Consider the following 72,089-nt stretch of genomic DNA (forward strand, 5'->3'; position numbering starts at 1 on the left):
CCAAGGTAACCAGAGGAAGTGGTAGTTTGACCTTAAGAGGGCATGGTCATTAGGGAGCTGCCTGATTGACCCTTTCCCTTCAGTGTAAACAGAAAACAGTGGATTGGTAGTAGTTCTGCCCCCCATGCTGTTCAACATCTACATGAAACCGTTGGGTTTCAGTGTGATGATGACAAGCAGCTCTATTTCTCCTTTTCATCTTCTTCAGGTGAGGCTGTCAATGTGCTGAACTGGTGCCTGGCTGAGACAATGGACTTGATGAGGGCTAATAAACTGAGGCTCAATCCAGACAAGACTGAGATGCTGTTAGTGGGTGGTTCTTCTGACCGGATGGTGGATGTCCAACCCGTCCTGGATGGGGTTGCACTCCCCCTGAAGGAGCAGGCTCGTAGCTTGGGGGTTCTTCTAGAATCATCTCTGTCACTTGAGGCTCAGGTAGCCTCAGTGGCATGGAGTGCCTTCTACCAACTTCGGTTGGTACTGTTATCTTTTCGGCGCCAGGTCAAGACTTTCCTCTTCTCCCAGGCATTTTAGCATGTGTTTTATATTGTTTTAAATTCTTAAATTGTATTTTAAATTGTTTTTTAAAAGATGAGTTTAAATTGGTGCAGCTTGAGGACGTTGACAAGGTGCTTGGACGGGTGCGTGCGACCTCTTCGGTTCAGGACCCTTGCCCCTATTGGCTAATAAAAGCTAGCAGGGATGGAACAGCCGGCTGGGCCAGGGAAGTGATTAATGCCTCACTGTGTGAGGGAGAGGTCCCAGGCTGCCTGAAGGCAGCGGTAGTGAGACCACTTTTGAAGAAATCTTCCCTGGACCCAGAAAATCTTAATAATTATAGGCCAGTAGCGAATGTCCCATTCCTGGGCAAGGTTCTAGAAAGAGTGGTTGCGGACCAGCTCCAGACACTCTTGGATGAGACCGATTATCTGGATCCATTTCAATCGGGTTTCAGGCCTGGTTTTGGCACGGAGACGGCCTTGGTCACCCTGTATGATGACTTATGCTGGGAGAAAGACAGGGGGAGTGTAACTCTGTTGATTCTCCTTGATCTCTCAGCGGCTTTTGATACCATTGACCATGGTATTCTTCTGGGAAGACTTGCAGATTTGGGAGTTGGAGGTACTGCTTGGCGGTGGTTCTGCTCCTATCTGGTGGGTCGTCTCCAAAGGTAGTGCTTGTGGAGTATTGCTCGGCACCCTGGGCTCTCCAATATGGAGTTCCGCAGGGGTCAGTTCTGTCCCCTATGCTCTTTAACATCTACATGAAGCCGCTGGGTGCTGTCATCAGGAGTTTTGGAGTGCGTTGTCACCAGTATGCTGATGACACGCAGCTCTACTTTTCCTTTTCATCTTCATCAGGTGACGCTGTCAAGGTGCTGAACCGATGCCTGGCTGTGATAATGGACTGGATGAGAGCGAATAAATTGAAGCTCAATCCAGACAAGACTGAGATGCTGTTAGTAGGTGGTTCCCCTGACCGGATGGTGGATGTACAACCTGTCCTGGATGGGGTTGCACTCCCCCTGAAGGAGCAGGTTTGTAGTCTGGTAGTTCTTTTAGATCCATCCCTGTCACTGGAGGCTCAGGTAGCCTCGGTGGCACGGAGTGCATTCTACCAGCTTCGGTTGGTGGCCCAGCTACGCCACTATCTGGACAGGGAAAACCTTGCTTCACTTGTCCATGCTCTGGTAACCTCTAAATTAGACTACTGCAATGCACTCTATGTGGGGCTGCCCTTGAAGACGGTTTGGAAACTGCAGCTCGTGCAAAATGCAGCGGCCAGACTGATAACTGGGACCAGGCGGTCCGAATATATAACACCGATTCTGGCCCGCCTGCACTGGTTGCCTATATGTTTCCGGGCTCGATTCAAGGTGCTGGTTTTAACCTATAAAGCCTTGTACGGCATGGGACCACAATACCTGATGGAACGCCTCTCCCACTATGAACCTACCCACACACTGCGCTCAACATTGAAGGCCCTTCTCCGGGTGCCTACTCAGAAAGAAGCCCGGAAGGTGACAACAAGAAAAAGGGCCTTCTCAGTGGTGGCCCCCGAACTATGGAATATTCTTCCTGATGGGATACGCCTGGCGCCAACATTATTATCTTTTCGGCGTCAGATAAAAACCTTCCTCTTCTCCCAGGGTTTTTCAGCATTTTAGTAGTATTTAATATGCATTTTAGTGTGTGTTTAATTATGTTTTAATTTTTGATATTTTAACTTATTTTTAAACTGCTTAATATGAGGTTTTAATTGTATGTCAGATTTTTTTACCTGTTGTAAACTGCCCAGAGAGCTTCGGCTATGGGGCGGTATATAAATTGAATTAATAAATAATAAATAAATGTATTTTTAATTGTATTTGTTTTTAGTTACTGTAAACCGCCCGGAGAGCTTCGGCTATGGGGCGGTATACAGGTATAATAAATAAATAAATAAAAAATAAATAGTGTGAACATTTAAACTCTATTGCAATGGGAAAAGCTCTGTTTTTAAAATGGAGTTCAGCTCCCATGTGAATGAGCCCAGAGACTCCCCCAAAGATCTAATTGATTGGGGAGTGATCGGGCAAGTGATCAGGCCAGAATATAAGGGATCAGGCACTTTTAAACTTTTTTTGTACTGTTTGAAATATAACAAGGCTAAATGGGCAGGAGCAAGCACTAGGCGCTTGTGTTTAGTCAGCATATATTGCCCAAGGATTGGAGTTCACAGTGGGCAAGGGAAATAGCAAGAAGACAGGGCAGAATTAATAAAATGAAAGTAAAATGAAGATAATTATGGGCAGTGATTTTGAAAGAAATGAAGCTCTTAAGTTGAAAACCATTGAACAATCAAAAAGATAGACATTTTACATCGTCCTTACACACCTCCAAGGCTGGCATAAGTTTAATTACTCAGCTCCACTTAAAGACTAATTTCTAAACATAACAGAGGATGTTTCCTCCCCCCACCCCCAAATAGAAGCCTTTTTGTTTTAATGGATTCCCTGGTGCTGAAATGGTTGACATTGTCTTGTCAACCATGTGTTAAGGGCCTTGTTAGTAAGGCCCTACCTAAAACAAGCAACACATTTGCATTGCTAATGCAGCTTGGTTATTCTGAGCAATATACACTTCTCTGCCTCATGCATGCTTCAGTGGAATGAATGGGAAACATATAAGATGTGGATGTGCTCTTGCATATTGCTTGTTTGTCCTAATGGGACACAAACTGAACGTATTGCCAGTGGATTGGTGTTTGTACCTCTCACCCTTTATTCCGGCGCCATTAGAAGATCTGCCTTGAGCAAAGGATGCCACAGGAACACGAACAGCTGAGGATAGTCACACTAAAAGAAGGGCAAAAAGGACAGAGCCTTGATCCCTCCACTGCATGAGAGAGAAGGAGTATGTAATGAAGAAATAGTTACAGCCAGCATCCATGGAAAGGAGTCATGTCTGGACTATGAGTGGAGAGTCATGATTTGAACCAGCTAGTTTACAGTGTCCCTTTGAGGGCTCATTCAGACCTGAAGGGAAGAATATCCTCCTGAAACTGAGATTAAATAGGACGCAGAAATAAACTTTCATTTCATTGGCACCTGGTTGGCCACTGTGGGAAACAGGATGCTGGACTACTTGGCATCATTCTCCTTAGGATTTTAATGTTCTGCCTTCTATAATTATTTATTACATCTTTAACCCACCCTTTCTTCAATGAACATTGGGGGATCCACATGGTTTCCCCTCCCTCAATTTTATACCCACAACTCAAGACAACTCTACCAGTTAGATTAGACTGAGAGAGTCCAACTGGCTCAACATTATCCAGTGAAGTTTATGGCTGAATGGGGATTTGGACCTGGGTGTTCTTAGCCCTAGTCTAACACTATAACCACTACACTACACTGACCCTCTGTAAAGATGACTATGCAAAAGCAACCAGTGTTATGCTTACCAATGCATTTCCCTCACTGCTGCTATAGAGGCCCACTAATAAATCAGAAGCTTTGCGCAAGGTGCAAATAACTCAGCTGAAATAAATATCTCTGCCTCCTGCTCTCCCTTGTGGTGGTTCTCTCTGTCTCTTCTACTCCTTGTAGGGATTTCACAAGGCTTGGTCTCTCACTTTCTCTTTCCTTCCCCCGCCCCCCAGGCCAGCAGTTCTCTGCCTAAGTTAATTCATGCATGTTTTTGACTATATTTACTACCCCTTTAGTACCACTCATATACATACATACATATATATCTGCAACACTGAAGATAAATACCAGAGAAGGATCAGTGAACTTAAAGAACACCTTCTTCTAAGAGGATATTCTCCACATATTATCGATTGCAACATCCACCGAGCCTCCATTCTGTCCAGAGAAAACCTCCTCCATCATACTGAGGTGTCAAAGAGCAGAGAGCAATGGATTCCGTTTGTGGTAGATTTCCATCCAGCATCTCCTAACTATCACCGAGCAATCAGGGAGAGCTACCTATTGCTGGCAAACTCTGAACATCTTGCTAGAGCCATCAGCAGACCTCCTGTTGTAGCATTTCGCCAACCTCCTAATTTGTGCAGACTGTTGGTGAGAGCTGTGCTTAAGCCACCTATCACCAATCCAGGGTCTCATCCTTGTCACTCCAAACGCTGTATCACCTGTGTGTACCTCAGGGAGACAGCCACTTTTACAAGCACTAGGACAGGCAGGACATATTACATCAAACAGAACATCACCTGCAGCTCCTGCAATATAGTTTACATCATCGAGTGCAAAAGACCAGGATGTCATATCCAATATGTAGGAAAGACCACAACTGACCTACGCACGCACTTCAGGAACCACAAGTCAGCAGTCTTGACAAAAAAAGTGGAGCAACCAGTTGCAAAGCATTTTAACATCGAGGGTCACAGCCTGTTGGACTTTTCCATTACAGCAATAGAGATGCCAGCAGATCCAGCAGCATTGACTAAAAGGGAAAACTTTTGGATTTACTCTCTGGACACATTGGCACCAAATGGCCTGAACCTGGAGGACAGTACCACCACCACTTAGCTTCTGCAAATGAAGCCCCTCTGAGCATTCCATCCTCAAAGCTCTATAACTGCCACCTTGGTAACAGCATTTGTATGTTAGCAGCTGATGAAGGCGGAAGCTGAAATGTTTTGTTAATATAATAAAAACCTCTGTTTGGTTAATCACAATTACGTTTATATATATATAATTTTATGTATTTTAATTTATTTTAATGTTTTTGTGATTTTATTGTTTACAATTTTATTATGTACGTGTTTGATTTTGATTTTGTAAGCCGCCCTGAGTGCCATATTATAGGGTAGAAGGGCAGGGTAGAAATATTTCAAACAAATAAATAAATACAATCTATCAATTTCAGAAATAATATATTCCATCTTATTTTGCTTTGGTTCTCAGTACCATGCCTGAAAAAGAACATGGAAAGTTAAAGGCCTAGTGACTTCTAAACAATTGCATCTTTCAATAATACAAACAGAGCTTGGAAAAGTTACTTTTTTGAACTACAACTCCCATCAGCCCAATCCAGTGGCCATGGTGGCTGGGGCTGATGGGAGTTGTAGTTCAAAAAAGTAACTTTTCCAAGCTCTGAATACAAATATATAGATATAGATATCTCAGATATGCCATTTCATTTCCATCTATAGGTAGATTAAGATAATCACACGGTTTTTCTCCCCAACTACATCAGTGAAGAATTAAATTGTCTGAAGGGTTAAACACTTGTTCTATCTTGAGAGAATGAATCAAACATGTTTCTTGCTAGAAGCATGATGACTTTTCAGCTGATCAGATGCTATTGCTCACTGGGGTAGGGTATTCCCAATATGTGACTCTGCTGCTGAAAGAATTGTACTGGCTGTCCATTAGCTACCAGGCCAAATACAAGGTTCTGGTTTGGGTTTACAAAGCCCTACACAGCTTGGGACCAGGATACCTGAAATATTGTCTTACCCCTTAATCAGTTAACCAATTAATCATTGTGCTCTGCAGGTGAGGGCTCCATCTTATCAGGAGGTCCATTCCAGACAACATAGGAAGCAGACCTTTAGTGTTGTGCACCTATCCTTTGGAATTCCCTCCTCTTAAATATTAGACAGGCACCATCTCTGTTATCTTTTCAGTGCCTGCTGAAAACTTTCCTCTTTCAACAAGCCTTTTAAGTAGATACTTATCCCAGTCTGGAATTGTTTTTAAAGACATTTTGCTTTAATATATTGTAAAGTCTGTTTTTAAGATGTTTTAGAGTGTTTTTAGTGTTTTGTTTGCCACCCTGGGCTCCTTCTGGGAGGAGGTTTTCTTGTTGGTATGTGCCTTCAAGTCGATTACAACTTATGGCAACCCTATGAATCAGTGACCTCCAGTAGCATCTGTCGTCCTTTGTTCTTCCCCTGTAGCTTGGTGAGTGCCTTCTGACCTGGGGGTCTCATTTTCCAGCACTATCTCGTGTTGCATTTTGGACATTCTGTTCATAGGGTTTTCATGGTAAGAGGTATTCAGAGGTGGTTTACCATTGCCTTCCTCCGAGTTTGGATGCATCTTAGTCTGGTGTCTCAGCTTTGACCATTCCGCCTTGGGTGCCCCTGCTAGGAGTGTAGCCTCTTGGTCTAGACTCCTGACGGCATTGCTCCCAGCTTCTTCAACATTCTCAAATCCCCTCACCATGTTAAGGTGCGCATCCTAGAGGGGGTCTGGGAGGAAGGGCAGGATATAAATTTAATAATAACAAACAAACAAACAAATGTATTGGATGATCAAGTTTCCCATGGATCCCTCTGCACGGTTATCATTTCCCATTAAAAAAAAATAGCCAACCATCTGTTCCTTATTAAAACATTCTGTTCTTCATGGGATTGACCTGGCTACAAATGGCACAATTTATCAGTGTTCCTTCATTATATCTTATATGATATATTACTGGGCTGTGGCATTCTGTGCTTGATAGTCACCTGCCAGCCTGCATCTAAGGCAAGTGATTCCCTTCCTTCCTCTCCTAACTGCTATCTGTTTTGGTTGACTCAGTTTTGGGATGCTGTCAACAGCAGCTAATGGTCGATTGTGTAAACCAGGAAGAACTGAAGTATCAGAACCAAGAGAGGCCTTCCGAGTAATAAAAGAGGTTTCCTTTGCTGACGAAATTACTCCCTTTCCATGCATGCCTGTGGAATGGATGTTGCTGGCTGAGAGACAAACAACACATAACCCCATGTCAATAGGAAAAAAGAAGAGGACTTAAAGGACCCACAACAAAACAAAACAAAACCCCACACCAGAAGGAAAAGGTCAACACTTTTGAGTGTGATTTACCCATTATCTTTCCCCCACTCAGGAAAACTGTACCTTCTGAAGCCCTCACAATGTCTGAGGAGCCCTTCCCCCCCCCAAGTCTCTTAACTCATGGCAGTCGTTTCCTAATCTCCCCTGGTAAGAAACAATTGTGCTCCAGACCTGCCTTTTGTGGCTTGTATCATTCCTGAAAACAGTTACAACTTTTCCTTCAGTTTTACCAAGATACACAGGGACAAAGCAATATATCCGTTTTGGTTCAGGATCTTTAATACTGGCTCAAATGACACATTAGGCAGAAGTTCATTATTTGTTTGCCGACACAGCCATCTTAATTATGCTGCCCTGTGCTGCTGCCGGGCTGTACCCAGTCACTCGTAGCTGCCCAACTACATGCTGCCAGGTCACCATAACTGGGGCGTAGTGCTTGGTAGTGATGCTGAGCCATGTGCTTACACATGGCCATGTGACACACATTGTCACCTGAGTCACAGTTATACCAGTCCTGGCATAATTAAGATAGCACTGCTGATGAGTACAGGTATGCTGTGCTGGCCTGGAGATCTGCGTTGCATCGCCACTACAGGTGCTGACTACTAAGTTCATTTCTGGACTAAGTTGAAGTGCTCACACTAGTGTTTAAAGCCCTACATGACTCAGGCCCCAAGTATTTGAGAGACCACCTCCTTCCCTACAGAACCTCTGAAGATCAGCAGAGGAGCCCACTTGGTAGTTCCACTTCCCTCAGAAGTTTGGGGGGTGCTAGCCTGGGAGAGGGCATTCTCTGTGGCAGCCCCTAAGCTGTGGAATTCCCTCCCCACAGAAGTGCATCTAGCACCTTCACTGTTCAGTGAAGGCTGAAGACACACCTCTTTACCCTGGCCTTTGACACCTAAAATGTGTGCTTTCAGGACCCACTCTATTCCTGTGAATGTAATTTGTTCAATTGTTTTAAATATTGAATGTTAAACTATTGTTTAAATAGTAATTTAAACTATTGTTTAAATAATAATAATATGGGGTCCCAGGCATCACTGGGAAAGCCCCATGGTGCTGGCAGGGGGCCCATTGAGGGCATCTTGCCCAGGGCCCCCAAAAGCTAGAGCTGGGCCTGTCACTGATGGCTGATAATCTACTTGCTGTCAAATCCACATCTTCCGAAACTCTGAGTGTTGCTGCTTTCTGGAAGAAGAAGCCTCACTCAAAATGGTGGCTTACATATCACCAATTTTTAAAAACGGATCCAGGAAATTGCAGGCCGGATAGTTTGCTGTCTGTTCCAGGAACACTTGTAGAAAGCAAAATTAAAGACAAAATTATAAAGTATATAGATTAACAAGTCTTGCTAAAGAAGAACCAGGAAGGATTCCACAAGGGTAAGTCTTGTCTAACTAACATTTTAAAGTTTATTATTATTGTTATTATTTTTAATTAGATTTATATCCTGCCCTTTCTCCCAGTAGGAGCCCAGGGTGGCAAACAAAAGCACTAAAACACTTTAATACATCATAAAAATAAACTTTAAAATATATTAAAATATACATATAAAATATTTATATAAAATATGAATTTACATAAAATGTAAATATAAATTTTAAAAATATATTAAAACAAAATAACCATTAAAACATATTAAAACAAAACATCTTTAAAAACATTTTTAAAAGCTTTAAAAACATCTATTTTTAAAAAAAGATTTAAAAACATATTAAAAAGCAATTCCAACAAAGACACAGCCTGGGATAAGGTCTCTACTTAAGAGGCTTGTTGAAAGGGGAAAATCTTCAGCAGGCACTGGTCGCCTCATCTCAAAAAGGATATTATAGAGTTGGAAAAGGTTCAGAAGAGGGCAACCAGAATGATCAAGGGGATGGAGCGACTCCCTTATGAGGAAAGGCTGCAGCATTTGGGGCTTTTTAGTTTAGAGAAAAGGCGGGTCAGAGGAGACATGATAGAAGTGTATAAAATTATGCATGGCATTGAGAAAGTGGATAAAGTTCTTCTCCCTCTCTCATAATACTAGAACTCGTGGACATTCAAAGAAGCTGAATGTTGGAAGATTCAGGACAGACAAAAGGAAGTACTTCTTTACTCAGCGCATAGTAAACTATGGAATTTGCTCCCACAAGATGCAGTAATGGCCACCAGCTTGGACGGCTTTAAAAAAAGATTAGACAAATTCAGGGACGACAGGGCTATCAATGGCTACTAGCCATGATGGCTGTGCTCTGCCACCCTAGTCAGAGGCAGCATGCTTCTGAAAACCAGTTGCCAGAAGCCTCAGGAGGGGAGAGTGTTCTTGCACTCAGGTCCTGCTTGCGGGCTTCCCCCAGGCACCTGGTTGGCCACTGTGAGAACAGGATGCTGGACTAGATGGGCCACTGGCCTGATCCAGCAGGCTCTTCTTATGTTCTTATAACAGAGATGGTGCCTGTCTAATATTTATGGGGAGGGAATTCCAAAGGGTAGGTGCCACTTCACTAAAGGTCCATTTCCTATGTTGTGCAGAACGGGCCTCCTGATAAGATGGTAGAGCACAGTTATCAAGGGATGAGACAGTCTTTCAGGTATCCTGGTCCCAAGTTGTTTGGGGCTTTGTACACCAAAACTAGAACCTTGAACTTAGCCCAGTAGCTAATAGGTAGCCACTCTAATTGAGAGTGTCAATAAGCATATGGATAGGAGTGATCCAGTAGACACTGTGTGCTTAGATTTTCAAAAATATTTTGATAAAGTCCCCCAGCAAACACTCCTGTGTAAGTTTAGAAGGCATGGGATAAGCGGACTAGTCTTCTATGGATCAGTAAATGGTCAAAAAACAGGAAACAGAGTTGAGATAAATTAATGGTTCTCAGTTGAGAGATGCAAGATGTGGAGTCCTCCAAGGGTCAGTATGGACCTGTGCCTTTTAACTTTTTCATAAATAGTTTTTTAAACAAGGAGTGAGCAGTGAGGTAGCTATGTCTGCTCATGATACCAAATTTTTCAGAGTGGTAAAAACAGAGATATCTGAAAGATCGTCTTACCCCTTATATCCGCAGTCATTCACTATGCTCTGCAGGTGAGGACCTCCTGCAGATACCATCTTATCAGGAGGTCCGTTCCACACAACATAGGAAGCAGACCTTTAATGTTGTGGCATCTACCCTTTGGAATTCCCTCCCCTTAAACATTAGACAGGTGCCATATCTGTTATCTTTTCAGTGCCTACTGAAGACCTTTCTCTTCCTACAGGGAGCCCTAACAACAAAGCATCAAGGTACAGGAGGAGGAAAAGGAAAAGAGGAGGTAATGAAGCAGTGCAGCAATGTGAGCAACTTCATCCCTGGACTAATGTAGGAGGTGAGCTAGTAATTGTCTCCCTCCCTTTGATGTCATACCGGTTGCTGCGGCTGATGTTCCTTGTCGCGGCCGGTGCTTTCTCGTTGCCGTTGCGGTCCTGCAGTTCTGCTTCCATCTCGGCGTGGGCTGGCTCCTTCGGCGTTGCGGTTGCTGTGGCCCGGGGTTTTGCTACGGCCTACGGCTGCGTTCTCTGCTGTGGCTCGCCGCCCCTCTGTCGCTGCTGCGGTGGTCGGGACGTCGTTGTCGTCGCGTGTGACTTACGTCATCCTGTGTTGCCGCGGCCACTGCTTGCTTGCTGCTGTTGGGGGTTGTGCTGCCCCCGGGGCCTGTTATTTCTCTTTCGCCGCAGCTGCACCCTGCTGCACCCTGCCTGTCTGCTTGTTTGGACTTGTTTGGACTTCCTGCTTGCGCGCTGTGGCTGCCGTTGTGGGCTGGCCACTGCTGGGGCATCGGGACGTTACGGCCCTGTGTTGCTCTCGTCGTGCTGCTTGCCTGTTGCTTGGCGTCATCATTGCTGCTGTGGGTCGTCCTCATCGCGGGGTGCGTTGCTGGTTGGGACGCTGTCTACATCGCCATCGTGCTGTCGTCGCTGCCGTTATTTGCCCGCCCATGTTGGCTAGGAACTTATTGCCGTGACCCGGACCAAGTATTCTACAGACCTGTTACTGTGGCCGGCTGCGACTACCATTCTGGCCGGCTATCACAACCCGGTTTCTGTTTTAAATTGGTGTATGTATGGATGTATGGATGTATAGCTGTATGAATGTGTGAATGTGTATGAATGTGAATTGGATTGATTTGTATTGACTTAGTTAATTTAATTTAATTTAATTTAATTTAATTAGTTTAATTAATTAATTATTGGTTTAATTAATTCAATTTAAATTAGTAATACTGCTGCTACAGGGTACGGAGGCAGGTCTCCAGACTAATTTTATTAGGGTGGGTGGCCTGCTGAGAAGCAGATAGGGATAGAGGCATGTGCAAGCCGGAGAGGGAGGTGGGGGGCCAAGTTATAGGAAGTGTGGGCGGCAGGCGCTGGAAGGGTGCTGCTAGCAGACCACGCCGGAATAGGGGAACACGGGACAGATGCATTATATCTATCCCATGTTCCGGGTCTGCTCAGAACCAGACGGAAACTGGGGGATGCAAGGTTCCTACCGACCTTCGACTGCTGTTATGTAATGCCAGGTCTGTGGCTCAGAAAACCTCACTCATCCATGATATGATCTTGGATGGGCGCGCAGACCTGGCATGTATTACGGAGACTTGGCTGGACGAAGCCTCTGCTCCAATTCTTGAGGCCATGTGTCCGCCAGGTTTCCGTTATGCACAGCAGCCGAGGGTGGGAAGGCAGGGAGGGGGTGTGGCAGTCATCTATCGAGAGTCCTTGGTTTTTGCCAGACCTCCCCTCCATAGGACTCAAATTGTTGATTGCATGTACTGGAGGTTGGGCCCGAAGGGCAGTTTAGGGATCTTGCTGGTGTACCGCCCACCCCGCTGCACGGCAGATTCCCTGGCTGAGGTGCTAGAGGTGGTCTCGGCTGTATGGGCATTGTCCCCAGAGCTGGTAGTGCTGGGTGACTTTAACGTGCATGCCGAGGCCGCTCTCATAGGAGCCCCTCGGGATTTCCTGGAAACCATGGCTTCCTGGGAACTGTACCTAAGTAATACTGGGCCCACCCATGTAGCCAGTCATGCTCTCGACCTAGTATTTGTCCTGGGAGAGGAGAGAAGTGGTCTGAAGTTGGGAGTGATTCATGCCACTCCTGTGTCATGGTCAGACCACTACCTGGTAAATATGGACTTCTCGTTGCCATGCCCCCTCCGCAGGGGTGAAGGACCTACTAAAATGGTCCGCCCCAGACGTCTGATGGATCCGGATGGATTCCTGACTGCGCTTGGGGAATTGGAACCTGCTGAAGGTCGCCCGGTCGAAACCCTGGTGAAGGAGTGGAATGTGGGGATCACCAGGGCATTAGACCAGGTGGCTCCGAAACGTCCTCTCCCCCTGAATAGAACTCAGCTAGTTCCATGGTATACACCGCGGTTGCGTAGCTTGAGACAGGAGGTGAGACGACTAGAGCGCCGGTGGCGGAAATCCCGCTCCGAAGATGTCCGGACACAGGTTAGAGCAGCAGTAGCTGCCTACCAAGTGGCAATAAAGGTAGGAAAGAAGGCTTTCTTTGCTGCCTCTATTGCATCTGTGGAGTGTTGTCCCAGGAGGCTGTTCCAGGTGGTCTGAAGCCTGGTCGGTCCAGTTGCTCAGGAACCCTTGGAACAGTCAAAGGCCTCCTGTGACCTATTAGCAAAACACTTCGCTGATAAAATCGAACACTTACGGAGCTCCATCCCGCGCGCCGTGGACACAGTCGATGAACCAGAGTTGGTCAGTTGCAAGCCGGTAAATTGGGATCGGTTTCGGCTTCTCCCTTCTGAGGAAGTGGACAAGGTGCTTTCATCTGTGAAGCCAACCACTTGTCTTACTGATCCTTGCCCTTCGTGGCTCCTTGTGAGCTGCAGAGAGAAATTGGGCGAGGGGATCAAAGCGGTGGTAAACGCATCCTTGAAAGAGGGTGTGATCCCATCAGCCTTCAAGGAGGCAATTGTAAAGCCCATCTTAAAGAAGCCCTCCTTGGATCCCCAAGTGTTCGATAACTTCCGCCCAATTTCGAATCTACCATTTCTGGGCAAGGTCATTGAGCGAGTGGTGGCCAACCAGTTGTCAGCACACTTGGATGAAACGGATTATTTGGATCCATACCAATCGGGTTTCAGGACTGGTCACGGAACTGAAACAGCCTTGGTCGCTCTGGTTGATGATTTGAGGAGGGCATTAGATAGGGGAGAATCCACCTTTCTTGTCCTCCTCGATCTCTCAGCGGCTTTTGATACTGTCGACCACAGTATCCTTCTGCTTCGCCTGGAGGGATTGGGAATTGGAGGCACTGTATTACAGTGGTTCCATTCCTTTCTCTCTGACAGGTACCAACAGGTAGCGTTGGGGGAGGAGGTATCAGACCCTTGGCCTCTCAATTGTGGTGTGCCACAGGGCTCTATCCTCTCTCCCATGCTATTTAACATCTATATGAAGCCGCTGGGAGCAATCATCAGGAGATTTGGGCTGCAGTGTCATCAATATGCGGATGACACTCAGCTCTATCTCTCGTTTAAATCTTCACCAGAGTTGGCTGTGGAGACCTTGTCCAACTGCCTGGAATCCGTGAGTGGATGGATGGGAAGGAACAAGCTGAAGTTGAACCCTGATAAAACCGAGGTACTACTTGTGGGGGACAAGAGAAGGTTGGGTGACATTGACCTGAAGTTCAATGGGGTGAGTTTACCCCTAAAGGACCAGGTCCGCAGCCTTGGGGTTGTGCTTGATTCCAGGCTGTCCATGGAGGCTCAGATTTCGGCAGTGAGCCGGGCAGCCTGGTACCAACTACACCTCATACGAAGGCTGCAACCCTACCTTCCTGTTCATCAGCTCCCACTGGTGGTACACGCCCTGATCACCTATCGTTTGGACTACTGTAATGCGCTCTACGTGGGGTTACCCTTGAAAACGGTCCGGAAATTACAACTGATACAAAATGCGGCGGCTCGACTACTTACGAATAGTCGCCGCCGAGATCACATCACACCAGTGTTGTTCGACCTACACTGGCTTCCAGTTGTTTTCCGAGCCCAACTCAAGGTGTTGGTATTGACCTTTAAACCCCTATACGGTTTCGGCCCAGTTTATCTCACGGAGCGCCTTCAACGCCACCAATTATGCCGCCCGACAAGATCGGCCACATAGGGCCTTCTCTCAATCCCGCCAACAAAAACAGCCAGATTGGCGGGTACAAGAGAGAGGGCATTCTCAGTGGTGGCCCCCGCTCTTTGGAACTCCCTCCCACAAGATCTCCGGCATGCCTCTTCCCTAAATGTATTTCGGAAAGCCTTAAAGACCTGGCTTTTTCAGCAGGCCTTCGGGGTATCCGGGGAGGGTTAATCGATATAATTGTAATGCCTCCTACCCAGTTTTAATATTGTTGTTGTAGATCTATTGTTTTTATTGTATTACTGTATTTTATTAATTGTATTTTAATAATTTTGTAAGTCGCCTAGAGTGGCCATTGGCCAGATAGGCGACGAAGAAATTAAATTTATTTATTTATTTTATTTATTTATTTTATTACATTTTTAGACCGCCCTATAGCAATAAGCTCCCAGGGCGGTGTACAGCATAATAAAACGGGTTAAAATACAAGTGGATGTAAATACAATACACAATAAAACATAATTAAAAATTTTCAATTTTAAATTCAAATTTTAAAATTTTTAAAATGCCTGGGCGAAGAGGTAGGTCTTTACCTGGCGCCGAAAAGATAACAAAGAAGGCGCCAGGCGTATCTCATCAGGGAGGGCGTTCCATAGTTCGGGGGCCACCACTGAGAAGGCCCTAGCTCTAGTTATCGTTCTCCATGCCTCCCTATGCGTTGGGACACGGAGAAGGGCCTTCGACGTCGAGCGCAGCGACCGGGTAGGTACATAGCGGAAGAGGCGTTCCGCCAGGTATTGCGGTCCGATGCCGTTAAGGGCTTTATAGGTAAGAACCAACACTTTGAATCTGGCCGCATGTATAAAGAGGTAACGCTGGCCCGCTGGCCTCATTGACAGAAATAAACGCACTGCAGCCACTGGGCACAATTCAGGGACCTGGCAAACTCTCAATGAAATAATACTGCCACGGCCCTTTTGATCAGTCTTAGAAACTCGAAGGGAAAGCCTAACTATCTCTGCACCTAGCGTGCAATCGTCAAAGCAAAAGGGGGTAGGACACATCGCGCTTTGAGGAAGCCAATACTTCGCTAGGGCGAAAAGCACCATAGAACATAGTCAGTGTTACTGCGGCGAACAGGTGCGACTCATACTGAGATGAGCACAGAGACCTAAATAAAGGCAGGATCTGAAGGAGTACATCGGGCGTGATTGGCCTCCTTCGGTCAGCGGGCCTGTGAGCGGAACGCGACCAACCCTGAAGGACCTTTCTGACCCTAAAATCTACAGAATGATCCTGCAATCCTCTTGCCTTGGAAATAAAGGCCAGCGCAGAGAGGTGTCCGGCGATGGTAGAAACAGAATGAGATTGCCCTTTCAGATGTAACTTAAACTGCAGCAAATGTGAAACAGGGATAGGCCATACAGGAGGCAAAGCACTCCTGGCATGGAACGCCTGAACGTTCCCAAGGCACGCTGGTATGCCCTCTGAGAGCTGGGAGCAAGGGCAGAAGTTATAGCTGAAGAACGCCACCTGCCAATCGTCTGGACGTCCTCGATGCTCATGCCCACGAGGGCAGCGGCCGTAGCTACTCCAATGTGAAAGGAATGCAGCCCAAAGACTCCAGCATCGCAACCACTGGCCATCAAGGCCCACCGAACAACGGCCCAAAATTGAAACTGAGTCAGGGCAGAACTATCTGCATGTATAAGAGATAACGCTGGCCCGCTGGCCTGAAACACACACACACACAAAATTGCCGCATAGTGGAAACTGGGCATAGTTCAGGTACCTGGCAACTAAATAAAGATACAGAACTGCCACGGCCCCATTGATCAGTCTTAAAGACATTTAAGGAAAACCTCATTAAATCTGCACCTAACGTGCAATCGCCAGCATAAAGCACTACAGGACACATCGCGCTTTGAGGAAACCAATACTTCACTAGGGCGAAAAGCACCATAGAACATCATCAGAGTTACTGCGGCGAACAGGTGCGACTCATACAGAGATGAGCACATTGACCTAAATAAAGGCAGGATCTGAAGGAGGACATCGGGTGTGATTAGCCTCCTCCGGTCAGTGGCCTTGGGAGCGGAACACAACCAACCCTCAAGGACCTTTCTGACCCTAAATCTACAGAATGATCCTGCATTCCTCTTGCCTTGGATTAAAGGCCAGCGCAGAGAGTGTCAAGCGATAATTATGACAGAAGTAATTTTGCCCTTTTGAATATAGCATAAATATCAGAATACTTCCAGAACGCATGCCCGCTAGGGCAGTTGTCGCAGCCGCTCCTGTATGAAAGAAATGCAACCTCTAAACATAATGGCCATAAGAACAACATAGCAATAATCAAAATTAAATCAATACGTAGCCATTAATGAATATGAAAAGATAGTACTGGCCCACTGGCCTAACAGAGAAAAAGCTCTATCTGAGGGAAACCAGAGATTATTATTATTATTATTATTTCAACAAACCCTTTAAGATAAGACCTTATCCCAGGCTGCGTCTGTGTTGGAATTGCTTTTTAAGATGTTTTTAAATGTTTTCTTTTTTAAAAGATGTTTTTAAGGTGTTGTTTTGTTTTTGAGATGTTGTAAGATGTTTTTAGTGTCTGTTGTTTGCCACCCTGAGCTCCTTCTGAGAGGAAGGGTGGGATAGAAAATGAATGAATGAATGATAGTTACAAGGAGCTCCAAAAGGAGCTCCCCAGCCTTAGTGAATAGGCATTAAAACGTCAAATGCTGTTCAGTGTAACCAGGGCCGGCCCTAGGCATACCGAGGCCCTTGGGCACCAGCTTGCCCCGGGCCCCTGCATGTGCGTGTGCATATACACACGCACACACCACCCTGCGCATGCCCCATCTACCTGTCTCCTGTCTTTTGCTGCTATGTGGGCTGTGCATGCAGCACTACCATTAACCAAGATGGCAGCCAAGATTTCCCTAAGGGGCTGAAGCCTCTGCTGCCATCTTGGTTGATGGCACTCATGCATGCTACACACACGCATCTCTGCCGTCAACCAAGATGGCGGCAGGGGTGTCAGCACCTTTGGGAAACCTCGGCCGCCATCTTGGTTAATGGTAGTGCTGCACATGCATTGCACACAGCCGCAAAAGAAGTCCCCAGAGAAAGGTAGGTGGAGTGAAGGAATGGCCAGCAGCTCGGAAGCTCCACGGATTGTGGAAGGGGAGTGGAGGGGCCCCACCTAGCTGCCCTTTGGAGTCGGCCCTGAGTGTAACCAAGTGTAAAGTGATACATGTTGGGTGAAAACACCCTAACTTCACATAAACACTAATGGGGTCTGAACTGACAGTTCTGGTCACCACACCTCAAAAAGTCTATTGTAGAGTTAGAAAAGGTGCAGAAAATGGCAACCAAAATGATCAAGGGTCTGGAGCAACTCACGTACTAAGAAAGACTACAGTTTCTGGGACATCTTAGTTTAGAAAAAAAGTCAAGTAAGATGGGAGATGATGGTCTGCTTTGCACATAACCCTAAACCATGGTTGATTATATCTATGGTTTATTAAACCATCACTTAATGTTATGTGTGAATCCTGCCAAGCAGCTTAACTATATATTGTCTGTCAACAAATCATGATCTGAGGGCATGGTTTGTTGCGGGCTTATGAAACTTGGCTTGTTTTAACTATGGTTTGGTGTAATGTGTGAATGCAGCACCCTTATAGACAATAGTTTGTTGAACAGCCCCACCCAAGCAGCTCATCCAGCTACAAAGGCATGAGGCAAGAGCATCTGTAAAACAAAAGAAACTTTAGAAAAATAATTCATGGTTTGTTTGAACATCTGTGTGACAACTTGTGATGAACCCATTAAAAAACAAACAAACCATGGCTTAGTATTGTGTGTGAACCAGGCTTATGCATGGTGTGGGAAAAGAGGATAGAGATAATTTTTCTCCTCTCATAATACTAGAACCTGAGGGTCACCAAATGAAGCTGCATATTGGACAATCTGGGACAGCACATCATCAAACTATGAAATTCACTACTACAAGCAGTAGTGATGGCCACCAACTTAGTCAGCTTTCAAAGGGGATTAGACAAATTCATGGAGAATAAAACTCCTAGTCATGGTGGCTACACACTACCTCCAGTATGCCTCTGGAGGGGAGTGATGCTGCTTTGAAAATTAACTATTACCCTTAGTCCTAAGTACTCCCCTCTGCTCTGTGTGTATATTATACATATAGAGAATGGATGGAGGGCTGTGGCTTGGTGGTAGAGCACCTTCTTCTCATGCCAGAGGTTCCAGGTTTAATTTCTAGCATCTCCAGGAATGGCTAGGAGAGACCCCTGCCTGTATCCTGGAGAGTCATTGCCAATCAGTGCAGTCAATTCTGAGCTAGAGGGACTGTTGGTCTGACTTGGAATGAGGCAGCTTCCTTTGATCCTATTTGTTTGGTCTTCATTTTAAAGAACTGGCCAAATTTCCAGACTTACATGCAGATCTGAACACAGCTATCAGTCTGATCATTTCTCTGAATGTTGCAATGCAGTTTTGCTTTAAAAAATGCCCACATTTTCTGAAAAAATCATTCAAAGAATACAAAAATGAGTAATGTGTTGAAGAATGTGTATAAAATGAATCAAAGTGTACAAATGCATGCAATTTAAATGTGAATTTTTCCAATTTTTTTGAAATTTGTAAAAACCAGAATGGAAGTATGATTAACCACATGCGAAACTGACATGGGATGGAAATAGGCTGATCCACCCATTCCTAGTGAATATTTCTACGATGCCACAATAGCGTTCCTGTAAAGGGGCGTATTTTGCCTTCACCCCATTTAGGGAAGACGCGGGAAGGTTCTCGAAGTTAAGGCATGCCGCCACGTGAGATCGCCCATCCAATCTGGAGGGGGTGGAGCAGCGGATATAAAGCTGCTCCTTCCCTCACGCGCTTGCCTTTTTGCCTTGCGGCATATGCGGTTTGTCCTCGTTTCCTGCGGCTCCATTGGCGTGTTGAGTGATCGTTCCGTGTAATCCTTTATCTTGCCTTAACCACCCCCCCGCTCCCGTTTTACTACCTTTAGTTTGTGTTTCTCCGATCTCCTTTTTGCTCTTCTCCCCGCACATCAGCTGGGCTGTGGGCGTCCGCCCACGCGCCGACGGTTGCTCCTCGGCTCTCCAGCTGTTTAATTTATTGTTGTGTTTCTTGTGGGGTTTAAAGCCTTTGCTCTTCTCCACGTTTGTCAGCTGGGCTGCAGGCGTCCGCGCCCGGCGGCAGCGCGCCGGCTTGTTGGCTGATTATTTCCTTGTGGTGTCCCCTTTTGAACTTTAAAGCCTCAGCTCTCCTATTGTGCCTTTTAAAGTTTTCCTTTGGGGGTTGGAGTTCATTGATTTTTTGCTCTTTTTATAATTTCGGATTTACTTGATAAAAAGTCTCATTGTTTTCGTTATTGTTGCTTGGCCGTTGCCACCTGCCCCCCGCCCCCACTATCTTCATTAGCGTAATTGCAGTTGGTTCCTTGAGTCCGTTTGTTTGTTAAACAACATCCCCCCTCCCCCTTAGTTGCTACTTCATTCAGTTTTGGCTGTTTGGTATTTATTCCATTCATTGATATAATTTCAGGTTATATGAATATAGTTCCTGCTTATTATAATTTATATGATAAAGAGTTATATTAATTGGATAAGTATATAACGGTTGATTGATTCATTCCCTTCCATTTAACCCTTACCCCCCTCCCCCTCTTTAGAAATATATATATATATATATATATATATATATATATATAAAATAAATATAAATAAACCAAAAATATTTTAATATATATAAATATATAAAGACTTAAATATATTTTAAATATATATATATATATATATGTATATATATATATATATATATATATATATATATATATATTAGAGTTTCTTGGTTATAGTTCTCTTGTTATTATTGTCTGAGTGATTATTATTACTTTAAAATTTCTGGAAGTTGCTTAGTCAAATTCTGATTGAATTCTAACTTCTCTTGCATCATTGTTGTTGATTGGTTTTTCTGATCATGCCGCCCAGGAAAGTTCAGCAGAAGAAAGGGGTTTGGGTGGTGAAGCAGGCTGCAAAGCGCCCTCCATCGCAGCATACTCAATCTTCTGATGAAGAGGAGGATTTGGGGACTATCTGTGCTTTGGTGGCTAGGGTGGAGGCGTTGGAAAAAGAACACAGGCAGCCAATGGACGTAGAGGCGGGCCCAAGTGCTGCCCCTGCAGGTAAGAAATCAGCCCGCTTGGTGGCCAGAATCCCTAAATCCAGTGTTCTTGCTGATTTGGTTTCCAGGATTGGTGTTCTGGAAGCTACCTCTCCTATTGCGGAACCGGTAGTTGCTGTGCCTCCAGCTGGTTTGACTGAAGTTCAAGCTACCATCTCTTCTCCCGCGGTTCCAGTCCTACCTGCTGCTGTGCCTCCTCGAGTACAGATGCCTTTTTCGTTACCAGCGGCCTCGGCTGTGCCTGGTGGAGCTTCGGGAGTCGTGGCACTGCCAGTGGTTGCCTCTCCTGCTGCTTATACAGGTGAGCAATGCGCACATTCACATGCTCACAACACACAGGTTCAGGATTCCAGTGCCCCTCTTCGGGCTGCTCCAATGGCTGGTTCTCAGTTGTCATGTGATACTACCCACTCAGTGGTGTTTATGGGAGGGGTGTTGGTTCCGCAGCAACCCCAACTTCCTTGGCCGATGGCTGCTGTGACTCCGTGGCAGCTGCCAGAGGCTTCCTCTGTTCAATCTCCTGCTTTTTTGCCTCTCCCCCGGGAGTTTATGCACATGGCAACACATCCCTTCCTCTGGGATACCTCTTCTATACCTATAGAAGAATACCTCTTCTAGAGATCCTGCCAAAGTAGATAATCCTAATCCTGGGTTTGAGGGACGAAAATAATCTGATCTGGCATGAGGCACGTCAGAATTTCCTGGCATGGAAATACAGTGATGGAGAAGCTGCCCATTTTGAACTGCTGTTATTCAGCTGCCTTAGCCTTCTGCCAGTCAACCTTATGCGAACTCTCGCAGTCGACAGCAGCCTCCCTTTCCGACAGAAGGCGAGGAAAGGTGCGCTTAAGAACCGTTTCCCCTTACCCTTCCAGCCAACTCCTTTTATCTTCCAGGGAAAGGCGACCTCCTTCTTGGATTGCTGGACAAAGGGTTCAGCTCTGAGTGACCTCCGGCGGAGGGGAGCTTAAGCCTCCGGGAGTTGGGATGTATAGTTAAAGGGACACATAAAGTGTGCTTAGGCGCTCTACCTTCGAAGGAAACCTTTCAAACCGAAGTTGCAGGGCTAAGGGGGTGGCTGTGATTTGACTGTTATCTGGACGCTTCCGAATTGTACAGAACCTTTCGGCATTCTCTTCAATCCGACCCAATCCTAAATTATCGATCAGATTCAAAATGGTCGCTTCTCCGGCAGCCCAAAACGCGATGGGCCCCTTGTCCACTTATCGAGGCTGGTTTGAAGGAAACGAATTCACCAGTTTGGAACGTCTTGGGACTTGGAAAGAAGACAGCCCCCCCCACCTCACCTCCTCCAAAGTACAATGGCCTGAACCCAGGCCTTGGCCTGAGCAGCAGGGCAATCAAAGCAGGAAAGATGAGACTTCCATAAACCGCTACGACTGTAGGTGGACAGCGACTATCTTCCTAAACGTCTTTGGACTACATCCTAAACCTGGGAGTAAGCCGCATTGAGTTCAGTAGGACTTACTTCTGAGTAGACATGCATTGTTACTTTATGAAGTTTGGAAGGACAGTGGGAATTAATGCCAATACTGCAGTGTTGCAGTGCAGTACTCTCTGTGTCTGCTCAGAAGTAAGCCCTACAGAGATTGTTGGGACTTACCCCCAGGTAAGTGAGTAGGTTAGCAGTCACTTGCTCAATAATTTGCTTTAATAATGTTATTTGTTATCTAATTTTGAGAATTGTTATTAATTTCGAGAATTGTATTTTATTGAGGTATTATGTTCTATTGATGTATTGTTATGTTCATTTTCTTTTGTAAGCCGCCTTGAGGGCCTTTTGGCCAGAAGGCGGGGTATAAATTTAATAAATAAATAAATAAATAAAATTTACTGTTAGCTACTAAAGAAAAAATTTGGCGTGGAGAGTATATTGACTTGTTCACTCTCTTGTTTCGTGAAAACGAGATAAAACCCAAGGAAGGTCAGGAATTTAAGGAGCGTGAGGCAGCCATGAAAAGTAAGGTCGATCGTGTGTGGCCTAATTGGTTGAGCGCCTATACTATCTATATGGGCGTTATGACTCAGGCTTACCCATCTAGGGCTTTGTCCATGATTAAATATCAGGACATTGTTCATCGGGCCTTCCGTGAGTTTTCTGGGACCGCTTGGTTGCGTTACGATGAAAATTTTAGACAGAGAGCGGCGTTGGACCCCACCCTTCATTGGGATATCGAGCACACTGGCCTGTGGCTCCGCTCTATGACTCCCGCCAGGCCCACTTTAGGAGACAGAGCTGATAGTGGACATATATTAGCACGTGCACAAACTTCTGCCTTCGGCTCAGGCCAAGGCGGGCGTTGGGTTCAATCCCAGCATGTCTGCTGGACATTTAATAGTACAGGCCGTTGCCTCAGACGGCCATGTAAGTTCAGACACGTCTGTGGTTCATGTGGGGGCAACCACCCCAGCTCATCATGCCAGCGAGCGCGTACAGCTCAACGGGGTACAGGGGAACAGCAACAGCCCAAAAGAGGGCCTGGCAACAGCGGCGGTACGTCGCAAGGCCAGTAGCCCAATCAAGTTAATTCCTTTGGAAAGGTTGTTGAGATTTTACCCCAATAGGCAAGCTGCTAGTTTTTTGCTTCATGGTTTCAAGGAAGGCTTCCGTATTCCATTTGAGGGTCCTAGGATAGCTACTTCCTCATCAAATCAGCCCTCTCTCAGCAACATGGCTTTGGTGGTGTTAGCAAAAATTAATAAGGAAATAAGTGCTGACCGGATATCTGGCCCTTTCTCTTTTCCACCCTTAAAAAATTTAAGGATATCTCCTATAGGTATTATTCCCAAGAAGCAGCCTGGGGAATATCGTTTAATCCATAATTTGTCATTCCCAAAAGGCACCTCTGTTAATGATGGGATTTCTCAGTCCTACACATCAGTTAGATATACGTCTTTTGATGAGGCAGTGAGAGTAGTTCGCAAAGCCGGTAGGGGCGCTTTAATGGCTAAGTTCGACATAAAATCCGCTTTTCGCCTCCTACCTGTTCACCCTGAGGATGTGGATTTGCTTGGTTTTAAATTTCAGGGTCAGTTTTATGTATATAGGGCTATGCCAATGGGTTGTTCCGTGTCGTGTGCTGCTTTTGAAGCATTCAGCACATTTCTTGAATGGGCATTGAGGAAGAAAGCCTCTTCATCCTTCTCTGCTCATTATCTGGACGATTTTTTGTTTATTGGGCCAGCTGGGTCTTCACATTGCCTCCATCTGATGCAATCCTTTGCAGCTTTAACTAAAGAACTGGGGGTTCCTTTAGCTCCAGAAAAGTCTGAGGGTCCTACTACTTCTCTAATTTTTTTAGGGATCCAGTTGGATACGGTGGCTCAGTCGTCCAGTTTGCCACAAGAAAAGTTGCTTGCCCTTCGGCAACGGCTTTGCGTGGTTCTAGGATTGAAAAAGATTACATTGGCTCAGTTGCAGGAAATTGTGGGTCATTTAGTATTTGCATCAAAAGTTATTTCACCTGGTCGTGCATTCCTCAGGCATCTTTGTGACGCCATGAAGGGTGTTCGATCTCGCTTCCACTTTGTTAGAATTACTTCTGGGATGAGAGCTGATTTAAATATGTGGCTTGAGTTTTTGATGGAATTTAACGGCCTCTCTTTCTGGCGGGAGGAATTATTATTGGAAGCTGAATTACAGGTGCATTCCGATGCTGTGGGAGGCCTCGGCTTCGGTGTAATTTTTAGATCCCAGTGGTGCGCTGCAAGATGGCCTGTCAAGTGGCAGGCATCCCGGATCACTTCTGATTTGACATTTTTGGAATTTTTTCCAATAGTTGTAGCGGTTTATATCTGGCCGTTAGTATTTCAAAATCATACAGTGCGTTTCTGGTGTGACAATTTGTCCACAGTTAGCGTTATCAATGCTCAGACTTCCAAGTCGCTGCGTGTTATGCGCTTGGTGCGAGCCTTTGTCTTGCAATGCTTGCGTTTCAATATTTTATTCATAGCCAAGCATGTTCCAGGTTTACAGAATTGCGTTGCTGATGCTCTTTCCCGCTTACAGATGGTGCGCTTTCGGGAGCTTGCACCTGGAGCGGAACTGGATCCAGTCCCAGTCCCACTGTTCCTGTGGAACCTTGGCAATTAAAAGTCGGGGCCGCTATTGCAGCCGCCCTTGCTCCTAGTACTCAAAAAAGCGTATGAGCATTCTTTTGCGAAGTTCCAGCGTTTTCGCACCATTTCTGAATTGCCTATGGCGTGGCCTATTCCTGTTTCGCATTTATTGCAGTTTATGCTAAAATTAAAAGGGCACAACAATGCTGTTTCCACTATCGCTGGGCACCTTTCAGCGCTGGCCTTTATCTCTAAGGCGCGGGGACTGCCGGATCATTCTGTAGATTTTAGGGTCAGAAAGGTCCTTGAGGGTTGGTCGCGTTCCGCTCCCAGGCCCGCTGACTGGAGAAGGCCAATCACGCCCGATGTCCTTCTCCAGATCCTGGCAATGTTTCGTTCTTTATGCTCATCTCAGTATGAGTCGCACCTTTTCGCCGCAGTAACTCTGACGATGTTCTATGGTGCTTTTCGCCCTAGTGAAGTATTGGTCCCCTCTAAGCGCGAGGTTGCCTATAGGGCCTTATGCTTTTGCGATTGCACGCTAGGTGCTGATATTGTGAGGTTTTCCCTACGAGTCTCTAAGACGGATCAAAAGGGCCGTGGCAGTATTGTGTCGTTGCGCACTTGCCAGGTCCCTGAATTATGCCCTGTGTCTGCAATGTGGCAATTCTTGTCTATTCGGCCAGCGGGCCAGCGTTATCTGTTCATACATGCGGATGGTACAGCCCTGACTCAATTTCAATTTTGGGCCGTTGTTCGGCGGGCCTTGTTGGCCAGTGGTTGCGATGCTGGAGTCTATGAGCTACACTCATTTCAGATTGGTGCGGCCACGGCCGCGGCCCTCGGGGGCTTAAGCGTTAGCGATATCCAGGCGATTGGCAGGTGGCGTTCCGATGCATTTAAGTCTTATGTCAGGTTTTAACTATAATGTACTGTGTTTTTGTTTCCATTAGGTTTGTTGAGCCTCTCAGTCCCCGTGAGGATCATACTGTGTGGCCACTCTATCTTGTTTTGGGCGCACCGGCTTGCCTCTTCATCGATACCTGGAACACAGCTGCAGCTTTCGGCCGTAGCTACGGTTCGATGGGAAGCCCGGAGGGGCATATTATGGGATGCGCTGTTGCCATCCGTTTGCTGGATTATGTCTTCGGCAGATCGGCCTCATGTATTGTTGATTCATTTGGGGGGAAATGACTTGGTGCAGCGTCCAGGGATGGACCTGCTTATCTTTTTTTTTTTTTTACAATAATTTTTATTCAAATTTTCATAAAACATAGAAAACAAAATCATAAAACATTCAAAGACAAAAAACAAAACAAAACAAAAATGATTAAAAAATAAAATAAAATGTTGACTTCCCATTTGTCACATATCAAATCAGTTATAGGTCTACAATATATAACAATCCTGTCTCTTAAATCATATTATAAAATCACTTTCCTCCAGTAGTTATCTTAATTAATCATCAAATCTCATAAACATTACTTTATTCTTTCCACAAAAAGTCAAAGAGAGGTTTCAATTCTTTAAGAAACATATCTATCAATTTTTCTCCAAATAAACATGTCAATTAATCCATCTCGTTAATAATTATAATAATCTTATTGTCATAACCATAGTCCAAATAAACATTTTGATTAATCCATCTCATCAGAATCTGTTAGGTCCAATAATTTCAATAGCCATTATTCCATTATCCCTATTAGTTCCATCTTCCATCTTCAATAGTCCTGTTAAGTCCAGTAATTTCAGTGTCCAATCTTCCATTATCAGTATTCCATAATAATCTTGCTGTTGTAGCCATAGTCATATAATAAGAGTCTGATGGGAATTTCCTCTATCCCAAATATTTTCTTGCCATCCATTCTGAATAAGTTGCTGAAATACTGTTGTAAAGTCATATCTCTGTTCTTCTTTTTTACAAAATGCACTGGCTCATCTCTTAAAAGTTTTTCCATTGTCACATGGCTGCAGTTAATTCCATAGATTTTCTCTATATCAAGCTCCATCACATCATTCCAGTCCAGAAGATTATCCAAGCCATTGATAACTTTATCTCTAATATCTTCATTAATTTCTTCAGAGATAACGTTAAATTCCAAACAGTAGATTTTATTTCTAAAATCCATAAACTCCAGATCTTTTTCCAATTCCACATTTGTTCCAATCTCCAGGGCTTGTATCTTCCCTTTATTTTTTCTTTTCTCATCTCTGATCTCATTCTCCTCTCTCACAGGATCCCCTATTTCTTTAAGCTCCTGCGTCATTTTGCTCTGTTCAATTTTCAGCTCCTTACTACCCTGTCGCAGGGTTTGTTTCATTATCTCAATCTCATCCATTATTTTCTGAAACATAGTTACTTCCAGATTCTCAGCCACTTTCTTGATTGCCATTTTTAAAACCACGAAAACAAAGCAAAACAAAAATAAAGAAAAACCACTTCTTATTTCAGCAACAATTGGGTTAATATTCCAGGCTTGATGACATCACAGTATAAACAGAGCAACCTGCCTTATCTCTCTATGTTCAAGAATGCAAAACAAATTTAGTTCCCAGCATCAAAACAGTTAGTGGCGTCGTGAAGAAGCAGATTCGTCAAAATAAAATAAACCAAAAAGAGAATAGTCCCAGACAATATAATATTCCTTGGAATAGAAATCAGGAATAGAAATCCCTCTTCTGTGTATATCTTTAGAATGCACTTCCAGGACAGCTTTTTGCGACAGAAACAGAGATAAGCTGTTAATTTCGTGAATAACAGAGAAGAGTTATAGCTCCCCCAGAAGTTGTCCAAAGCCGATCAATCTGACAAATCTCCTTTTGCTGCAACAATTTAAACCAAGTAAAAAAAATAGTAGAAAGAAGGGTGCTTGCCTGTTAGTCCGTTCTCTCTTTAAAGAAAAGATAAACGTATCGCTTAAGCAGATAGAGCTTGTTCGGAAGTCCGTCCGGCATTGTTGGCTGGACCTTATCTCATAAATTAATGAAATCCAGTCCTCCCAACAAGAACAGGCTTTTGAGGTTGATCTCTACGTTTCTCCCTGCCCGGGAGAAATTTCATCAGTCAAAAAAAAAATGTTCTGACTGATTTATATCTGAATAAGCTTCTTTTGAGGCGGGAGCCTGTCCCAAAAGCAGGCACAAGCGAAGTCACCCTTCCCGGAAGTCCCAGGGATGGACCTGCTTATCAAGGTCACTCGAGATCTCACGTGGCTTATTCGTTCATTTCCCAACCTCCTTCTGGTGTGGTCGGATATGTTAGTAAGGAGGGTGTGGAGGGGTGCTTTTCATCCTAATAGGATTGACAGATCCAGGAAATGGGTGAATAGGAAAGTCAGGGCTCTAGTCTTATCTCTTGGTGGGGCATATATTCCTCATGATAGGATTAGGTTCCATGTCCCACAATTGTTTCGGGATGATGGGGTTCATCTTTCAGAACAGGGGTGTGATTTGTTTTTAGAGGATTTGATGCTGGGATTAAGGGGTTTGTTAAATTCTTTGGGTTGAGTGGACCAAGCTTTAGCTGATCCACTCTTGTGGCATAGAATTCGGGCAGGTGAGGTATTCGGGGGTTAAATTGAGGTGTTTAAGGCATTCTCAAAAAGGGGCACTGCTTAGGGAACCATCAGGGCTTCATGTCTGGAGGGGATCTGGGTAGTGCCCTTGTGGAACCGGCTTGCGCATCATGGTGAACGCTTGTACGGCGGGGCCATGGTGTGGAGCTTGGAACCACATAACTAGCTCTAAGAGCAAGGAGGGAGGAATGCACCCATGTCCTTGACTCTGGAGTTACAGACTGATGAGAGTTGTTGCCTTTAGAAGGTGAGGGTATAATCCCTCATAGTTAGGCTTAGCCTCACCTGCCCGAAGTATTTTAATCTGATAATTGGCTGTATTGCATTTGATCTAGTATGTTATATTTAATAAATATAACATTATTCCAGTCTTGTGTCACGAGTCTTCCTTGGTGTGGGGCCAATAGCGTTCCTGTAAAGGGGCGTATTTTGCCTTCACCCCATTTAGGGAAGACGCGGGAAGGTTCTCGAAGTTAAGGCATGCCGCCACGTGAGATCGCCCATCCAATCTGGAGGGGGTGGAGCAGCGGATATAAAGCTGCTCCTTCCCTCACGCGCTTGCCTTTTTGCCTTGCGGCACCCACCCTCCCTCCCTTGTCAGTATGGGCTTTGCTGGTCGCCAAAATGGGGCTGAGTAGGAATTTTTTGGGGGGGATCCTGATTTCAGAATCCCTTTGGTTTTGCCTACTCCATACTGCTTGGGTTCAATTCAATTGGCTTATCGGGTTGGGTGCGGTGTGTCTGCTTTGGCTGGCATAGAATTCAGGCAGGTGAGGTATTCGGGGGTTAAATTGAGGTGTTTAAGGCATTCTCAAAAAGGGGCACTGCTTAGGGAACCATCAGGGCTTCATGTCTGGAGGGGATCTGGGTAGTGCCCTTGTGGAACCGGCTTGCGCATCATGGAGAATGCTTGTACGGCGGGGCCATGGTGTGGAGCTTGGAACCACATAACTGGCTCTAAGAGCAAGGAGGAAGGAACGCACCCATGTCCTTGACTCTGGAGTTACAGACTGATGAGAATTGTTGCCTTTAGAAGGTGAGGGTATAATCCCTCATAGTTAGGCTTAGCCTCACCTGCCCGAAGTATTTTAATCTGATAATTGGCTGTATTGCATTTGATCTAGTATGTTATATTTAATAAATATAACATTATTCCAGTCTTGTGTCACGAGTCTTCCTTGGTGTGGGGGCAAAAGTGCTTGCAGCACTCGCTCGCTCCCCTCCAACAAAGAAATGGACCCTGTAGCAGCCACTATCACTCACAGGAGTGAAGAGCTGACTTACAGCAATATAGTTGGCAATTTTTATTATTTACTACAACATAAATTAAATGAGAATTAAATTTTCAAAGTCATTTTCTGAGAACTGCCACGGAAGTACCAAGTAATTTATTATTTTTAAAATGGAGCTGGATAATTATGAGGCTTTTAAAGCATCATGGCTTAATGGGAACAATTAACCTCTGAGATACTGAGTATTTTTCTTGCTACTCTTATGGTGGTCGATATATCTTCACATAGTAAAGTCAAGAACTAAGAAAACTCTTTCTTCAGAAGGCTCAGAACTTACTTTCATGGTTCCATGCTGAGAAGGAATCCCCCCTCCAGGGAAAATCCATAGTGATGGAGACAAAGACTCTCTAGGCCAGAAATTGAGAACTTGTGGTCCTTCAGATGGTGCTAGACTAAAGCTCCCACTAACCCTGACCATCAGCCATTCTGGCTGGGGCTGATGAGAGTTGGTGTCCATTTTATAGTTCCCCATCCAACAAGTTCCTTTGGCCCTGCTAGGAACTAAGGGTTATCGTTGCCATCTAGGTGATGATTTTTATAGCTCAGCTTCAAATTGATTATATATTATACAGCCATGAGAGTGGCTGTATACTATAGTCAGTAGGGATTTTTCACGTGCTACTATGTTAAATGAAAATACCCCCCACACCCCTTTCTGGTGCTTTCTATAGTCCCAATTCAAAACAAAAACTTACAAGTCTTATACTGTTGGATTCAGAATCGCTTGCTCTACAACTCTGAAAGTTTTCTTGGTGATACACAACACCGCCCCCCACGGAGAATCCACAGGTTAAAGTGAAAAACGGGAGAGAGAGAAACAAGAAGCCGTTTGGACTTTTTTCTTGAGAAATTCTCATAATCTGTTGAAATTCATTAAAAATCAGAGATGACTTTAAGGTATCTCTAATCAAATCCCTGAGCTTGCCCCAAACACAAACCTTCATCTTCAGTAGGTTTAAAGTAAAAAAAAAAAGCCATGGTTTGTTTCTAATTAATAGATTAAAAAATGCATTACTGTGGGTGATAACGCCACGCAGGCACAGTAGAAAGCAGTTCTTTCATTTCACTCCCCCTCCCCCCTCCCTTTCCAGTTACTTGGAGGAAGCAGGGGAAGTCTGCTCCTGTGATTAGTGGGCAACAGACATGCAACTCACACTGGCCTTCTGCTGAGCTTGCTCTTCCCTCGTGCTCTGTGTGAGGAAGCACGAGAGAGAGAGAGAGAAATGGCCGGTAGAGGGAGAAAGCCAGAGGGCAAGGATGACGGAGAAGGCAGCAGCAGCAGAATGGAGGTGAGTGACAGTGATGTGTGTTTGTGTTCCCACCCCGCTGTCTCCCGCAGCCTGCTCTTTCCGCTGACTCAATCGCCCTGCCACCCCCACCCCCTATCCTTAAATGGGTTTATAAATGACTAAAGCTCAAATACTTTTTGTTTGCAGTGTGTGTGGCTGTTTGACCTGTGCTCATAACATTGTTGTAGTTATTTTGAGATTGTATGAGACTCTTTGTTTGTAACACTTTAATCCTGAATTTACCGCTTGGTTCTTAAATCTCTCTCTCTCTCTCTCTCTCTCTCTCTCTCTCTCTCTCTCTCTCTCTCTCTCTCACACACACACACACACACACACACACACACACACACACACACATACAATCATTAGTATATGCTTAGTGCAGCAGTGGGGAGGGGTGGTTATAGTGCTGGATAGGTTACAGCAGCCCTGCAAAGTAGCCTAGTGTGGCTGTACAGATATTGGGGGGGGCTGAGAGGAAGTTGTGTATGACAACCCTGAAGTGTAGTCCAGTGTTGTTCAGTCCCTTGGTTTTGTGTTTTTTCTTTTTCTTTTTTTAAAAGAACTTTTAAATTGACTGTAGCAGCAGCATTTATTTCTTTAATTTATTAAATTTATATCCCACCATTCCTCCCAGAAGGAGCCCAGGCCGGCAATGGGTAGAGGGATCATTGCTTTCCCACTCATGGGAGAAAAATAGAGGCTTCTTCTGTTTGGGTTGATGCTGGTGGTATAAATCCTTAAATGGGTTTATAAATGACAAACACTCAAATACTTTTGTTTGAAGTGTGTGTGGCTGTTTGACCTGTGCTCATAACATTGCTGTAGTTATTTTGAGATTTGATGCAACTCTTTGTTTTTAACACTTTAATCTTGAATTTAGCTCTTGGTTGTTTAATCTTAAATCTCTTTCACTCACTCACTCACTCACTCTCTGAAATTAGTCCTGTGTTGAAGCCCCCATCTGAAATTAGTGCTGTGTTGGCCACTGCCTCCCACTTTTGTGAAAGCCTTTGCTGTATAGGGAAGAGGCATTTTCCTCTTCATCTTTTGCAGAGAACAGAAGGTCTTCATCAAACATTTGCAGGGGCATCAAACATTTGCAGTTAGTGTAATACCATATTACACTAATGAGGTGGCCAAGTGGTTTTTCTGTTTGTGACCAGTAGTGCAGTAGCAAATTAAAGAGTGCAGGGTCTCTTCATGATAGTCACAGCCATGCCCCTCCTTTTTTTGCTGCTGGGTTGAGAATAAGATGCTTTTTAATGCCTTCTCCCATAACAATAGACGTCCGTAGGATAAGCACAAAAGACGAGAGTGTTAGCTACTGAAAAGAGTCTTCTCAGTGACTGACTCACCTCCTTTCACTCTGATTGGCTCCAATCAGCAGAAAAGGACAAGAAAGCATGTGGAAGACTCTTCTCAGCAGCTAACACACTCCCATTTTATGCTGATTGGTTCATAAGATGCTGGACACATAGGGACCCTGCTGGGACTCTGCTCCCAAAAAAGTAAAGGGTCAAAGACCCCCTGAGACCCTGGACGAGTACCCTACTCTTTGTGACTTAAACAAAAAATCCTCCTGCATCCATACACTACAATGTAGAGTTCATCCCCCACCCCCACTCTCTCCCCCATCTGCGTCTCTGCACACTCAGTTGCCCTGCCCCCAGCCCCCTGCTCTCTCCTCCTGCCTGTCCTTGCTCACTCGCTTAATCGCCCTGCCCCCAACCCCACTCTCTCCCTCTTCCTGTGTCTCTGCTCGCTCACTCTCTCAATTTAAATAATAAATAAGTCAGAGGTTAGCTTGGAAAGTGACTTGGCTATAAAATAGCCTTCCTTTGCAACACTGCTGTTGTCTGCTATGATTTAATTTTAATCAGTATTTTCCATACTGTGGATAATGTGACTCTTTTCAGGTTTAAGAATCTCAGAACACACAGTTGCTTCTTAAGTGTATAATCTGTCACAGTGAGCCCTATGACTGGCATTCAGAGATTAAAGCAGAAGAGGTAGTAACTGCTGATACTTTGCAAAGTAATATAATAATAATAAATAATAAAATTTTATTTTTAGGCCGCCTATCTGGCTGAATAAACAGCCACTCTAGGCGGCGTACATAATTAAAATTTAAAATACATATATAAATACAATCATAACATATTCAATTTACCCACATCTGTACACTATAGAATTAAAATTAACTAGTGATTCTGTATGCCCGCTGAAACAGCCATGTTTTTAGTCCTTGGCGGAAGCCTACCAAAGAGGAGACATGGCGTAGGTCATATGGCAGAGAGTTCCAGAGGGTGGGGGCCACAACCGAGAATGCCCTCTCTCTGGTCCGCACCAGTCTAGCTGTTCTAACTGGTGGGACCAAGAGAAGGTCTTGAGAGGCTGATCTCGTCAGGCGGCATACTTGGTGATGCTGGAGGCGTCAGATACACTGGACTGAAACCGTGTAGGGCTTTAAAGGTTAACACCAACACCTTGAATTGGGCTCGGTAAACAACTGGTAGCCAGTGCAGATCTTCAAGCACTGGGGTGATGTGATCCCGCCGCCGGCTATTCTTAATCAATCGAGCCGCCACATTCTGTACCAGCTGTAATTTCCGGACCATCTTCAAGGGTAGCCCAACGTAGAGCGCATTACAGTAGTCTAAGCGAGAGGAGACCAGGGCATGCACTACCCGTGGGAGCAGATGAACCAGAAGATAGGGTCGCAGCCTCTATATCAGATGTAATTGATATCAATCTGCCTGGCTCACTGCTGATACCTGAGCTTCCATGGACAGCTGGGAGTCAAGAATGACTCCGAGGCTGCTAACCTGGTCCTTCAGGGGCAAACTAACCCCATTCAGCGCCAGATCAATATCTCCTAATCTTCTCTTGTCTCCCACCAGCAGTACCTCGGTCTTGTCAGGGTTCAGTTTCAGCCTGTTACCTTCCATCCATTCACTTACGGACTCCAGGCACTTGGAAATAGTCTCCACAGCCAACTCCGGTGAGGACTTAAATGAGAGATAGAGCTGAGTGTCATCCGCATATTGGTGACACTGCAGCCCAAATCTCCTGATGATAGCCCCCAGCGGCTTTACATAGATGTTAAATAGCGTGGGAGAGAGGATAGAGCCCTGTGGCACACCACAATTGAGAGGCCAAGGGTCTGAAACCTCCTCCCCCAATGCTATTCGTTGGTGCATATCAGAGAGATAGGATCGGAACCACTTTAGCACAGTGCCCCCAATTCCCATTCTCTCCAGGTGTTCCAAAAGGATACCGTGGTCGACGGTAACAAAAGCCGCAGAGAGATCCAGGAGGACGAGGAATGAGTATTCACCCCTATCCAACGCCCTCCTCAAATCATCCACTAGAGCGACCAAGGCTGTTTCAGTTCCATATCCAGTCCTGAAGCCCGATTGGAATGGATCTAAATAATCTGCTTCCTCCAAGTGTGTCTGTAGCTGTTTGGCCACCACGCGTTCGATCACCTTGCCCAAAAATGGTAAATTGGAGACTGGGCGGAAGTTATTCAAATCTTGGGGATCCAAGGAGGGCTTTTTTAAGATGGGCTTTATTACCGCCTCCTTGAGGGCAAATGGCAGTGCCCCCTCTTCCAAGGAGGCATTTACCACCGCCTTGATCCCTTCGCTCAGTCTCTCTTTACAGCTCACAATGAGCCATGTGGGGCAAGGATCAAACAAACAGATGGTCAGTCTCACAGTAGAGAGCACCTTGTCCACTTCCTCAGGGGGAAGAGGCTGAAACCGATCCCACCGGACCGGATCGCAACTGACCATCTCTGCCCTGCTTCCTGTATCCACGGCGTATGGAATCGAACTCTTCAGACGATTGATTTTATCGGCAAAATGTTTCGCAAATGCGTCACAGGAGGCTTTAGAGTGCTCCAAGGGTTCCTGCGCAACTGGACCGACCAGGCTTCGGACCACCTGGAACAACCTCCTGGGACAACATTCTGCAGATGCAATAGAGGCAGCAAAGAAACCCCTCTTTGCTGCCTTTGTTGCCACTTGGTAGGCCGCTATTGCTGCTCTAACCAGTGTCCGATCATCTTCAGAGCGAGATTTCCGCCACCGGCGTTCTAGTCGTCTCACCTCCTGCCTCAAACCCCGCAACCGTGGTGTATACCATGGCGCGGTTTGAGCTCTATTCAGGTGGAGAGGACGTCTTGGGGCCACCCGGTCTATTGCCCCGGAGATCTCCCTGTTCCACTCTGTCACCAGGGTTTCGACCGGGCGGTCTTCAGTCAGCTCCAAATCTCCCAGCGCACTCAGGAATCCTATTGGTTCCATCAGGCGTCTGGGGCAGACCATCCTAATAGGTCCCTGTCCCCTGCAGAGGGTGTGCGGCAATAGGAGGTCCATTTTCACCAAATAGTGATCTGACCATGACACGGTGTCTGAAGAAATAATCCCCATTTTCAGAGCACTACCTCCCCCTCCCGAGACAAATACAAGGTCGAGAGCATGACCGGCTACATGGGTGGGCCCAAAATTACTAAGGTGCAGTTCCCAGGAAGTCATGGTTTCCATGAAATCCCAAGGGGCTCCACTGAGAGCCGCCTCGGCATGCAGGTTGAAACCCCCCAAAACCAAAAGGTTGGGAGAAAGAACCCGCACAGCCGAGACGACCTCCAGAACCTTGGTCAGGGAGTCAGCTGTGCAGCGGGGTAGGCGGTACACAAGGAGAATCCCTAAACTGCCCTTAGGGCCCAACCTCCAGTACATGCAGTCAACAAACTTGGTCTCGTGGAGAGGGGGTCTGGCAAAAATCAAGGACCTCCGATAAATAACTGCCACTTCCCCTCCCCGCCTACCAATCCTCGGCTGCTGCGCGTACTGGAAACCGGCTGGACACATGGCCTCAAGCACAGGAGCTGAGGCCTCATCCAGCCAGGTTTCCATAATGCACATCAGGTCTGCATTCTCATCCATGATCATGTCATGGATGAGAGATGTTTTCTGTACCACAGACCTGGCATTACACAGCAGCAGTCGAAGATTGGTTGGGGCTGCACCTCCCCCAGTTATCTTCTGGTGGTGAGCAGGCCCGGAACATGGAATGGATATTAAACATCTATTCCTCGTTCCCCGAAACTGGCCTGGCCTGCCCCTCACACCTATCCGGCATCTGCCACCTAGCCTCTTAATGTTGTGGCCTCCCACCCTCCCCACCGAAACCTTTTCCACCAAGCACATGTCCCTCTCTTACCTGGGTTCAACAGAATCTCCCACCCCCCCACGGGGTTAACAAGCCGTTATTATCCTCCTCTCTGCAAAATTCTAATTCCCAAGCGGTCTTCTCTTTTCTCTTATGTACACCGCAAGGGACCGGTGGGCAACGCATAACACAGGGTCGCCCCACAACTCTGCCACTCCCCACAACGACCGCCGGGCCGTCTTTCGCGGAGTTCTCCAACCCCCACCGGGCACCACTGCAGGGAGGCAGGCCACGCCCAACCTCCAGCCATCTTCCGCGGTGCTCCCCAGCCGGCGCCGATCTGGCGCTCCCTGTGGCCTCACCAGGCCTGGTCATCCTCCGTGATGTTTCCCCGCTGCCAGGCCGCTCCTCCACGGTGCTCCTCCTGCCGCCAGGCCGCTCCTCCACGGCGCTCCTCCCACCGCCGGGCCGTTCCTCCACGGCGCTCTCAGTGCTGCCGCCGCTGGGCCGCCTCTCACGGCGCCCGCCAGCCGCCGTCAATTCGGTGCTCCCTCGCCGCCGGCGTCATCGCCAGGCCGCCAGGCCACCCTTCGCGGCGCACTCCAAACAACAACGGGCGTGAGGAGGCAAACCGTGGCAAACCTCTGGCCGTCTCCCTCAACGCTCTACTCGGCGATGTTCCTCCGTCTTGCCACCCGTCGTCGTGCTCCAACGCCTGGCTCCTCTGGGAGGATTTGGTGCGGTGGAGGGCTGTGAGTGGCATCCGTCTCCCTTGGGATCTGCAGCAGCTCCTGGGCGGTGGCCACGGCGATCTGTACTTTGACTTGCTCCATGAGCGCTGGGGGGTCCAGCTGCGACCCCGACCCGAAATCCCCGCTGCCCGCTGCCGCCTAGATTGCAAGATGCACAATGTTTAAAGAAAGGGTCTCAAGCATATTTCTTTGTGTATCCCCTGTAGAGTACAGGAAACATAGGAAGCTGCTTTATACCAAGTCGGACCATTGGTCCATCTAGCTCAGTACTGACTGACAAGGTTTCAGATAAGGATCTCTCCCAGCCCTAATTGGAGATGCTGGGTATTGAATGTGGGGACTTTTGCATGCAAAGCATGTTCTCTGCCACTAAGCCATGACCCTCTTGTAAAACTAAAGGAATTCTTGATGGTAATATAACATTTAAAATACACTGCTGAACTATTTCTGTCACTGCTGGTGCTAACTTGCGCAGGATCCCATCTCTTACCTCCCGGATTAAAAAGCAGGAAAATTCACTAATAAGCAAAAAAACCTTGCAGTTTAAGAATGTACCTATAGCCCACAGCTATTTCTATCCAACTTTAAAAAGCAGGGAAATTGGGCAGCTATAGTGAATGCACCAGGAGAGCAGGAGACCTGAACTCCTCTCTGAGATATTGTACTGCCCTACAAATTGGTCAAAATGCAAACAGCATTTGAGTTGGTCTTTCACAGTCCAGTCCACTTCCTGTGTAGCTTGGAAGAATTTGGTAGCATGTGCTTCTGAGCATATGGTGAGTGGTGGCAACACCTGCAATCAGCCCATATAATAGAAACAAGAGGAAGCAACATTATTAAGACAGTTGATATAGTTCAGATGGTCACTTTGAATATGTCTGATTTCCTTTGCAATTTTAGTGAAATTTCCTATAGGAAATCATTTTCTTTTGTTTCTAATTCTACAAATATGTGAAGTACAGCAACACTTTGCAAAATTTACACTAAAAAACTCCAAACATAATAATGGCACTGACTATTCTGCAGAATAGTCTCCAGTGGACCTCAGGAGTGTCTCAATTTGCACAAGATAAAACAGTGGGGGGTGAAATATATTCTAGCAAAATTCTAGCTGTGCTCTATGTTTTTAACTGACCATGCCCACCTTGCCTTAAATGAAGTGGTTTAAACACAGCAGGCTGAAAACATGCATCCTCTTTTTTCCAACAGCTAGAGTCATTGCTGAAGGAGCAACATATTGGAATCAGTCTGATTTTACATCAAACTACAGTTTCAGATTCCACTGTTAATGCACCCAAAATAGAAATAGAACATAACCTCCAATTTGAAACACAAAAGGCTGTCTTCACCATCATATGACACTGACCAATAAAAAGGCTTTGAAATTAATAAAAATAAATTTGACACAGATTACTGGGATGAATAATGAGGAAAATAAAATTTTCTAGTTTAGATTCTCTGTAGAAACATTAGTAAGACAGGAAAGAAGCAAAGTAAGAAGAACACCAACAAACATACAAAAATATAATTATCTGTCTTTGGAGATGGCAGGTGTGGCCACCACTCACCATATGCTCAGAGGCACATGTTACCAAATTCTTCCAAGCCACACAGGAAGTGGACTGGACTGTGAAAGACCAACCCAAATGCTGTTTGCATTTTGACCAATTTGTAGGGCAGTACAATATCTCAGAGAGGAGGTCAGGTCTCCTGCTCCCCTGGTGCATTCACTATAGCTGCCCAATTTCCCTGCTTTTTAAAGTTTGATAGAAATAGCTGTGGGCTACAGGTACATTCTTAAACCGCAAGGTTTTTTGCCTATTAGTGAATTATAACATAATGGGCAAAGTATCATTTTGACTTATTTTAATATATTTATTTACAGATATCAGCATACATAAAAGAGATATGGCATTTTATGTGCCTTTTGTCTTCTGCTGGACAATCCTAGCAGGAATGCAGAGCTGTAGGATCCTCTCCATGGTTTCACTGAGATGTAGTTATTTCTAAAACGTTTATATTATCATGGTTGGCCAGTAGTCAGAGGCCAAAAGTAACAACCATAGGATCAAGCTTCACATCAACCAAACGATGTCCAGTTGAACGTCAAAGGCCTTCAAAGAACCTAACAGTTAGGCACCAAGTTCAAAGGGGAATGCTGATGCATTTATTTCATTTCATTTATAATAGAATGTATATCCTGCCTTTCTCTGCAAAGCAGATAGCAAGGCAACTTACAATAAAATAAAACTACAGAAGAATAACAGAAGTTTAAACATAAAAAAGCAGATAAGTGAAACAATACTGAGCAGAAAAAAGTGCTTGCTTAAAAGTGGGAAAGATGAGGTCAACAACACAAAGGGCAACAGTTGTATGTAGAACAAAAACACCAATGTTACAAGTACACAACTGGAAAATGATGTAGACACAAATGTAGGATTTATAAAATATGGGGGGAAATAAACAACCAGCAAAGTGCCAAACAGTACGTAGCAAATGCTAATTAAGGCAACAAGGTTAAAACATGCTGTATACCAATATGTTAGACACTGTGTACAGAGATGTAAATATGAATTTTGGTGTAAACTTAGATCTTTACAAGTGTAGTCCTGTTTTGCAACAGGAGCTTATTCAGAAGTTAAACATCTTCCTAGTACAATCTCAGTAGCTATAACAATATAAGGTTACACATTTCCAATATAAACATATTTTATAACATTAGTACAGATACTTTAATCAACAATGGGAGATATGAACTTGAAAGTTTTGCACATTCACTGCTTCGGAAACAACGGAGAAGCAAAGATAAGAATTGAAAACATTCCTTAGTTATTCTTTGGTGTCTCTTAAAATATATATATATATATTGTTTCTCCAGAAAAGGACATAGTTGGGAAACAAATGGGAGATTTTCAGTAATATAATTGCAATACTGCTTCATACAAATTTGAAAAGAAAGAAAAGTTCAGACTTCAAACCACTGTTAGTGGTTCAAATCACTCTGGTAGTTGTGAGTTGATTAGGCAGGTGTGTTCACTTCAGTCATGAAGTTTATATATAGTCACCTTAAAAGCACATGAATCCATATATATATATATATATATATATATATATATATAGTGACTAAATGTTATATAAATTCCCATAAAGGCACATAATAATATCTTCCAATATTACAATGAACATTCAAAATTAACAAATGAAGAGGAATAACAAACAATCATTACTGAAGGAAAGGCAGCAATTCTAAGTTGGCATATAACACCTTGGGAATCACAGTATCAAATTGAAAATTCATTCCACTTCCTTACGCAAAAGCAGATTATCATAGTTACCCCAATTGTATTTATGTGCATGAACTCTATCAATGACTAAAAATCTAAAATTGTTATGGTCATGAGAATAATCAATGAAATATTATATCAAAGGGGAAGTTATATGTTAGGGCAAGCACCAGCACTGGGCCCTGCCAGGACGGGAGCCCTGTAGCTGCCCAAGGATGCTAAGCAATGACCCAAGCTGGGACCACATTCTTTGGTAAGACCTAGAGACCTAGCCTCCTCTTACACCCAACCCATTCACATATGTTGGTACAATTTTCAGAACCCAAAATATTTTCTGACTTCTTCATGTGTTCCTGGAGATCTTAATACCATATATATTAAACCATTTAAAAGAGGAACCAAATCCTTCATCTGGCATTTACATTTTACAAATCAAAAGAACTGTTGTTCAGAATATCTTGAAGAACAAAATATTATTCAGAAGAACATCATGAAGAAAGTAAAAAAGAGTAAGTGCCATTCTTGGTGGTGTTAACAACCAAGAAATTCTGAGCCATCGCAATGGCAACACTACTTGGGCTAAGTTGGAATGGTTTGCATGACTATCCCAGATGGCTGAAGGAATGCATTCTGATTAAAGACGCAGTGGGAACATTTCTTAAGGACATTTGGATGTCTTTTACAAAGCAGATGCCATTCCTTAGCAGTGTTTGAATCTTAGTTCTTTTTGCTTGGCATTTATTTGTACTATACAGAGCTTCACTTATATAATATTGGCACTTCCTAAACGGTGTTCACTGATAGCAGAACTTGCAAAGAGCAGCATTCGTAGCCCAGTGAATGGATAGTATTTTGGCATTGCACCTGACAAACTTGTCTATGGTGAAGACAGATGAAGGATTGTTTGGGGTGTGCATGTTTGTGTGGCATGTGTATGCAGGGGACTGACAGCATCATTGACATGTTCTACACAAACGGATCACTTTTACTTCCCGGTGTGATTTTCGGTCAAGGGTTTTGGCAAGGTTTCAGGCTGAACTAAGCAAAAGCTGATTGTTTCTCTGATGTTGATTGCATTATGTCCATGATGGGCACGTACTGGCTAGCTCCATTGACATCACCAGCACACCTCTTACCCAATTCCTGGCAGAGCTAAAAACAAATGAAGCAAATTATATATACACATAAATATATGGACATTTTAAAAGATGGACAGATCTCTTGAAATGTGAGAAGAGGATCAATAATATGGGCTGACTCACTTGCTTATCCACAATCAGCCTGCTGGTGTACATGTTTGTCCCACCAACTGCGAAGTCAGTTTGGCACTGTAAGTGAAGAACATGTTATGACCACTCACAAAATACAGCATCTGTCTTCACCCTGAATTCCTGTTTGCTCCATGGCTTTGAGAAAGTAATTATCTCTCAGGTTCAGTCCCCCATCAGTAATATGATCAAAAACAACAGATAATTAAGTGGCAAACTTTGTACAATGAATGTACTATATCAAGAGGGGGTTGGGGAATAAATATTCAGCAGTTGTGTTAAACTGTTGCAAATTTGTTTAATTTGCACAAGCATTAATTCATATTAATAGTAATACTAATAATATTAATGTATCATTGCTTGTTTTGGTGAGTACTGTGGGAAAACGAGTTTAATAAAACTCTGGATTTTATTTTATGGAAGCAATTGGATTATTTTCATGCTGGCTGTTTTTCGGCTCAAAATATTCACACATACCACACTACCACTTTTCATCTTGATGAGCACCAGTAGCTTTTCTCCAATAGGTGTAAACGCAGCTTGGGAAGAAAGGGGTCTCTGTACTGGTGGGGAAAGAGAAAAACAGCCCCTTCTGCCTCACCACTTTTTTGCTCATTAAAAAGAAAAAAGGTGGGTCTTGTATATGGTTTTTCCATTATACTGAATGCATTTGAAATATTTTAAGGCCACCTTTTAGGGCAAAAAGGCTTACTAAGGCAGCTTACATGTAAGTAGGGACTGAAGAGTCTGTCAGTTTCAGTTTCTCTTAGTTTATCATTTTTCCATTCTTAAATTCAGTTGGCCACATTTCTGCATCAATTTGCAAATAAAAAAGAAAAAGCCCTCACGAAAATTCTCCAACATTTTAGGTGTGTATTTCTCCTAACACACATACTTTGTATGCCATTTTGCATAATATGCACATTGGTGCAAGCCATTTTCCTGAATGTAGTGTATGTTGTGTTATTTTCATCAATATATGCATTTGTATGCATGCTTTCCTCCAATATATACATTTTTGTACACATTATATGGTTGAAGAACTGCATTGGACAATTTGGAGAAGTGTACATTTCAAAGGTATCTGTGTTTTGGTTTGGGTATTGTTTTAATAAGTCAAATTAAGTAGGTTTGTGTTAAAATGCAAACCAAACTGCATTTCTCCCCCATCCCTATGTACTGCATAAGCATTAAACTATGTAACACAATTTCAGTAAAATGCTGTAGTTTAAAACACTAATTAATGAAAACTGAACAAGTCCAGCTAAACATTTCCTAAAACTGATCAAAAGCACACTGCACAAAACAGCAGAAAATAACCATCAATAGATGGAGCATAAGAAATTCATAGAAGAAGGTAAAGTAAAAAAGGTTTATAACATCAAGGGTCAGGGATCTGACATAGGGAATTTCAGACATTTGTTGCTACCTGATGGTGTTTCACCCCTTCACAATGGAAACCTGTTATAGCAGCCTTTCCCAACCAGTGTGCCTCCAGATGTTGTTGGACCACAACTCCCATCAGCCTCAGCCAGCATTGCCAATGGTCAGGAAAGATGGGAGTTGTGGTCCAATAACATCTGGAGGCACACTGGTTGGGAAAGGCTGCATTATAGACTTTTCTACTATTCATCGTAGCAACTCAGGTTGCAATCCGATGACCTCTTATTTGGGAGTGAGCCTCACTGAAATAAATGAGATGTCTCTCAGTAGACATCTATAGGATTGTGCTTTCAGATCTGGTGCAGCCAACCACCCTGCGCATAACAGCTGCTTTCTCCCCACCTGTGGTCTCATTCATTCACCACAAGCCAAAGCTGCAATTTTGTGTGCCACCATGTGGAGGAAAATTGCAAGGTTCTGCTTGGTGTGAATCATTTCAGATGACCCATTGCCATGAGTAGGGAGCACCTATTGTGGAAAAAGGGGAGAGAAAATAGCTGCCATAACCAAGGGGATCACACTTTCTGCCCTTCCCTTATTCACTTTGTATCATTTTAAGTAACTGTTATATTCTTCCATCTTTCATATACTGGTCGTGATGATACATTGAAACAGACACCACAAGGGGATTACAATGGCTGTCTCCATGCACCAACCAGTACGCATTTAATCATGTGTACAAGAATGGGTACAGAGGAGGGAATTTTCTCCATGCTTCTTTTAACCTGAAAACAGCAGATCTGCTGTGCCACAGAAAATATTCTATGAGGGCATTTCCTACATATAAATGATTTGGCATGTGGAGAGAGTTGTCTTGAGGAACAGGGTTCCTAAGCCTCTAACAGAGGCTTTAATTTTTGTAATCTGATTTACATGTATGCATATTCAGTCATCTTCACAGTAGAGATCACTTGTCAGCCTTGATTTTGCACATTCTATCATATTAAACAGTGCATAATGTATAAACACATCTACTTGTTTATTACGCATGCATGTGTTGCTTTTCACAAATCTGGTGCATTTTTTACAAAGTCACTAACAGACAAGCCATCTCTCCAAAGATGACAAACATGTTGCTACTGGAGTAAGAAATCTGTGTCTACCATAGTCCAAGAACAACATGCAAAGTTCATGATGAACAGAGCACAAAAGAATCTTTGTTGCTAGTATGTACTAGTATGGATGCAATTCACACTGCAATGAATAAAAAAATGTTTTTTTGAAGTTGTGGATGAACACTATGGCTGTGTACTCCTTCCATGCCCCTCCTTCCTTCCCTCCTGTGCCAGCTTCAGTGCAGGGATTCTGGCTTCTCAAACCATGGAAGTTTGATGGGTAGAGCAATCCCACTCAAGGGAAGCTAGTGTAAGTAGTGCCAGGTCGAGAGGAGCTGGCATCAAGCTCCATCGCATCCAATTGCCGTTCAGGAGTTTCTGGGTTGGTTGAACACCGGTTCAGCCAGGAGCTGCACACAGGGACCAGAAGGTAAAAGCCTGCTCTCCCAAATACCCCTACCAGGGAGCAAGTCCTCTCCACTTAGTTCTACTGTATTGATTTTCTTAGACTGACTTTTTCCTGGTGTAACTTTTCCCTGAATTGGGACCTGCAGGAGCACTCCAAACATGAGTTGGATGTAGCCTAAGTCCCCTCACCTTGGACTCTCCTCTGACACGCTCCCAGACTATCCCTTTTTCAGGACTTACACCAGTTTCACTTACCCTGGTCTCAGCTGAACTTGCTGAGCCCCGGCTGAGCAGGGCTGGGCCAGCTGAGCCCTGGCTGAGCTGGGCTTATGCAACATAGCCTGGCTGAGCCAGTACTCAGCCGGCTTAGCTGGAGTTACACCTCATCCAGCTCCCCTCAGCCCAGTGTAAATGTGTGTTGGATTGCACCCTTAATGTCAGTTAACAAGCCAGTTTCTTGGCCTGAATGTAATGGGAAACTCTGGCTTGATATAAACAGGATCTCCATGCCGAACCCTGTACACAATAGGAGGAGGGGAAGGGCAAGGAAAGAGTGTATTGCTACGGCACTCATCCACAGCTTTGTAAATGATTTATAGGCTTAGGGAGTTGTGGACAGATGTCTGAATGTGGCCTTGGTGTACATCTTCTTAACTACCTTGGGAAGGTCTAGTCTCAATTTTGAGGGTAGGGAATAGAAACTCAGAAAGTATGATCATAAAGAGCTCTGGGTTTTACAAAAGTATCAGTTAGGGATGGGGGAGAAATTCAGTTCAGTTCACATTTAAAGGTGAACCTACCTACTTTGCACTTTCTGACACAATACACAAACTGAAACCCATTCTTCAAAATTTGTACTTCTCTGAATTTTGTAGTGCAATCCTCCAGCCAACTAATTTGTACAAAAAATGTGTATATTAGAGTAAAATTGGTGCATAGAAATGTACATATAAATGAAAATAACAATAACATTGACAAATTTGCACATTCCCAATGTATTTTTTTGTTCCCAATTGTTTGCGCTATTGCCAATTCAGTTTTTTCTAGCAAAAAACATAATTGCTAATGAAAATGCTAATGAAGATGCTTATGCTGTAGGCACTCATTCCACAGAGTTAAGTTAAGGATTCATCAGCTTAGAGGAAAGCTCATTGCAAAGAGAATAATGTAAAATTCAGAGTGGATTTAAAAAACAAAAAGCCAGCTGCAACCCACCACAAGAAATCAATGTAGGTGGTTCTCCTGACCAGATGGTGGATGTTCAACCTGTTCTGGATGGGGTTGCACTCCCTCTGAAGGAGCAGGTCTGTAGTCTGGGAGTTCTTTTAGAACCATCCTTGTCATTAGAGGCACAGGTGACCTTGGTGGCACGGAGTGCTTTCTATCAACTTCGGTTGGTGGCCCAACTACGCCCCTATCTGGACAAGTCCAACCTTGCTTCAGTTGTCCATGCACTGGTAACCTCTAGATTAGACTACTGCAATGCACTCTACATGGGGCTGCCTTTGAAGACGGTTCGGAAGCTGAAGCTCATGCAAAATGCAGCGGCCAGAATGTTGACAGGGACTCGGAGGTCCGATCATATAACACCGATTCTGGCCCGCTTGCACTGGCTGCCTATATGCTTCCGGGCTTGATTCAAGGTGCTGGTCTTAACCTATAAAGCCTTACACGGCCTGGGACCACAATATCTGTTGGAACGCATCTCCCGATACGAACCTGCCTGTACACTGCGATCAACATCTAAGGCCCTCCTCCGGGTGCCGACTCAGAGAGAAGCCCGGAAGGTAACAACGAGAAAAAGGGCCTTCTCAGTGGTGGCCCCCGAACTATGGAATTCGCTCCCTGATAAGGTACGCCTGGCGCCAACGTTACTATCCTTTCGGCGTCAGGTAAAAACCTTCCTCTTCTCCCAGGCATTTTAACATCTTAACATTTTAACATTTTAATATTTTAACATTTAATATACAACATTTTAACATCTTAATATATTAACCAGTTTAATACTTTTTTAACAGTTTATATTTTAGTATGGTGTTTTGTATTTGTCCATGTGTTTCATTATGTCTTGGTTTTTTGGCATTTCATTTCATTTTTAGTTGTTTAATAATGTTTTAATTGTATTGGATGTTTATATGTTGTGAACCGCCCAGAGAGCTTCGGCTATGGGGTGGTATAAAAATCAAATAAATAAATAAATAAATGCTGGCCTGAAAACAATGCAGATTGTCAGATTATGTCAAAATTCAGTAATAAATCTGATTTAGTGAATATTCTCCTTCATCCCGAATGTATACACACATCACTATCACAAGAGTAATCTAAACCTGCCGGATGTGTCTTTTATGTGTGTGTAGTGGGGATGCCTATTTTCATCTAGGGCCACCAGACTTGATTAGAGCTGGACCAGGGGTATTATTTGAGACTGAGGTTTCAGGCACATATATTTGGGAAGTAAGTAAATGAGCTCAATAGGGCTTAATTCTGTTCTCAGCAGACAACACGAGATTGCATTGAATGAAGCAATTCCATGGTATCTCTTTTTGGGAAAAAAAAGGAATTTTGTGAACTTCCAAAATATGTGGAACAGATTTGCTCCAACCGAATCACATCTTGATACTTTTAAACACATTTTCTTTAGCTTGATTTCAGTGTGATGCCAATGACATAACTTTTTATAATGATTTTCAGCAAGACTGAAGAACTGAGATCTCACTTGTATATACAATCCTCTTTTCATGTCTAAGTCTCTGTGCCTGTTTTTTCTTTGTAATTCAGTCACTGAGATAAGATCTAGAAAAATATAGCATATTTTTGCTGTTGTGAATTTGCTGTCTGATATGGATGAGTCTATCTTGATGGTTTTTCCTCACATGGCATCTGATTGGGATCTTGGACTTCACAAAAGAATGTTGAAATTTCTTTATGACCGTGAATATTTCCTGAATGAGCAATTCACCTATTGAGGTAGGGTGTGAAAGTAGGGGAGACCAAGAGTTTAGCTGACCTTTGGTGGTGGTACATCTCTTGCACCAATTAATGGGAAAGTGGGATACAAATTTACCAAATAAATATCTTTAAACACTGTTCACAAAACAAATGTCTGTAGAACAAACCCATATTGGTGGTAACAGTGTTTGTTTGTTTGTTTGTTTTATGTACTGGAAAATTTATAGCCCACTAGGAATATGCTAGAATTCCCATTCAGATTTGATACCAAATTTTTAATTCGCTTATTCTGTATCATCGTGGATCAGATTTTTATGTAGTGATTTTCCATGGCTATTTTCAAAAACTGATTTTTTAAAAAAAGTGTATGTGTGTGTTATGTGCCTTCAAGTTGATTATGACTTGTGGCGACCCTATGAATCAGGGACCTCCAATAGCATCTGTTGTGAACCACCCTGTTCAGATCTTGTAAGTTCAGGTCTGTGGCTTCTTTTATCCACCTCTAAAAGAATGTTATTATGAACAATTATAATATCACTTTTTCCTTTCATTTATTGATATTTCCTTTAAAATATCGATATTTCCTTTTAAAATATTGGTATTAATATCAATATTTTTAGCAAGGGAAAAAAGATGGATTGGTAAAAGCAGTAGCTAGCAGACAAAGAACAAAGTCAAATTGATATCGTCCTGTTAGTGTTGGAATATATGTGATTCAACTCCAACTTGTGGGTTGAGGCTGCATGGGGTTAAAAAGGGTAGCTAGAGAGGAGACCTCTTGGGTGCTAGGCTATACCTGTCCTTTGATCTCCTGCTGTCTCTTACTTCCTTCTAGACTGATATGCAAAGGATTTTGATCACAGTTTCTTCCCTCCTTCTTACTTCTTTCTCTTGAGAGGGAAGCAGACATATCCCTTTGTCTCTCCCTCTCCTCCAAAGCATGAGGGCAAGCACTGGGCTCAGTGTTTGCAGCTCCAACTTAGCTAGTTAGCTAGATATAGGACTCTTTCCTATCAAGGATGTACTTCCAGAATAAAGTAGTTATTTCTTATTTTAAAGCTTAAAGTCTCTGTCTGACTAATTTGCAGGGAAGGTATAATTTTAGCAAGGATTCAAACACACACACACATAAGCTCTCTCAGAACTCTCCGTTCCCAGCATCGCGACTCTCCGACAGTTGGGTCAATGGAATGCTTTTGAACCAGCACTGGCCAACTGACCACATCCCTATAGCCCACCCATCAAAACACCCCCCCCAAAATGGCTCACAAATATCAGAGCAATACAATTCACACCCACACACTAGTAGGATCACACCTTCTGGACCTTTGCCCCTGGCTTTCATGCATTGATCTAGAGGTCTGAACACAATCTACATGCATGGAAGCTCTATGGGCACAGGTTCGGTGCATTTGTTGTATAAACAGAGCACTGTGTCATGGCCCCGTCAGAGGACTCCTCAGATGAGGACAACTCGGGAGTAACAGCAGCAGACCCAGGAGCAGCAGACTCAGAAGGAGACATGGAGGAGCCTCCTGAGAATCCAGCTCCTCCCCCTCAGCTGCAGAGCACCCCAGATACAGGAGAGTCCCTGCAGCCAGACACAGACAGTGAACAGGATACTCCCCCCTCACCTGCAGAACGTAGACAGCAGAAGGTCAGGCAGAAGAGAGGCAGGCCTGTCTCCTTAAGGCCCAAACGCTGAGGACTCACACCTGCTGTCCATCCTGCTCTTGATAAGGCACACCTTGGCTGCAGCTTGTGGCTGATTGCAACGTCAGGCGTGGCTTTGTGTAGACCTAGTTTCCCTGCAGCATCTCTTTGACTGACCTCTTTGGCAATTGATCCCGGACCTCCACTGACCTCGCTTCTGGACTTCTGACTCGGCAAGTATGCTTCGGATAGGCCTGACAGATTTACAACCCGACTGCTGGCTAAGGACTTTCCTTCCCTGCCAAAGACCCAGGAATTTCCAGCCCCCCCTGACACTGCTGATGCAGTGTAGAGCTGACAAATAGTTAGATAGAGGCACTTTTGGGAGGAAGGGGGAAAAATGGTAGTTGGCTCTGGTTGAGCTGACACACTGGAAGGGACTAGCTGCAGCTGTTCTCTGGTAATCTGATATAGGCTGTGCCTGCTTGTAAGAGCACATTTGCCATCATTATGCTCTGCTTGTACATCTATCTGTAAATAAAGCAACCATCATAACAAAGCCATGAGAAGTCTCCAGTGCTCTCCCATCTGAAAGGAAAAGGGTAGTGCTGCCTTTGGGGCCTTTCCCTGCTTGGGGAACTGGGATGCACATAACCATCTTTTTTTTTATCAATTGGATACAACAGTATGTCAGATTCAGGTGATAAAACTGGTCATTTCCCATACATCTTTTGGCTTCCATACATAGATTTAAAGTATATATAGCATGATAGTCCACTCCACGTGACTACCACAATTTCTTTGTGGTAACACATCATTTCATGTGATCTGGGAGAACGCTGAGCATGAAGCAGAAGACTGACCATTTCCTTACATCTATCCCATCACCCATCATCTCAGTACTGATAAACAAAAGTGGCCAATCCAGCACACCTGGCGGTGCGTTTGCACTGTGCTGACTTCCTGGCCCCTCCGAGTAAGCAAAAGCAACTCACCTGCCAGGAAGCTTCTGCGGATAAAAGTATTGGATTATTCATAAGTGTGTGGCACAGTTTTCACTCTTTAAAAACCTAGCATTCATTTTCTAGAGGAAAACAGACGATGTGTTTCCTGCCAAGATCCCAATAAACAAGCTGAGGAAGGATTGCAATCAGATAGTGCCCCCTTTGCCACCATCTCTTTGCCATTGACACCCTAATTGCTTCCCCCTCTAGCCTTTGGGTTTTTTCTGGCACTCATTTGATTGGTGGGTCACCTGTCAATCAGAACCCATCTGTGTCAAGGGCCCATAAAGATGGAATGTTACCATCATTCCAGTTTCCCTCTTGATGGAAGGAGGGTAATGAACACTGGGGATAAGTTGGTAGAAAGGGGAGCCAAGCTGACTGGGGTTGGAGCAATCTGTCCTGGGAAAGTTCCCATGAAGGCTGAGGTTGGAGGGGATAGACCTCTTATAGATTACATTTCAAGGGGAAAGGTTTGCCTCTCCTAGAGCACTGGGAGGGAAAATCTAAGGTCAGCTACACCACTTGGATTTAGACGTTCTTCCATAGGTGATGAGTGGAAATGTATGTGTTGCTGGAGGACTCTAAACCTACATTACACTATTGTGTCTTCCAATGGGGATAGTAGTGCTTCTAAGCATGCAGCTTCCTCTCCATCAGTTCTCTAAAATTAGACAGCATCCAGGCAGGGAAAGGCATTTTCATGTTCCAGAGTTCTCTCACTGATACATATATCCAGTGGGAGTACCTCATTGATCAGCTTAAATCAATGTCAGCAAATACCAGCTGTAGCCTGAGCTCTTGCTCTGCAGTGCACACTTTCTCCAGGCAAGATGGAGATTTTTGGGGTCAGGAGTTATTTATTTATTTCCCACCTTCCTTCCAAAGGAGCCCAGGGCAACAAGCATAAACAAAACAATTTAACAAGAAAAGCATTCTATGAAAAGTTTAAAACATTCCAAAACAGATCGCCGACCTGGCGTGTATAACTGAAACCTGGGTGGGCGATCAGGGAGGAGTTGCTCTTTCCCAGCTCTGCCCACCTGGGTATACAGTTCAGCATCATGGTAGAACCGAAGGACGGGGAGGTGGGGTTGCTGTGGTCTATAGGAGTTCTTTCTCACTCACCAAGCACCCTGTCCAGGTGTCGACTGGTTTGGAGTGTCTCCACCTTGTGCTGGGCCAGAGAGACAGACTGGGAATTTTGTTGGTGTACCGCCCACCCTGCTGCCCAACAAATTCCCTAACTGAGCTGACAGAGGTAGTCTTGGAGGTATTGTTGCGGTCCCCTAGACTATTGGTACTGGGGGACTTCAACATCCATGCCGAGACTGCTTTATCTGGGGCAGCTCAGGACTTCATGGCCTCCATGACAACCATGGGGCTGTCTCAGGTTGTTACTGGCCCAACGCATGTGTCGGGACATACTCTTGATTTGATCTTCGCCACTGGACATGGAGATGGTGATCTGGTGGTTGGGGGTTTTTCATCTACCCCATTGTCATGGACAGATCACCGCTTGCTGAAGTTTAGGCTCACAGCGACCCTTTCCTTCTGCAAGGGTGGGGGACCTATTAAATTGGTCCGCCCCCGGAGACTAATGGATCCTGAGGGTTTCCAAAGGGCTCTGGGGGATTTTCCGACTGAGAAGACTGGCGCTCCTGTCGAAGCCCTGGTTGGATTGTGGAATACGGAGATGACCAGGGCGGTTGACACGATCGCTCCCATGCGCCCACTCCTATGTAGAGCTCATATAGCTCCATGGTATACCGTGGAGCTGAGAGTGATGAAGCAAGAGAGGAGGAGGCTTGAGTGCAGATGGAGGCGAACTCCTGACGAATGCAATTATGCCTTGGTGAGTGCCTCTTCTAAGCGGTATATAGTAGTGGTGAGGGCAGCAAAAAAGAGATACTTTGCTGCCACAATTAAGGCATCTCTCTCCTGCCCGGCGGAGCTTTTTAAAATCGTACAAGGGCTTTTACATTCTGGCCCTTGGGACATCATAGATTCATCTGTAGCCCGCTGTGATAAATTCGCGAGGCACTTCCAGGATCAGATCGCATGCATTCGCCGGGACTTAGACTCCAATATTATGGCAGTGGGATCTAATGAAGCATCCAGAACACGGTCTTGTCCTTGTTTATTGGATGAGTTTCAGTCTGTACAGCTTGAGGATGTTGACAAGATCCTTGGACTGGTGCGGGCGACCACATCTGTGCTGGACCCTTGCCCCTCTTGGCTGGTGAAAGCTGGCAGGACCGGAACCGCTGGCTGGGCCAAGGAGATAATAAACGCCTCTTTGAGAGAGGGAGTGATCCCTGACTGCCTAAAAGAGGCGGTTGTGAGACCGCTCCTGAAGAAACCCTCTTTGGACCCAGATAACCTGAACAATTATAGACCTGTGGCGAATGTTCCGTTCCTGGGCAAGGTGCTGGAACGGGTGGTTGCCGGCCAGCTCCAGGGGCTCTTGGATGACACTGATTATCTTGATCCATTTCAATCCGGTTTTAGGCCCGGTTTTGGCAACGAAACAGCCTTGGTCGCCCTGTATGATGACCTTTGTCGGGAGAGGGACAGGGGGAGTGTGACTCTGTTGATTCTCCTTGATCTCTCAGCTGCTTTTGATACCATCGACCATGGTATCCTTCTGGGAAGACTCACGGAGTTGGGAGTTGGGGGTACTGCTTGGCAGTGGCTCCGCTCCTACTTGGTGGGTCGCCACCAGAAGGTAGTGCTTGGGGAACATTGCTTGATGCCCTGGACTCTCCATTGTGGAGTCCCGCAGGGATCGGTACTGTCCCCCATGCTTTTCAACATCTACATGAAGCCGCTGGGTGCGATCATCAGGAGTTTTGGGGTGCGTTGTCATCAGTACGCTGTTGACACACAGCTCTATTTCTCCTTTTCATCCTCTTCAGGTGAGGCTGTTAACGTGCTAAACCGTTGCCTGGCCGCGATAATGGACTGGATGGGAGCTAACAGACTGAAGCTCAATCCAGACAAGACCGAGACGCTGTTGGTGAGTGCCTTCTCTGCCCAGATGGAGGATGTTCATCCTGTTCTTGATGGGGTTACACTCCCCTTGAAGGAACAGGTGCATAGCTTGGGAGTTCTTTTTGATCCTTCCTTGTCACTTGAGGCCCAGGTGGCCTCGGTGGCACGGAATGCTTTTTACCATCTTCGCTTGGTAGCCCAGCTATGTCCCTATCTGGACAGTGACGACCTCGCCTCAGTTGTTCATGCTCTGGTAACTTCTAGACTGGACTACTGCAATGCGCTCTACGTTGGGCTGCCCTTGAAGACTGTTCGGAAACTACAGCTAGTCCAGAATGCAGCGGCCAGACTGCTGACGCGGACCAGAAGGTCCGCTCATATAACACCTGTTCTGGCCCATCTGCACTGGCTTCCTGTTTGTTTCCGGGCTAGATTCAAAGTGCTGGTTTTGACCTATAAAGCCCTACACGGCATGGGACCGCAATACCTGGTGGAACGCCTCTCCCAATATGAACCTACCCGTACACTACGCTAAACATCTAAGGCCCTCCTCCGACTACCATCCCATTGAGAGGCTCGGAGGGTGATGACTAGAACCAGGGCCTTTTCAGTAGTGGCCCCCGAACTGTGGAACAGTCTCCCTGATGAGGTGCGCCTGGCACCAACGCTACTATCTTTTCGGCACCAGGTGAAAACCTTTTTATACTCCCAGGCATTTTAAAGTGTATTTTAAACAGCATTTCCGTATTTTGGATGTTGTTTGGTTCGTTATTGTTTGTTTGTTTGTTTTTTATTATTTATTGTATTTATATATTGTGCTTGTTTTTATCTTTTTGTACACCGCCCAGAGAGCCTTCGGGCTTAGGGCGGTATATAAATTAAATTAAATAAATAAAATAAATAAAATTTTAAAATATTCTAAAACACAGTTAAAAATATTCTTTCATTAGGGACTTCCGGGTTGTCAGGAATAGTCCCCCTTAGCCATCAAATGCCTGGGTGGCAGGAATGTTTTCAAACTTCTCCTGAAAATCAGTAGTGACAGAGACAGATGCACCTCACTAGGGAGGGCATTCTGCAAATGGGGAGCTACCACCGAAAAGGCCCTGTCACGGGTTAACGCCAACTGTGCATTTGGTGGCAGCATCACCATTGCCTCACCTGCTGATCACAGGGTCGGAGATGGTTGATGCTGGAGAAGGCGCTCTTTTAGATACTTGGGCCCCAAGCCATTTTGGGCTTTATATGCTAATATACCTTGAATTGGGCCTAGTAGCTCACTAGCAGCCAATGTGGTGCTTTCAGGACCGGTTGACATAAGGTTCCAGCCTAGCAGCCACATTCTGCATTAGCTGCAGCCTCTGGACCATATTTAAGGGCAGCACCACATGCAGAGCAGTACAATAGTCCAGATGTGCATTCACCAGAGCACTGACAACTGAGGCCAGGCTATCCCAGTCCAGGAACAGCTATAGCTGGCCAATCCACCTCAGCTGGACATAAGCACTCCTGGCCACAGAAACCACTTGGGATTGTCATGGCAAGTTGGAATGCAGGAGCAGTCCCAGGCTATGAACCTGTTCCTTCAGATAGAGTACAACCCCTCCCAGAACATGTCATACACCTAATTCCCACAGGAGCCACCCACCCACAGCACTTGCATCTTAACAGGATTCAGCCTCAGTTTGTTGGCCCCCGTCCAGTCCATCATTGCCTCCAAACGCCTGTCCAACACCCTTACAGCCTCTCCTGATTCAGATGGAATGGCGAGCTGGAGCATACTGATGACACTGTGCTCCATATCTTCAGACGACAGCTCCCAATGGTTTCATATAGATGTTAAAAAGCTTAGGAAACAGAGTGGACCCTTATGGGACCCTGCAGCCCAAAAGCCATTGAGCTGAGCAACAATCTCCTAGCATTACTTCTAGAAGCAGCCCTGCAGGTAGGAGTGGAACCACTGCAATGCAGTACTTCCATCTCCCACCTCCTTCAGCCATTCCAGAAGGACACCATGGTCAACGGTGTAAAAAGGCACTGACAGAGCAAGAAGAACCAACAGCGTCACATTGCCCCTGTCTGTCTCCTGATAAATGTCATCTATCAGGGCTACCAAGGCTATTTCTGAGCCAAAACCAGGCTGGAAACCAGACCAAGAGGCTAGGGCCATGCATAGACAGGCAGCGAGTTTTTATAACACATTATAAAGAACTACCATGCCACTTTAAGGCCTGGGTGCCTCAATTTGCTTGTTTTCCTCTACCCTCCGTTTTTCCTTATGTGTCATGTCATTCAGATTGTAAACCTGCAGATGGGGACTGTCTTGTTTTTTTATTGATCTTATGTAAGGTGCTGTGGGGCATTTTCGGCTGAAGAGCAAGGGTTAAAACATTGCTTGAATGAATGAATAAATAAATGTATGAAGATCTTCACTCAGCATATATCTAATAAATGTAGGGTTATTGTCGCTCAGCACAATAATTCAGGGTTATAACCACTACACTAGATGGCTTAGATTTTATTGTCACAACAACCCAGTGAAGTAGATTAGAATGAGTGGTAGTGACTGACTGAAATTGAACTTAAGGACTGAGCAGGAATTTGTATCCAAGCCTCCCTAATAAAAGTCCATTCAATATGGTGGCTGGAAAACACTGGTATTTGCTTGGAAAGCTAGACTGGAAATGGATATCAAATGTTGGGGGAAAGGAACAATGGAATTCTAACCTGCCAGGTTTTGGGTTTTTTTTTTTACTGGTAATAAGCAATTTATTTAGTAATTACCAAAGCCAAAGGCAAAAAGGTGTCCTAATTAATAATTATAACTTGGATTATTATTCAAGATCACAGAATACCTGCAGTGAGAGGATGCAAAATTTCATGTGAACCTGATAGAGAGATCCCTGGAAAGCTGTTGATTTTTTACTTCTGAGAGTACAAATTGCCTCCAGCATGGCAGCTACTACTGACACTAATTTCCAGCCACTAGCACTACATGTACACGCAGCACATTTTGTTCTTTAACATACTGTTAAGGTTGTTTTTTCACCCCATGCATTCCACAACTTCTTCCATATGAGGATATGGCAGGTAGAAATAATTGCAATCAATGGCTGCCCTGCCAGGGACAGTTGATTATTGTTGATGATGAGTTATGCAATCGTGTGTGTGCGTGCATGCGCGTGCATGGCTGGGGTGGAAACTACCTTCATGTGCATACAGACATCCTAAATGCACAACTGATGCGGCCCTCAGAACTATTAAATGGTACATTTATTTTGTTGTGACCAAAAACAAAAAACAAAATCTTCACCCAAAAAATCCTCACCCAATTTTCATGGGGCCATTTGCCCTGTGAAAGTGTGCATGGGGAATATTCAGAGACTGTGAGAAGGATGAATTTTAAGGATTTTTAGGGAGGTGATCTTATCTTAAATATAAAGTAGCAGAGTCTTTCTTTCTTTCTTTCTAACTAACTAACTAGCTAACTAGCTAACTAGCTAACTAGCTAGCTAGCTAGCTAACTAACTAACTAAAAATGTCTTGGCACTTCAAATGAAAACATGGCTGCCCTTAGCTTTCCTGGGACAGAATTGTCCTTGGGAACAACACTACACCATGTTGCAGCATCATTCCCAGAGGCAATCTTGGTGGGGAGAAATGGTGAATGAGGAAACAGATTGGGCAATTAAGAAATTAAGGTTGGAAAAGTCACCTGGAACTGATGGATACGTTGGACTTTTTTACAAAGTATTTGGCACTGAATTAATGCCATTTCTGAAATTGCTTTTTAATTACATTTTGAGGGGAGAAACAATCCCAGAAACTTGGAAGCAGTCACGTATCATGGGTATATTAAAGCCAGATAAAAATGGCAAAGTAGTAGAGTCATACCACCCAATACCTTTAATTAATATTGATGCAAAAATATTCACCTCAATATTAGAGGACAGGTTGGCAAATCAACTTACCTGGACCAAGATCAAGTAGGTTTTGTAATGGACTATAGTGGACCCAATACGCAGGTTGTTTAATGCAGTACACTATAGTAACCGTACAAAGAGGTCATTGGCAATCATTTCACTTGATGCAACCAAGGCTTTTGATAAGGTTCTCTGGAAGTTCCTTTTCCAAGTCTTGTTTAAAATGAACATTGGTGAGAATTTTATAAGCACAATACAGAGTCTGTATGAGGGCTCAAGAGGGTGTGTTTGGGTAAATGGAACAGATTCTCACATGTTTGAAATTGGGAGAGGTGCAAAATAGGGCGGCTCACTATCACCCTTACTCTTTGCTTTGGCAATGGAGCCATTAACCCAAATTTTGAGGGCCGATAATGTTATTAAGGGATTATGCTTAAAGGGTGAATCACATCTTTTAAATCTCTTTGCAGATGATGTTGCTGTTCTGGTAAACAATTCTATGCAGGCTATTCCTGGGCTAATTGAAATTATAAAGGAATATGGATTTCTGGCTGACTTACAAATTAATTTTGATAAATCAGAAATGTTATGTTTTAATTTGGCTCCAAAATTACAAGCAATTCTTCAACAGGAAATCCAATTAAAATTTGCGTTTCTACACTCAAATATCTTGGGGTTTTCATTCCTAAAAAAATAAGCAAAATGGAATCGCTTAATTACACTCCTTTGATAAAGAAGATAAGAAAGTTGTTGCTGGATTGGAAACACTTTCCTCTTTCATGGATGGGCTGAGTTGCAGCAGTGAAAATGATGGTTCTTTCAAAGTTATTGTTTCTCTTTAGCACAATCTCAATTGCCATCACCACCCAGAAATTAAGAAGTCGGCAAAATGTGTTACTGAGGATCATTCACCAAGGGAAAGGCCTAGACTTCATTTATCTATTTTATATAAGAGGGCAGCACAGGGGGGTATAGGAATACCAAATCTGAAGCTGTATCATGATGCTGCTCGCTTGAAAAATTTGAAACCTGCCAGTTTTTATATTGTGGGATTTGGTACCCTCTGATAACTGCATTTGACTTAAACGTGTGTTGTTTGATCTTATGCATATTTTTGCTGGCAGGGCAATGGTACTCAATTTAATATTTTTTAAACTGATGAGCTGATTGAAGGCAGTTGTTCACATAGATGTCATGGAAGGAAGGTGCATATAAAGTGGCATTATTTTATTATCATTCTGAAAACTTTATGGCAAGTGAAAAACATTGATGTTGGGCAGTGAGATCTTTAAGAACATGGTCTCATGTTAGGAAACACTGATCATTAATCACAATTAGCAAAGCATTTTAATTGATTTGTACTCCAATATGCTCATGTACCCAGTGCGCTCTGTGTCTACCAGATGTTTTCCTCCCTTTTCATCCAAACTGACAATGTGTTCTATGAAAACTCAAAAGCTTGCATATTCCTACAACAACCTTTTACCTGTTCCACTATCAACATAGCCATAGTTAAGGCAGTAGGGAAGAATGACCATGTCCATCCTATACTCAGGCGGCAGTTGTATACATACAGTACAGTATACATACTTATTTGGTGGACTAACAGGCAGAGCAATCCTGAGTCATGGAAGCTGGCATAATTTACATTGGCTTAAATTAAGCTGGCATAAAGTGCGCCAGATCCAAAACTGGTTCACGAGTAAGGCTATTGACAGCTAAGCTAGACCAAGCCTGGCAGAGGGAAAACAAGCCTGTAAAAGAGAGTTTGACTCACACCACTTTTTCTACTGGTGTAAGTTCAGCTGGGTTACCAGGTCACATGACTGAGCTGAATGGAATTAGGATCCAGCGTAAATTCCCCCTCCCCCAGTCCCACCTTTGCCACTCCCTTGGAATGCCCCTTTTGGGGGCTTACACTGGCTATAAGATATACTAAGCTCAGCTAAGGAAGTGAAGCGGGCATATCTGCTGAGCTGAGCTGAGCTGAGCGAGTTACATGCCTAGCTGAGCCAGGAACCAGCTGGTTGAGCTGCGGATCTGCCAGATCCAAACTCACTTATCCCAGGGTATCTTGGGTTTGGATTGCACCCTAATTCAATAGAAATTACTTCTGAGTAGACACATATAGGATTGTGTTGTAAAACTGATTTACTAAAACCTATTCCTCCTCCACAGAGAACCCTACAGTTCCTGGGGTTCTGTCAGTGACACCATACAGTTAAACTGGTATAAAGCTGTTCGTAATGTCAATCTGTTCATTACCTCTGGGCTGCACTCATTAATGAGGGACTCTGTGACCCCCCTCTCTTTCTAACATATCTTGCCTTTCTATTCCACAAAGTGAGACCTACCCAAACAAATTCACAATAAAAAACAAACATAACGAACAGCATTCTCAACATTATCTCACATGGTTGGCATTCAGAAACTGTACTGATTACAGAGACTTGGATTCCCAGCAGATAATTTTTGGCAACTGAATTAAGCCCCAACAGTTAAATGACAGGTTTTTATTGCAAAGTGGAATTACTAAATTGGGAGGAGGAGGAGGAGGAGGAGGAGGAGGAGGAGGAGGAGAAGAAGGAAAGGCAGCAATAGAGATCACTCTCTAGCAGCTGAAATAGTTGTTTACTTGTCAGCTATCACAGTTGGTGATGCTACCGATTTACGATCCAGTCAATAATGCACACAAATCTTGGATCAAACAAATAAAAAGCAAGAACAACAATAACCAAAAGATTTTAAAGAAGATGAAGAAAATCAAAGAGGCAGGCATTCCCCCTCCACATACACACATGAGGGCTGCTGATATTTCAGGCCAGATTCAATCACATCCTGGCAAATGAGGTTGCCAATTGTAGTTGATTGGGAGGGCTTGTGAAACAACCCTGCTCCCCACAAAGATCTAACTTTTTGTGATAAGGAAAGTGGCAACATTTTCTAACTTCCCTTCAAACAATCAGAATGAACGCTTTATTAGTCAAGTATGTCTAATATCCCTGCAAACAAATTGAGAGGAATGCTCAGAAAACAGGTTGCCTGAAAGCACCCACAGAAATGCTGCTGGTGAAACTTTGTGTCTTAGGACTTCTTGCGCTATATTCACAGCAGACCAGGCTGATGCTTTAGGGCTGAACAGATAACCCACAGATTTCAACCTCTGCCTCCCAGCCCCAGCCCTGGCATTCTGGTTCTACAACAGAAATGGTGTGCTGCTTACATAAGAATAAGCAGAATGACTCGCACTTCTGGGTCAAACTACAAGGTGCACGACAGCTGTGTAATGCATTAGCTAGGGACCGAGGATATAGTAAATTTTGTTTGCATTTTAATGAGAAACTACATAATTCACACTTCCCTGAACCAATATGGGAACTGAAACACAGCTCCCTTTTGAAATTTGCACTTCTCTAAATTTTGCAATGCAGTTCTCCAACCAGATAATGTGGTCAAAATGCATACATTAGGGAGGGAAGTGCACAAAAATGCATATATTAGTGAAAATAACCTATAAAAATTAGGGAAATTTGCTGTCATGAGCCCCGTGGTTCCGACAAGGTCTGGCCTGGAGTGGCGGTTGCAGATGAGGAAGAGGAGGGAACAGAGAATGGGGTTAAATCATAGCAACCCAGGATGGAGGGTGGAGGTTCTGCCCCTTTGCCTCTGGCTATGGGCACACTAGTGTCAGAATGGTTTTTCTGGCTGCATTTTGAAGTAACACTGCCCTCTGTTGACCACACTTCCTTTCCCCACTGCTGACTTCAGACCTTTCAGGACTATCCACAGCAAAGTGTTGGGCCAGTCACTGTCTCTGCCTGAGCCTGCAGCAAAGCATTTCCACTGGCCACACCTGGAAGGCAAACAGGTTGATCTACCAATCAGGAGCAAAATCTACCTGAAGCGGAATTTTTAAAAAATGCACTTGAGTTGATCCGACCAGAGTTTTAGAGTAAAAAGGGGTGGAGTTTGACTAGCGTTGTATGCCCCTGTTCTCAGCAGAGAGGTGGAGATGCACTGGAACCACATCACAGTAAGTGTGTTTCTACCCACTAACTGTTAGGGAAGGAGAAGCAGACTTGCAGGCAACCCATCCGCCCGCCCCCCACTGCAGAGCATAGAGCCTCATCCGGAAATGGGAAGAACTTTAATCAGCTGGGGTGGGAATGGCTGAGCAGGAGGTGGACGCTGAGCTGGAGCCAGGGGGGCAGGACACTCTCCAGTTGCTGAGAACCCATCGCCGCCTTTGTCGAGGGAAACAGATGTACCTGCCCAAAAGAAACACATGTCTAGAAGCACACCATTCCCATAAGGAGAGAGAGTCTTGTGAGAAAGCTCACCATGCCTCACCTTCAAAAGCTTGGAGGGAGTGGCATGACAGCTTGTCAGGACACCTTCATTGCTTCTGTCTAGTCCTGAGCTTCTGATCCTACCTTTGGACTCCTGTATCAGGTTCCAGGTATCCTGTGCCTGCTGCTGAATCTGTACTGTTACTTGAATAACACTTTCTATCTTATTCACAGGTAAGAGGTTCTGTTGTGCTTTGGGACAGGAGCTAGGCCACCTGTTTGCAAAATGGTGCATATTAGTCAAAACTGCACTCAAAACTGTGTTTATTAGGAAAAATGCACACTTAAAATGCTGATGAATTTTCAAGTGGATTAAAAAAAACCACAAATTGCAGCAGAAATGTGGAGAACTGAATTTGGGGGAAATGAGAACCTGAGAAAGCCAAAACAGATTCATCCATCCCTAATATTAGCCAAGTAGCCACTTTACTACAAAGCACCCTCGGGAAGGTGTGCTTTACAGTGGAGAAAAAGCAGGGCAGAGAGAGTACTGAATCCCTCCAAAGCAAGCAAAGAAACACACAGCAAAGAGACATGAACCTCAGAAAAGATGCTGAAGAAAATGGTGTCATTTATTTGCAAAGACCCCACTTAAAAAAGAAATACTCATCACCTTTCAAGTCTTTGTTACAGACAGTAGTTACTTCTTGATTCCTGAATGAGGGCTTGCTTTTAACATTTGAGAGAACTCTCCTCCTTTTGTTTCTTTTTCATGTTGACCCTTCCCCTGCCTGCTATTTTCCCTCTGAAGCACCCTACCCTACCTGCTGCCTTTGCAGGCAGTGTTCTGAGCCCATGCTTACCTCCTAAACATGGGTCTGCAACTCCCATAGGGAAAGGCAACTGACAGGGGAAGGGTTAAGCACCCCCCTTTCCCCTCACCCCACCCCTTCTGCACTTCAAAGCTTTCTCTCCCAAGGGTCTGTCGGGTGAACATTGCGCATAGCTGTAGTTGTGTAACATAGTTGGCCCTTGTGCTTCCCTTCTAATAACATCATGTAATAATTTTAGGCACAAATATCACCCTGGCCAGAACTGCATCTGAGATGAACTCTTGGATCACAACAATCCTTGCCAGTGATATGATTATTACGTTCTGAGTGAGGAAGGCTGATTTTGTCAGGTCCAGGAAAGGATGTGGAGAAAGATGGACTGAAAATTATAGAACGGCGGGAGAGAACCTGGACTTATTCAAGCCCAGATTCATTGCCTGAAAAATAAATGTAATATTATTCTCCTTGACATTTTCCCTGCATGATCTGAGAAGGATGCAAGAGGACAGCGCCCATTTTCCCCCAAGCCCATCTTCACATTGACATCTTGCTTATATTTGCAAGAACCTTGCAAACATTGTCCTCGTTCTCTTCTATTCCCATGCCAGGAATTCTGCTAGCTCATCATGACACTCGCAATGACCACCTGATACATTTTTCCCCCTAACTGCAAGCAGACATTTTTCACAGCTGGGCAACAGATGGGACTTAAGTGAAGAGCTCAATGGCAGCACACAGCCTCCCGGCCTCTCTTCTAGAGGTGTTGCAGGGGCTCAGCCTTGCCAGGAAGAGCTTTGGGAAACGTGCTCCAGGCAATTCAGTGGAGCAGTACACTGTGCTGCCTTTAGAGAAGCTGCAGCATCTGTTCTTTCTTTCTTTCTTTCTTTCTTTCTTTCTTTCTTTCTGTTGCAAACAACCCGCTCTGCATGGTGGTTTGTATGTATGCAAGGAAAGATAGTCAATGCAGTTGATGCAGGCAGGCACATCTTACCTTACCATCTGGATTTGGGCTGCTCAAGGAGAGAACTATGCATTCTCTTTACTGTTCAGTCCTTTCCCCTTGCATTTCTCCCTTCCCAACGTTTTGTTGATATTGACAAGTTTCAGCCACCTGTCGCCTCTTGCCTAAGTGAGGGATTCTCCACTGTTTTGAAACAGAGAATGCCATTATATGAAAAACTGTCTGCCTCTGTCGTCCCTGAGGGGATTATACCAGTTTGCCACATCTATCCCAACAGTACATCCCAACAGTACATCTTGAGCCACTTGCCCATGAGCTAGCTCCCTTTCATATAAGCACCAAATGAGTCTCACATTAGATCAATTTGGTGTGTGGGGTGGTGGCATTGTTTGAGTCAGCTTTGTGAAGTGTGAATATAATTGCACTTTGAACAAACTTGGTAAATGCTTCCTTGCCTGTGGGCAGGCGTAGGAAATTGCTCCTGATTTTGGCAGAGATCTTTGACTTAACTTATACTTGGCTTCATGATGAAAGCAATTCTTCAGTGCTCCTGCTTGAGTGACCTGGGGCCTGTTCACATCCAGGGTTATCATGTGCAAAGAGAATGGTAAGACTGTAATTTAGATTTGGATTGGAGTCAGCAATGTTGCTTTTGGACAATTTCTGCTCACCTTTGTGCTTGCTTCTGCACTCTCAAAATATATTGTAAATATATAGAAACTATGTAGAAAGTCAACATAGCCGTCAAATGTCATTCTTTCACATGTTAACGCTGCCTAAATCTTTTGGCAGGGGTGGCCCAACGTGTAAGCCAAAGCCTTTGGGTGTGTCATGATCAGAAAAAAATACAATGAGATTCGAACAAATACCACACTTCCTTCTCTGTATAAACGTTAACTCTTTATGATGCTCTTATGCTGAAAGCCTACACAGATGCTATTGCTTCAAGGTTCCCCCCACAATAGACTCTCCTCTTTATCTCTTTAGCTTTCTACGGGATGAAGAGGGCAGATCCATCAGCAGATATCCTCAGATCCAGTGGCCACCCAACCTACTCCTACTGCAGCAAAACAGCAGGTATCAGGATGACACTGTGATCCAAATGTAACACCAGTCTGTGTTTCTAATAGGCTTAATTCATCCCAGATGTGGTAAAGTTCTCACTTGCTTAGATCTCTTTGGGCCACACAATCTGTGCCACTGTTTGCATTCCAGATAAATTGCAAATGACTGTGGAAGTTTCATCAGGAATATGGTACTATGGTCAAATCAAGAAAACACAGCAAAGCCTTTAAGTATTTTATTCTACATCCAGAGCAATTAACTGTCATTTATCTCAAGCTGATAGCAATTTGTTTTGAACTGTGTGTCAGATTTATCAGTGGGCCAATTGCATTGCATAATTTATTTATGAAACAGAAGGTTATTGCAGTTATGCTAACATATCATCTTCTATATATTTTGGGAAGTTGTTTGTGTCTTTGTCTTGCCTGTTCTCTATGCATTTTGGACACCTCTTAAGAATTCATAACCAACTTTCTCATGGTGGTTCCAAGATGCAGGTTTTTGTCTGTGTTTGGAAAAAATGGGACACCATCTTGAATCAAGATGATGGACTGAGCCTTTCAAAACTGCACAGATTTTAACCACTGATTTCAAAACTGCACTGATATTTTTTGGTTTCTTATAACTCCTCAGCAATGCTGGACACTTCTTGCTAGTTACCAATATAGTGCAACCTTTCTTCTTCTTCTTCATTATTCACATGTAACTAAAAATGTATGTCCTATCACATACCTGAATGAAAGTAAGTTGCCCTTTGCAGAGGGGGGGAATATCAGGGTGGTGTACAAAAATAAAACATCAATACACAATCACAGTTAAAACTCTGTGTATAGTTTGGGGGGAGCATGGTGGAAATCAGAAGTGAATAGCCACACACAAATGGCTCACAGGGGTGAAGAAGTCCACCCATGATAACCACTGTGTTGGACTTGGTTGTATGAAATGGCCCCATAATTGTCACAATGATGGTGCTTAAAATAAATTATAGGAAATTTATTGTTATGGAATTGTAAGACAGAATCTTGAACATATTAATCCGCTTCCAGCAACATCATGTCACCCTACCTGCACAGAGTTCTGCGCTTAACTGCACGTTTTTGAGCCTATTCAGCTTGATCAAGAGAGGGTGGATCTGAGCATGAAAACATGCTCCCCATCTCTCTCTCTCACACACACACAAACACACACACACACGCACATGCGCGCACGCACGCTCACACTCACACACACGAAATGGCTGCATTCAGTACTTGGAGTTATTTGTACAGTACTCACACTATTCCAAATAACTATGAGCAGAGCAGAATCATAGAATAGTAGAGTTGGAAGGGGCCTAGAAGGCCATCAAGTCCAACCCCCTGCACAATGCAGGAATCCAAATCAAAGCATTCCCGACAAATGGCTGTCCAGCTGCCTCTTTCCAAGATCCTTCTCACATGTCGTATTGCTGAGCCAAGTATCCCCCATCTTATAACTGTGTATTTGGTTTTTTCCCCCTAAGTGTAGAACTTTGCATTTATCCCTGTTGAATTTCATTCTGTTGTTTTCAGCCCAATGCTCCAGCCTATTAAAGTCCCTTTGAATTTTGTTTCTGTCTTCCATGGTATTAGCTGTGCCCCCCAATTTTGTATCATTTGCAAATTTGATAAGCATGCTCTGTACCTCCTCATCCAAGTCATTAATAAAAATGTTGAAGAGCACTGGGCCCAGGACCGAGCCCTGCAGTACCCCACTCGTTACTTCTGCCCAGTTTGAGAAGGAACCATTGATAAGCACTTTTTGAGTACGATTCTGGAGCCAACTGTGGATCCACCTGATAGTTGTTCCATCCAGCCCGCATTTAGCTAGCTTGCTAATCAGAATATCATGGGGCACTTTGTCAAAAGCTTTGCTGAAGTTGAGATATATTATGTCGGCAGCATTCCCACAGTCTACAAGGGAGGTTACCTAATCAAAACACAAGATAAGAAGGTCTTGTTCATTTCGGGCACATCTTTCTTCTTCTCCCCTTTCCTCCAGCAGCTGATCAGTGCTGTCACAGCAGCTAACAGCAGGGCTGGTTCTAAAGGGCGGCCAGGTGGAGCACTAGCTGAGGGCCCCTGGGGCTACAGGGGCCCCTGCTCTCACCTTCCACTATCCATGGCAGGATTGCTGCTGTGGATAGCAGGGCAGGAGCTTCAGAGCCACCTGCCATTCCCCCGCTTCACCTACCTTTCTCTCTGCTGTTTTTTGCGGCTGTGCGCACTGCGCACGCAGGTTTGCCATCAATCAAGACGGTGGCTGAGGTTTCCCTAAGAGGCTGAAGCCTCTGCCACCATCTTGGTTGATGGCAGCAATGTGTGCATGTAGCATGCATGCATGCCATCAATCAAGATGGCGGCAGAGGCTTCAGCCCCTTAGGGAAACCTCAGTCGCCATCTTGATTGAAGGCAAACCTGTACATGCATGCTCACCACCGAAAAAACAGTACAGAGAAAGGTAAGTAGAGTGGGGGAATCGGGGGTGGCTTGGGAACTCCCGGCCTGCAATCCGCGGTACCAATCATGTCATGAATTGCAGAAGGGGAGTGCTGGGGCCCGGGGCAGGCTGCTGCCGGCCCTGGCTAACAGTACCACTCATCTGTATGGTAGCAGAATGGGACACTTACCATCCTGTCGATTAGGACAACTGACTTCAATAGAGTTCAGCAAGGCTCACTAGGCTCCAGACTGCAACTGAAGTGAAACATTAGGTAGATCTCTTTAGGGTCCTCTGATTCAAATTTGATTTGAAAGAAACTGAATGCACTGTATATAAAAGATTACAAAGGCAAGATAAATGGCAAGTCTATCTTGCTAAATACTTTGGTTAACAAGTTTTTAAGGGGAATGCAAATAAAAACACATCTTTTTGAACATCTTGATCACTGCTGTTCTACAAGTCCTTGTGTACTTTTGGAAGGATGCCACCCAACTCATTTTTCATCACTGAATAGAATCCACACTTATGACTTTCATGTTAGAGAGGGTGTATATTTATTAAAAATATGCTGAACCTTTTTATTACTACATAGGGATGCAGAATTGAATTTTGGGCGGAAAATATGTTCTTCATAATTAAAGAAACATGCTGCAAAGTGAAGGTATGCAGCTTAATCCTGCCTTACATGCATACAAAATACTCCCATGCAGATCCGAAACTCTTATTCCTTGTAATGGAGGAAGAACTACTGCTTTCAGCGGAGCTTACTTCTCATTCAGCAGGTTCTGATACATATGAACTGTGCTAAAGGATGGGATCCATTGGCCAGTGCTGCTTCGAAAGCATTCCGTTGACCTAACAGGCAGTATCGATGCTAGTTCATTGCTTTTATTGGTCCGATGTTTTCCTCCCAAGAATATCTATATTAATATAGATATTTTGAAAGAAAATATCGATATTTTGCAAGGAAAATGGCTTTGTGTCATCCTTCTCTTCTGCTATTATAGGTTTAGTTTGCTTCCTCCACGTTTGGAGCTTGGTTCCTTCTAGTGGTCACAGCGGTAGGGGGAGGTAGGGACAGTGAGGGCTGCACTACTGTGCTATGAGTAAAATCAGTTAAAAACCCAATATATCTGAGGGAATATTTCAGGGGGAAAAGTCTGGTGTCAGGGGAAAGCCGTTGAAGTTCAGAGCACACAGGACTGCTCTGCAAAAATGGACAACATGCGGACCATTGAAAAATGCAGTCCTAAATCCAAATTCAGCTGAATTCTTGCCCATCCCTAACTGCGGTAGACAAAAAAAAAAAGGCAGTGCAAATCAAACTTTGGTTCAAAACATGATATACTGTAGAAGGAATATGACAGAGAATGCCCTAAGAAGCTGTTGTGGCAATGAGCTTCCCATTGACACACAACTGTCTGTAATTTTGTAAAACTCATTCTATTCCTTACTTGAATCACACTCATAACAGAAACAAAATGTATACTTAATTATCAAAGTTCCTCTGACACAAGCAGACTTGCAGTGGAATCCTATGCATGTTTACTTGGAATTAAGTCCTCCTGGGTTGAAAGAGGTTTACTCTTTACTTAGCATCTGTGTGTTGAACTGAAGCCTGATTTTATTTCAGTTCTAACCTTCCTTTCATCCTTGAAGGATCCCCAAGACAACTTACATGAAAAAGAAATAAAATACAATTACATTGGGGCTGCTTCTGTCACCTCTGACTGTATGTGTAAACTGTGTATATATGTGCATACAGAGAGAGAAAGGGAGACAGCCTGCAAATCTTGTTCCTGGGCTGCCCATTGACTGTCATCTCAACGGACACCTCTGACTACCAACAATTAGATATAGTTTATTTCCTAGCTGAACACTCTTTACCTCTTTCCACTGGTGACTGACAGTCTTTTCACTGTCTCAGGCACAGAGAACAGGACCACCAGAAACATAACCTGGCCAAGTGCTGGGGTCTCTATGAAGGGGCCTGAGAAGTCAAAAAAGGAAACCTCAGTTCCCTCACCAAAATCTAGTTCCAGAGTCTCTGAAGGCAGCCATGATTATTAAGCCTGGTTTAAAACCAACCTGCCACCACTGAGGACCATCTTGCCATGAGGGGAGACGAGAGAAGACAGAACAGCCTGGACAGCTGCCAGCCATATTTCCTCCTGGGGTGGCCTTTCCTCTCCCCCTCCAAATCCCACGACAGGGCTACTTAAAAACTATCTTGCCTTGTTGGGAACAGGAATGTTATTTTTCAAAATGTCCCCCCATGTAGCTTGTCATGGCTGTTTTATTATAATTTTAATTGATGCTTATTGGTTAATATTTCTATTGTTTAATATTTCTGTGTAAACCACGTTGTGACGTTTGCCCGAAAAGCGGTATATAAATATTTAATACTAACAACAGCAACACTTTTGAAGACTGTCGTGTGTCTGTACCTTGGTGCTTTGCCTTTTGCACACACAAACACATGGCACCTGTGTTGGCTCAACAACTGAATGCAGATGGGCCATTAATCGTTTTATATATTAACAGATCAATTTTTCATTTTGCTTAAAGAAAATGTATTATCTTGTATGCATGTATTGCGTATGTGTGTGTGAGGGGGAAATGTTACTTAAAACCACATGATTTGTAATGGTTTGCAGTGAAATCTGCACAGTGATCAAGCAATGTGTTGGCTGGTAGTAAATAGGATTTTGCAGAAGACAAAGAAAGAAGCCCTAACTTTTTGTTTGTTTTCATAGAAAAATGCATTTAAATGCATGCACATTTTTACATTGCCCATTTCCTAGCACTGCCTTAATTTTAAACTGGTCAGGCTAGCTGGGCACATATATTCACTCTTACATGCTAGAGAGCTAAAGCATATAGATCCACAGTTGCATATTCAGCATAAGTGACTACTTAAAGGAAATGTGATTTCAGATTCACTAACAAAGATTCAAAGGATTCAAGTATTTCACAATGATCATCACTTTCAAATTGTCTAGTATGTCCCTGATTTAGCCCTACTCTTTAAAAACGGCCCCTATTCATCATCGTGAACAGTTTCTGATTCCCAGTGTGGTTTTTGTTCTGAGTTCATCTTTCAGTTGACAACAGAGATAACTGTATGCTCATTAAACTAAACTGCAGTACTCATTTAAATTAACCTTAAAGGGGCCTTTTGCTTAGTGTCTTTCACTCTCAAATCCAACAGAGGCAGCTATAGTTGCCAACTTTTCAATCAGCCTCTGGAGCTGCCTGCAACTGTGGCACGATCTGCAAAAGAAGAATTTAGATAAACACAACCACTTTCTAATTGGCGCTGATCAATGGGATTTGAAACTCTGGCAATCTTAAAAACCCCAAATCAGCTGCACTAGCTTAATATACATAGCATGCAAAGTGGATTTGTTTATTTATTTATTTGAAATCTCCCCTGTCTTTCCATGCAAGATAAAAGCAAAATAAGACCTATTTATTCATTTATTAGACATATTTTTAGCCCTCCATCATAATAGATCCCAGAGTAAAATACAATATACAAGTTATAATACACACATTGCGAGTGCTGGAGCAAGACATTTTGATCCTTGAAGTTAAGGACAAGATGGCATCCTTGCCTCCTTGTTGAAAATAAAAGAATTAAAAATATATACGTATGTATTGTTTAATAGTTATCACCATTAAACATACTTAAAACATAATAAAACAAATGTCTTCATAATGTAACATATATGATAGTGTGTGAAGATGAAAAGTTTACATAACACCCACAATTATTTGTGTGCATATATACCAACTTCTCTAAAAATGCTGATAACCAAAACAAAACTGAAGACAACTTAGCAAAAGACCATAAAGGCCATACACAATTCAACCTCTATTAGGTCACTATTAGAAAACATTGTGCAATATAATAATAGGCTCCTTTTAGGTCCTATAACCAATAAATAAAACAGAATGTAAGTTTATATCATTTTTCACTTTCAAAAGTTTCTATGTCTACACCTAAGAAACTCACCTATATAGTATATTGTCTGAACATCTGTCTTGCTTGGAAAATCTAAGGCTGCTCAGTAGATGTATTTACTCTCCTTCCACATACAAAAGCCAACTAGACTGGCAGTTGAATCTTACTTCTACACCGGTGATGGGATAGCGTCTTTCATTGCATCTCAGGCAGCAGGCCAAATTAGGGGGGCCAGGAGAAGCTGTGTGGCAACAGAGGAGAATGGCTGGGGGCTCAAGAGGAACAGCGGGGGGCTGCTATTGTTGCCTTCCAGTATCTGCCACCTGAGGCAATTGCCCCACTCTGCCTAATGGTAGGGCCAACCTTGAAAATTACATAATATCAGATAAAAGCAAATCTATATGTCAACATAACCAGTAGCGGGTGGGACTGCATTGCTCTCCAAGAGGGGGATGGGCAAGGTGCAGGTGCAACCCAGCACTCCTGCCACTGTGTGCCGCACCACACTGAGCTCCCCATGCCTTGCCTCACCTCTCCTGATAAGTGGCAGCAACACATAGTATTGGGAAGCCAGAAGCGCGATGCAGCTTCTTCTGCACCGCTCTGTTGGCCGCTACTGAACATATCTATAAGAGCAGCTAAATGTACAAAATTAAGGCTACAAAAACTACTAAAAATGAAAAAAAAATGCTGGAGCAAGCAGATACGTCTTTATCCCATGTGTTGATGCCATGCATGCTTCTAATAAAAACCAATTCACTGAAAGCAATTTGGTAAACTTAGCCTAGAAAGCCTAAACTGTAGTAATGGAGGTGCCTGGTAAGCCTTCCAGGGGAAGGGATTCAAAAAATGGGGTACCATCGCAGAGAAGGCCCCTCTTTAGTAGACACCCACTTCATTGCTGAAGGTGAGGGAATCTGGAGAAGCATCTCCAAATATTATCTTAATTTCTTGTCAGGTTCATGTGGGCGATCATTGTCGCTTAGATACCCTAATCTTAGACTATTTAGAGGTTTTTTTTATAGAAAACCATTTAGATTTTTACATGTAAGTGTCAGCACCTTAAACTGCCTCCCAGAAACAACTCTGATTATGGGTCTTCATGTGACCTTCTGCACTACTCTGTGATGGCACAGAGCCATGGAGCCACCCTCATGACCCTGCCCTGCCCCACTCCATCACCATCCAGGTAAGCTGCAGTGATGAGAGAAGGGGATTCTGCAGGTCCACCACACAGGCTGCTACTGCTTATGGGGCAACCAGTCTCCTGTTCCTCTAATAGTAAAAGTGTTTTTGCCATTACAAGTATATACAACAGGGAGCCAAGCCAAATCAGTCCTGCTCCTTCGATGCATGTACAGATCTGATTCACATCACTGGAAGGAAACACACATTTACTGCATATGCTGCCATTTTACAGGTAAATGTAAAATGTTTTCAGTGTGTGAGGTTGTCCTAATTGTTTTCTGCCAGCATAAAGACTGGAGCTAGTGGAATGACAATGAACTATTTCATCATAATCACTTCACTGGTTGAGAAAACCTGGAACATTTGTTGGGAGAAATCAGTAAATGTAAAATCAAAAAAACAAAAAACTGCAATGATTATGATGTGGTTTAATTATACCGAAACTATAGGACCATTGCACTGATTGAACATTTGTTGTAAATATTTTATGAAGATGAGGTTCTCTAGTATGTGCATTAGGTGACTCAA

This window comes from Rhineura floridana, chromosome 4 (assembly GCF_030035675.1).
Source record: "Rhineura floridana isolate rRhiFlo1 chromosome 4, rRhiFlo1.hap2, whole genome shotgun sequence".
NCBI classification, from domain to species: Eukaryota; Metazoa; Chordata; class Lepidosauria; order Squamata; family Rhineuridae; genus Rhineura; species Rhineura floridana.